This window comes from Panthera tigris, chromosome E2 (assembly GCF_018350195.1).
Source record: "Panthera tigris isolate Pti1 chromosome E2, P.tigris_Pti1_mat1.1, whole genome shotgun sequence".
Lineage (NCBI taxonomy): Eukaryota > Metazoa > Chordata > Mammalia > Carnivora > Felidae > Panthera > Panthera tigris.
This window is the reverse complement of record NC_056674.1, coordinates 9060710-9122390: the sequence shown is the minus strand read 5'-3', so window position 1 is coordinate 9122390 and position 61681 is coordinate 9060710. Positions and strand designations below refer to the sequence as shown.

At 58.0% G+C, this 61681-nt stretch overlaps 10 protein-coding genes and 3 long non-coding RNA genes across 27 annotated transcripts; 4 read left to right on the top strand and 9 right to left on the bottom strand.

The window, feature by feature from the left end:
* Positions 1 to 328: 328 nt before the first annotated feature.
* Positions 329 to 4258, bottom strand: MAMSTR (MEF2 activating motif and SAP domain containing transcriptional regulator). Its single transcript, XM_042970069.1, has 9 exons — positions 4245 to 4258; positions 3887 to 4017; positions 3131 to 3297; positions 2761 to 2945; positions 2315 to 2417; positions 1914 to 2108; positions 1474 to 1641; positions 1341 to 1395; positions 329 to 915 (listed from the first exon to the last, which is right to left on the bottom strand). The coding sequence occupies exons 1-9, from the start codon at positions 4256 to 4258 to the stop codon at positions 632 to 634; spliced, it is 1302 nt and encodes a 433-aa protein (XP_042826003.1). The 3' UTR covers positions 329 to 631.
* Positions 4259 to 6862: 2604 nt separating this feature from the next.
* On the bottom strand, positions 6863 to 20354 carry RASIP1 (Ras interacting protein 1). 2 transcript variants are annotated; one of them, XM_042968008.1, is made up of 12 exons: positions 20050 to 20354; positions 19704 to 19844; positions 18364 to 19049; positions 16520 to 16875; positions 13316 to 13969; positions 12050 to 12087; positions 11666 to 11817; positions 11444 to 11559; positions 9402 to 9645; positions 9023 to 9195; positions 7846 to 7993; positions 6863 to 7285 (listed from the first exon to the last, which is right to left on the bottom strand). In XM_042968008.1, the coding sequence occupies exons 2-12, from the start codon at positions 19838 to 19840 to the stop codon at positions 7086 to 7088; spliced, it is 2904 nt and encodes a 967-aa protein (XP_042823942.1). In that variant the 5' UTR covers positions 19841 to 19844; positions 20050 to 20354; the 3' UTR covers positions 6863 to 7085. The 2 variants fall into 2 exon arrangements, with proteins under 2 accessions (XP_042823942.1, XP_042823943.1); XM_042968009.1 differs by having other exon boundaries at positions 11444 to 11547.
* A 71-nt stretch (positions 20355 to 20425) lies between these two features.
* Positions 20426 to 24336, bottom strand: LOC107180103 (izumo sperm-egg fusion protein 1-like). Of its 3 annotated transcripts, XM_042968018.1 has the most exons (10): positions 24141 to 24336; positions 23710 to 23861; positions 23212 to 23286; positions 22746 to 22832; positions 22454 to 22474; positions 22021 to 22101; positions 21734 to 21834; positions 21328 to 21481; positions 20864 to 21038; positions 20426 to 20639 (listed from the first exon to the last, which is right to left on the bottom strand). In XM_042968018.1, the coding sequence occupies exons 2-10, from the start codon at positions 23783 to 23785 to the stop codon at positions 20447 to 20449; spliced, it is 963 nt and encodes a 320-aa protein (XP_042823952.1). In that variant the 5' UTR covers positions 23786 to 23861; positions 24141 to 24336; the 3' UTR covers positions 20426 to 20446. The 3 variants fall into 3 exon arrangements, with proteins under 3 accessions (XP_042823952.1, XP_015395233.2, XP_042823953.1); XM_015539747.2 differs by lacking the exon at positions 24141 to 24336 and having other exon boundaries at positions 23710 to 23944; XM_042968019.1 differs by lacking the exon at positions 24141 to 24336 and having other exon boundaries at positions 20556 to 20639; positions 20843 to 21038; positions 23710 to 23944.
* LOC102949573 (izumo sperm-egg fusion protein 1-like) lies at positions 23946 to 29130 on the bottom strand. 2 transcript variants are annotated; one of them, XM_042968010.1, is made up of 10 exons: positions 28405 to 29130; positions 27955 to 28029; positions 27533 to 27616; positions 27251 to 27277; positions 26814 to 26894; positions 26529 to 26629; positions 26125 to 26278; positions 25530 to 25839; positions 25099 to 25305; positions 23946 to 24229 (listed from the first exon to the last, which is right to left on the bottom strand). In XM_042968010.1, the coding sequence occupies exons 1-9, from the start codon at positions 28637 to 28639 to the stop codon at positions 25113 to 25115; spliced, it is 1260 nt and encodes a 419-aa protein (XP_042823944.1). In that variant the 5' UTR covers positions 28640 to 29130; the 3' UTR covers positions 23946 to 24229; positions 25099 to 25112. The 2 variants fall into 2 exon arrangements, with proteins under 2 accessions (XP_042823944.1, XP_042823946.1); XM_042968012.1 differs by lacking the exon at positions 27251 to 27277.
* A 683-nt stretch (positions 29131 to 29813) lies between these two features.
* On the bottom strand, positions 29814 to 33758 carry LOC102949281 (izumo sperm-egg fusion protein 1-like). Of its 2 annotated transcripts, XM_042968021.1 has the most exons (10): positions 33589 to 33754; positions 33158 to 33309; positions 32660 to 32734; positions 32202 to 32288; positions 31926 to 31946; positions 31496 to 31576; positions 31220 to 31320; positions 30806 to 30959; positions 30241 to 30499; positions 29814 to 30012 (listed from the first exon to the last, which is right to left on the bottom strand). In XM_042968021.1, the coding sequence occupies exons 2-10, from the start codon at positions 33231 to 33233 to the stop codon at positions 29919 to 29921; spliced, it is 948 nt and encodes a 315-aa protein (XP_042823955.1). In that variant the 5' UTR covers positions 33234 to 33309; positions 33589 to 33754; the 3' UTR covers positions 29814 to 29918. The 2 variants fall into 2 exon arrangements, with proteins under 2 accessions (XP_042823955.1, XP_007098444.2); XM_007098382.3 differs by having other exon boundaries at positions 33158 to 33758.
* A 94-nt stretch (positions 33759 to 33852) lies between these two features.
* LOC122233987 lies at positions 33853 to 34560 on the top strand. 2 transcript variants are annotated; one of them, XR_006211669.1, is made up of 2 exons: positions 33853 to 34287; positions 34448 to 34560. It is a non-coding gene; the product is annotated as an uncharacterized LOC122233987 (long non-coding RNA). The 2 variants fall into 2 exon arrangements; XR_006211670.1 differs by having other exon boundaries at positions 34395 to 34560.
* A 5303-nt stretch (positions 34561 to 39863) lies between these two features.
* Positions 39864 to 43784, bottom strand: LOC102969014 (izumo sperm-egg fusion protein 1-like). Of its 2 annotated transcripts, XM_007074128.3 has the most exons (9): positions 43088 to 43784; positions 42631 to 42705; positions 42210 to 42296; positions 41929 to 41949; positions 41497 to 41577; positions 41207 to 41307; positions 40802 to 40955; positions 40265 to 40499; positions 39864 to 40046 (listed from the first exon to the last, which is right to left on the bottom strand). In XM_007074128.3, exons 1-9 carry the CDS (start codon positions 43320 to 43322, stop codon positions 39962 to 39964), a joined length of 1074 nt encoding a protein of 357 aa, XP_007074190.2. In that variant the 5' UTR covers positions 43323 to 43784; the 3' UTR covers positions 39864 to 39961. The 2 variants fall into 2 exon arrangements, with proteins under 2 accessions (XP_007074190.2, XP_042823957.1); XM_042968023.1 differs by lacking the exons at positions 41929 to 41949; positions 42210 to 42296.
* Positions 40510 to 41915, top strand: LOC122233989. Its single transcript, XR_006211672.1, has 4 exons — positions 40510 to 40643; positions 40726 to 40862; positions 41387 to 41524; positions 41776 to 41915. It is a non-coding gene; the product is annotated as an uncharacterized LOC122233989 (long non-coding RNA).
* Positions 43785 to 44494: 710 nt separating the features above from the next.
* On the bottom strand, positions 44495 to 48383 carry LOC102969313 (izumo sperm-egg fusion protein 1-like). 5 transcript variants are annotated; one of them, XM_042968016.1, is made up of 10 exons: positions 48138 to 48369; positions 47713 to 47864; positions 47244 to 47318; positions 46778 to 46864; positions 46501 to 46521; positions 46098 to 46178; positions 45808 to 45908; positions 45402 to 45555; positions 44938 to 45112; positions 44495 to 44712 (listed from the first exon to the last, which is right to left on the bottom strand). In XM_042968016.1, the coding sequence occupies exons 2-10, from the start codon at positions 47786 to 47788 to the stop codon at positions 44520 to 44522; spliced, it is 963 nt and encodes a 320-aa protein (XP_042823950.1). In that variant the 5' UTR covers positions 47789 to 47864; positions 48138 to 48369; the 3' UTR covers positions 44495 to 44519. The 5 variants fall into 5 exon arrangements, with proteins under 5 accessions (XP_042823950.1, XP_042823948.1, XP_042823947.1 ...); XM_042968014.1 differs by having other exon boundaries at positions 44495 to 44697; positions 47713 to 48382; XM_042968013.1 differs by having other exon boundaries at positions 47713 to 48378.
* Positions 48384 to 48525: 142 nt separating this feature from the next.
* On the top strand, positions 48526 to 49101 carry LOC122233988. The gene is made up of 2 exons (XR_006211671.1): positions 48526 to 48765; positions 48998 to 49101. It is a non-coding gene; the product is annotated as an uncharacterized LOC122233988 (long non-coding RNA).
* On the bottom strand, positions 49073 to 52877 carry LOC102967924 (izumo sperm-egg fusion protein 1-like). 4 transcript variants are annotated; one of them, XM_007074125.3, is made up of 9 exons: positions 52170 to 52877; positions 51711 to 51785; positions 51288 to 51374; positions 51044 to 51064; positions 50610 to 50735; positions 50323 to 50423; positions 49909 to 50062; positions 49505 to 49626; positions 49073 to 49226 (listed from the first exon to the last, which is right to left on the bottom strand). In XM_007074125.3, the coding sequence occupies exons 1-9, from the start codon at positions 52402 to 52404 to the stop codon at positions 49074 to 49076; spliced, it is 1074 nt and encodes a 357-aa protein (XP_007074187.1). In that variant the 5' UTR covers positions 52405 to 52877; the 3' UTR covers position 49073. The 4 variants fall into 4 exon arrangements, with proteins under 4 accessions (XP_007074187.1, XP_042823956.1, XP_007074186.1 ...); XM_042968022.1 differs by having other exon boundaries at positions 49452 to 49626; positions 49909 to 50026; positions 52170 to 52875; XM_007074124.3 differs by having other exon boundaries at positions 49452 to 49626; positions 52170 to 52874.
* Positions 52878 to 55074: 2197 nt separating this feature from the next.
* On the bottom strand, positions 55075 to 57536 carry FUT1 (fucosyltransferase 1 (H blood group)). The gene is made up of 2 exons (XM_042969168.1): positions 57436 to 57536; positions 55075 to 56860 (listed from the first exon to the last, which is right to left on the bottom strand). Exon 2 carries the CDS (start codon positions 56856 to 56858, stop codon positions 55779 to 55781), a length of 1080 nt encoding a protein of 359 aa, XP_042825102.1. The 5' UTR covers positions 56859 to 56860; positions 57436 to 57536; the 3' UTR covers positions 55075 to 55778.
* Positions 57537 to 59514: 1978 nt separating this feature from the next.
* FGF21 (fibroblast growth factor 21) lies at positions 59515 to 60901 on the top strand. The gene is made up of 3 exons (XM_042970132.1): positions 59515 to 59752; positions 59911 to 60014; positions 60611 to 60901. The coding sequence occupies exons 1-3, from the start codon at positions 59515 to 59517 to the stop codon at positions 60899 to 60901; spliced, it is 633 nt and encodes a 210-aa protein (XP_042826066.1).
* Positions 60902 to 61681: the final 780 nt, after the last annotated feature.

Sequence of the window (61681 nt, the reverse complement as noted above, 5' to 3'; positions counted from 1 at the left end):
GGGACTTCACCTGACGTCACACTCTTGCGAATCTTCCCCTTCTCTGTCCAGTGTCCTCTGCTCCTTTTGGTTTCTCCTCAGAGCATTTATCTCATGAATCAGGGGGCACATGAGTCTTGTCTCGGGCTCTTCTTCCAAGGGAATCTGACCTCAGACACGACACGTTGATATTCTCACTTCCAACCGGAAGCCAAGGGTCTGGCTCCCCATTCTCCCTCCCGACTCTTCCTTGCCCCTCTCCTTACATCCCGTAAGCACAGACCACCTTCCAGACTCCCCAGCCCCAGGGAACCATCTAGTAGGTGGCACGGAGGGTGGGGGGGAAGAAGGTGGGAACAAAGACATCATGAGGTCTCTGAAGGAAGGAGCAAGCAGTTTGTTGGCCCTGGCCAGCAGCAAATGACACGGACCACACAGCCATGGAGGAGATCATACGGAGGTCAGGCAGACAAGAGTCTGGCGGACGGCATGTCAGCAGCCGTTCAGGGGCCACGTGGGGATGAGAGTGTTCTCTGATTCTGTGTCCATGGTGGGAGGGGCTCTGCACGTTGTCCCCCGCCTCCCTTGGGAGCGTGCCTCTGTGACTTTCCCATCCCCACCAGTGCCCCCTCTCTGGAAGCCCCAGAATCCATCACCACGGATCGTCCAGCAGGTCCCACAGCCGGGTGCCACTGGGGTCAGATAAGTCAGCAGAGAAGACGCTGGGGGCTGGGGGACCACAGCCTAGCAGAGGACCCCCACTCAGAGCCTCCAGCCAGTCCAAGGAATCCGTGGGGCCCCTGGGAGAGGGCGACGGGGAGTTTGTGGGGGACGGGAGCGAGGAGGAGAAGACAGATGAGAGGCCTTCAGAGTCTGGGGAGGGGGACAGCACGTCGAAGGAGCCGGGGAAGTCCAGGGGGATGGGGGGCAGCTGGTCTGCAGAAGGAATGGAGTGTGAACTTAGGCAGGCAGAGATCCGGACGCCACTCTGTTAATCCTCGTTTCCAGACGTCTAAGTCCCCAACCTCTAGGACCCAGGACTCCAGACCCCAACCCCTTCCTCCTTGGACTAGGAGTCCAGAACCTCAGTCTCCTCTTCCCCCACATCAACAAGTTTGACTCGGGGCGCCTGGGTGGCTCAGTCCGTTGAGCGTCCGACTTCAGCTCAGGTCATGATCTCACAGTCCGTGAGTGCGAGTCCTGCGTCGGGCTCTGTGCTGAGCGCTCGGAGCCTGGGGCCTGCTTCGGATTCTGTGTCTCCCTCTCTCTCTGCCCCTCCCCTGCTCGTGCTCTGTCTCTCTCTCTCTCAAAAATAAATAAACATCAAAAAAGATTAAAAAAAAAAAAAGTTCGACTCTTACCAGCGGGCTCCATCTGATCCTCCAGGATGTCATCAATGCCCCGGTTCGGAAGCAACTGCGGGACGGGCAGAAGCGGCGTGAGCCTGGGACCCGTCCCGATCCTGATCGAGACCCCTAACCAGCTCCCTCTCACCTGCGCCCTGCGGATGGCTTCCTGCAGCTCCTCCTCCAGACTCGGGGCCGCCGTGGATGGTGCCGAGGCAGGGGTCAGCGCCGGAGCCCGCGCGGGAGCCGGCGCAGTCGGCTGGGTTTCCGCGGCACGTGGAAGAGGCGGAGGGTGACAGCTCCGGCCTGACTTGAGCTAGAACCGCGGGGAAGAGTTCCCATAAGCCACGCCCACTGGGCGCAACCCCACCCCCCCTCGCAAGCTGTGGCTCCACCCCCCCAGCCGGTCGCATCCCGGCCCCGCGCTCACTCATCGACCACCCTATTGGTTTCTCTTCCCTTAAGATCCGCCCACTACGCTCTTAACCACGCCCCCACACTTCATTGGCTATTCTTCTTTCGACCTCCCGCCCCCGTCCCGCTCCGTCTTCTCCTCACTGGTCCGTACGCGCGTGGCCCCGCCCTCACCGAGCCCGGCCGCCGGACTGCTCCCAGAGCCTTGGGCCTGAGGCGCGGCCAGGGAGCGCTCGCCGGACTGTCCTCGCGTCGCGGCTTCGGCCGCTCGCGGGGCAGGGCGCCGCCGCGCATGCGCTCCAGGAGCATCGACTTAGTCCCCGACACCGGGAGGCCCCGCAGGCGCAGCTGCTGCCGGAGCTCTGAGACCTGGGGTGGGGGAGCGGGGAGAGGCCTTGCTGGGAGGGCTCCGGGGCGAGGCGGGAGCTGGGGCCGGATATTTGCAAAACCGCGAGAAGAGGGACGAGAAGAGGGACGGGGTCTCCAATGGGGCAGAGACTGGGGACTCAGACTTATGGGCACCCCCCCCACCCCCGAAGGAGAGGGCCAGCCTGGGAAGTGCTCCCCATACTCACCGTCAGCTCCTCCAGTTTAAGGGTCTGAAGTTCCAACTTGTGTGGAGAGGGCGAGGCGCTGGGGACTCCAGGCGGGGAGGGAGTGAGGGGGGTGGGCTTCATCCTGGTGGTAGTCGTGGGGGTGGGGGGAACAGAGGTTAGACGGGGCGGAGAGAGAAAGGGCATCCGGGGGTCCTCAAAGACCTGGGGGGGGGGTGTGAAGAGGAAGGAGAGGGCCCAAAGTTCTGGGTCTCCGACGGGGCTAGTCCCTGTGCATGGGGAGCAGGAACCGGAGGCTCAGTGTCTTGGGTCTGGAGCCAGGACTCCTGGAAACTGACGGGAGAGGGACCAGGAAACTGGGAGAGGAAGGGGCTGGGGGCTAGACTCCCCTGCTCTTGGACTCTGGGTTTGAGTCCAAGATGCTGGGGGCCTGACTTTCCGGCAGAGAACGAAAACGGGATGCATACCTAGGAGGTGGCCGCTGGGAGTTTGTCCCTTCCCACAGAGGTGGTCCAGGGGGACCCAGAGCCAACATTTTGGCCTGGGGGTCGACCCTGGACCCTTGTCTCGGCCCCGGGGGCATGTACTGGTGGTATGTCAAGTTCCCCTTTGGCTTGGGCTCTCTCCAATGTTGGGAGATCTTAGGAGACTCCTGTAAAAGCAGGTGTGATGTCACATGCTTCAGCTCTGTGCCCCCTCTCCTGCCCCAGAGCCTCATGCAAAGCAGGGCGAGCATCAGTCAGCTGAGCCCCGCCAGAAAGGAGCCAAAAAGGGCAGCAGCGAAGAGGACCAACGCTAGACTCTCAGGGGTACTTCCCTTCACTCGTGGAGACTCACCTTCAGGGACCTCCAAGGGCCATATTCTGATTCAGGGAGCAGGTCCCCAGGACTGAAGAGGAAAGGAGTGGGACCCGAGGGCGAGGCTGGGGCCAGAGCAGGGCCCGTGGCTGAGACCCATGGATCTGGATCCAAGACTGAAGAGGTGGTGAGGGACCCCGAGACGCCTGCAGATAGCAAGCCAGGCAGGGAGGAACAAGGCTGTGTGGGAAGGAGGGCCCTGCAGGCCACAGCCCCCCACCGCGGGCATGAGAGGGCGGGGCCAAGGAGTGAAACCCCAGGAGCCCGCAAGGCAGAGGTTCTAGGGACCCAGACTTTTATATTCTCAAGGAAGGCAGGAATCGCGTCCTTAGTCACCAAGGGGTGTGATGGCTGCGAATCGCAGCTTTCTGGGGTTCTGCTGGGACAGCCAGCACTCCTGGTTTCTTGAGGAGAGAGAGAAAAGCTGAAAGCCACATCCTGAGATGCATTAATGTGTGCCAAATGTGGGGTCTGGGATGCCTGTCTTCTCCAAAGAAACGGGATCTGGATTCACGCGTTTTATTGGGGCGGGAAAAGCCAGAAAGCAGGAAGCGGAGCTTTTGGGGGTAGGGTGGCCAAGGACCTGTGTTCTTGGGTCCTCGGGAAAGGACGGGATCGGATTTCAGTGTATCCCTGGCAGAGGGACTGAGGCTCGGGAACCAGTGCAGGAGATCTGGCCGCTGGGCCCCAGGGGAGTCTGGCCACCATCCCCTCCCTTGCAGGGCCCACACTTACTTGGGTCCTGATACCGCCTGTGGATCCGAAGCTGGAGGACTGCGGAGGAAAGAGGGAGGTGGGAGGGGAAAGGCGGGAAGGGAGTGTCCAGGAGCCTGGCCTGGCGGGGCGCCGCGCCCAGCCCCCTTACACTCCCCGGGGCAGGCGGGTGGGTGGGCTGTCAGCCCGGTCCCTTTCCCGGGCCTCCCGCCTGCTCCTCGCTCCCAGCCGCAGCCCTTCTGCGACCAGGAGCCAGCCAGCGTGCAGGCAGGAGGCGGCCCTGCCCCCCAGCTCCACCGGCCCCCCTTCAGGAGCACGTACCCACCCAACTCAAGGCACCATCGCCAACTTGGCCAGCCGGACCCGTTTGCACCCTCACCTCCTCCGGTCCATGTGCTCGAATCTGCGCAAGCCCACTCCCTCCTGTGTGCCCCTGGGCCTCCCCCCACAGTCGCCCCCTCTGTACACGCCTCTCCCCGGGCCCTGGTTTGGCACGCACGCCACTTCTGTGCACTCGTACCCTGTGGCGCTCTCCATCTTGGCTCGCCCTGTCCTGGCACCCACCCAGCCACACTGACACACTTCCCCGCACACTCAGGATCTGGCTTCCAGCTTGGGAGCAAGGATCCCGCTCCGTCACGTTCCACGTGCACTCCCCGGCACCCCCTTGGCTCTTCGGTCACCGGCGTCTTCGCACCCACCCAGCCACGGAAGCACACTCGTTCACACGCGCGTTTCACCCTCCGCGCGCCGCGCGCGCAGGAACTGACATCCAGCGCCACTCACTTGCCCGCTTTCTGTCTGCACTGGGACCTAAGACACGACCCGTGACGCTTTCGCCGCGTGACAGCTCGCTTGTCCCCTCACCCACGCTGCTCACGCCAAAGTCCCCAGTCTGTGTACCCCGTCCACTTTGCACACCTGTCAATTTCAGCTCCTGTTCCTTCGCAGTACCCGACTCTCCACACCCACCCCTACCCGCCCACCTGCTCCTCAGTGTTTACGTGAACATTGTATTGGCCGTTTGCACGCTCGTTGAGCCACCAAAAACTCAAGCCCTTTGCTGGGGCCTCCTTTCTGCACAAGTGACCTTTTGTACAGAGGACACGTGCCTTGTGGGCCCCATGGCCTCCTTCCCACCCGACCCCCCCCTCCCATACACACTCCCAGAGTTAAGAGTTCTCAATCCCAGGGGGCGCCTGGGTGGCTCCCTCGGTTAAGTTCAGGTCATGATCTCACGGGTTCGTGAGTTTGAGGCCTGTGTCTGGCTCCGCGCTGACAGCACGCCTGGGATTCTCTCTCTCTCTCCCCCCTCCCTTCCCCCACTTGTTCTCTCTCTCAAGAATAAATAAATGAACGTTAAAAAAAAAAAAAAAAAAAAGAGTACTCAATCCCAGGGCCCAGAAGACTCCTTCCCTACATGCACAGAGAGAATCCTCTCACCAGATCTGAACTTGGAGCGAATGATTTGGGAGCGCTGGGAGGAAGCCGCGAGGGTCATTGCCAAGGCTGTGATGGTGACCTGGACTGAGGCGAGGGCAGGGCCCCCACAGGAGGCAGGGTCAGAGTGGAGGTCAGGAGGCTGTCCCCGCAGGCGAACGCAGCAGGGAAACAGCTTAGGGATAGGAGAGGACTTGAACCATAAGTTCTGGATCCTGGGGGGGTGGGAGGGATCCAGGGGCTGGGAGGCCAGACTCCTGGGTCCGAGGGAGAAGGGGGTTGAGGGCCCCAACTCCTGGAGCCTGGAGGAGGAACAAACGGGATCTCTGAAAGGAGACCCCCCCCCGCCCCCTCCGGGTCTGTGAACGGAGAGCGAAGAAAAGGGGGTGAAGAGACAGAGCTCAATACTCTGAAGGGACTGGAATCCAACACCCTTGATCTAGAGGGGAAAGAGACCTGCTAGGCTCCTGGGGAATGGAAGGGTCTCTGCCACCTGCATTTAAGCAGGGGGTGGGTGGGTGTCAGCCACTATGGTCTGTGAGGAAGGGACTGGGACCAGAGAGGTGGCAGAAGGGTTAAGGCGGGTTCCCCCCAGCCCCACCCCAGGGGCTTCTCACCAGGTGGGCTCCGGCCAGTAGTGCTCCGGGGCGGGTTGAGTCCCCAGGTCAAGGCTGGAGGCCGCAGGCTCCGCCCCACCAGCCCGGGACCGCCCAGGACACCCCTTTGTAGGGCGAGCAGGAGCCTGTGAAATGGGGCGGGGGCAGACAGGAGCTCCGCCCGGGACCCTGAGAAGGGGCGGGAGCACGGTCTGGGTGGCACTGGGGGAGGGGCGAACGTCGGGGTTCCCCGAGTCTCTCCCTCCTCCGCGGCCTGGGGCTGTGGGGCTCAGGCCGGGCAGCGGCAGGCGGACTGACAGAAGCAGGTGCCTGGAGAGGGGCGTCGGGTGAGCAGCGGGAGCAGGTGGTCGCGACCCGGCCCTGCGGGCAGGTGCCACCTGTCGCTTATTTTTTTCCCTGACGCAGCAGCGGGAGTCGGATTTAGGGGAGTGGAAAGTTCAAACCGGAGCTCCGGACTCCTGGATCTGAGGGAGGAGGGGGCTGGGGATCTGGACTCCTGGGTCCGAGGGAGGAGGGGGTTGGGGCCTGGACTTCTGGATGGGAGGAAGGAGGGAGGCCAGAACCAGGACGAGGGGTGTCGGGATTCGGCAGTGTGACCGGCGGGCAGAAATGTCCAGATGATGGCCGGGGGACCCAGACTCCCGGGTCTGAGGGAGAAGAGGGCTGGAGTATGGCCTTTGGGGTCCGAGGGAGAGATGGCTGGTTCCCGCTGGCAGGACCGAGGGCCTGATACCTGGCCGACCCAGCTTAGGGTTCTGTCCTGAAATGCGTTGCGAGGCCCCAGGGCTCCCGGTTTGGATTACAAGCCCCAGGGCAAGCTGAGGCCGAGGCTATAAATACCCCCGGGGCCTCGGCAAGAGCTCAAGGCTCCAGTCGAGGAACGTGGTGCTCTAATCCGCAGAAAATCATCATCGCCAGCGTTCCCAAATCTTAACAAGCGAGGCGGTGCCAACACCACAGATACCTTTATTCCTTGCTCCTCGCCCTCACCTCCCAAGCCCGTCTTCCCACTGTCCCATCCTCTGCGACCCGAAAACTCAAACTCCCGGCATGCCACGCGGGGGATAGAACTACAACTCCCAGAGATCGCTGAGCTCGGGCGGGCTCCAGGGAGCAGAAGCCGAAGAATTTTCAAGGGTCGCGCGCTCGTTGGTTATTGGCCCTCAAGGAGGCGTGGCCACGGGAGGTCCGTGGCGGTGATTGGCCGGCAGTTCCTGCTGCTCCAGATCCCAGAGGAGGCGGCGGAGCCTGCGCAGTTCGCGGTGCAGGGCGTCGTCCGTCACGGGACCCGTGAGGCGCAGGCGCGAGCTGCCCAAGGGCAGGATGAGGGGCGGATGGGAGGAGAAGCTCTCGAAGATGTCCCCTAGGAGACAGAAGAAGACGGCGTCAAATTCTGAAAATGGGCGTGAGGCAGCGGTGTTAGGGAGAGGCTGCGTCACGCCCGAGGGAAGGACAGACTTCAACCAGCAATTCCCGGAGCGGGACCCACTCAAACACGAGTCTTGGGAGTCCCCGAGCATCATGGGAGTTGTAGTTCAGACAAAGAAAGGCCACCGCTGCCTGGGAGACGGGCGAGGTAGTTGGGTTCTTGGGTCTGAGGAAGGAAGGTCTGGGAACTTAGTTTTACGGATTCCTTCGTGGAGGGGCCTGGAACCCGAGCCCCTGGGTGAGAAGGGTAGGTTGTCGGGGGAAGGGGCTGGGGGCCTGAACCCTGGGCGGGGGGGGAGAGGAGGAGCTGGGGCTTGAAATCCCGTATCCTGGCGGAGGAGGGAGTTGGGGCCCATCACTTATTGGGTCTCGAGGGAGGAAAGGGTTAAGGGTCCAGAATCCTGGGTCAGAAGGAGGAAGGGGCTATGGATTCCTAGGTCCTGAGGCCAGAAAACAGCTGACAGCCCCCGTGCCTCTGTCCCCACCGTGCCTCACCTGTGTCCACAGCGTCTCGCTCTGCAGGGGGAGGGTCCCAGGCAGGTGGTGGCCCACGGCCAGGACCCAGCTGGTAGTGGCTGAGCAGATGGTGAAGCTGAGCAGGGGTCAGCGTGGGGTGGTCAGTTCGTAGGCTGCTCCAAGAAGCCTGGTGGGAAGATGAGGTGAGAAGTCGGTGGTCGTTATGGGACAGCTGAGAAAGCCTGAATGGAAGGCCCCCCCTAGAGGGTACCGATGTAGGGGGTCGGCCGTGGTGTCTGTGCAGCCAGATTGTGACTGCGAAGCCAGGCTGTCACCAAAGTGATGGTGAGAAAGGGGGTGCTCTCGGCTTTAAAAAAAAAAATGATTTGTGGGGCGTCTGGATGGCTCAGTCGGTTAAGCTTCCGACTTCGGCTCAGGTCATGATCTCACAGTTTGTGAGTTCGAGCCCCGCATCGGGCTCTGTGCAGACATAAATGTAAAAATTTTTAAATAATAAAATTTAAAATAAAGTTTGGACCTACTGAACTGAGATGACAACCAAGTCATCATTGCGGTGGACCCGGATTGCCTGGGTTCAAAAATCCCGGCTTGACTACTCATTACCTTCTGGCAAGTCCCTGTGCCTCAGGTTCTTCATCTGTAAATTGGGGGTGGAGGGATTAGGCACCACCTAATAGGGTTGTTCTGAGGTTTCAATATGGCAAGATCGTAAAATACTTAGAACACGGCCTGGTGCTTATTAAGTGCTCTGTAAAAGTCTGAGAAATATCAACAAAAGAAATCAAGGAACTTATCCTGCCCGAATCTCAGTTTCCTTGTCTGTAACAAACGGTCAATTAATAACCTATTTCATGAGGCTTAATCAGCACTCAATGAGCAGTGCTTGACAGTGTTTGGTATCTAGTTTACGTTCAATGAATGTTTTGACTGTCGCATTCCTTGGTCTCATACCAGACTTTCGGAACCAGCATGACTGAGGGAGGGAGCCTTGGAAACTATTATTCGGAAGTCCCACTGGGATTCAGGTGCACTTTGGACGCTTGGGGCTGGCTTCTAACTGCCAGTGCATCACCCACGGTGTCTGCGCTGGGACTGGGGATAACGTGAGGGCCAAGGGGATGTCAAGGGTGGGCCGAATACAGAGGATGGATGGGGGGGGGGGTTGGGGAGTCAGAGGTCAGGGATCGGGAATCACCTTGAGCAGGGAGGTGCGGGGCACACAGAGCAGGTTCACAGCTATGGAGAGTTTCCGGAAGAATTCAGTGGCAATGTCGCCCAGCCCGGCCCCCTGCAGCCAGTCCAAGACGAGGTCTAAGTTGGTCCGGATTTGGACAGCTCGGGACCATTGATAGAAAGGTCGGCCTTGACCTGTGGGGAAGGTTAGGAAGGGGAATGGGTGCGGGGACTCTGCCCTCCTGCCTCCCGGACCCTTCTTATTTTTCAGCTTGGGATCTGGAGCTTGCTCTCCAGACTCTCTAAAGATGAGGCCGGATCCTGTGGTATGTTCTGAACTGACTTGGGTCCCGATGGCTCCCGCCCCTTCGTCCCTGCCCCTTCCCCGATCTGACCCGCACCTCGTTCCATCAGCGAGTTGAGGAGGGACGCATTGGAGAAGAAGAACAAGTAACCGAAAGTCTGAGACACGAGGTCCGGATGCAGCTCACACTGGCTGGTCAGTTCCAGGGCTGCTTGGAACACGCCCAGGGTGGGTCTCAGCCCCGGAGGCATGGCCGCCAGCTCGGCGCCGGGCCCGGGAAGCTCTGCCCCGGCGGTAAAAGGGTTACTATCCAGGAGAGCAGGCAGCGTTGAATACAGAGTCTAAGAAGATACAGAGATGGAAACAAATGATTGGACTACACCTTCCTGGAAGCTTCCGGGCGGTAGAGCTTCTGGGAATTAGAGCCCATTCTACCTTCAACACCCTAAAGGCCTCTGTGAGCAAATCCCTACTTTCCAGGTGGCTTTCCGGCATTCATCAGGCCTGGGACACCTCAAGCCTTGAAATTTTTTCAGTGTTCATTTCTTTTTGAGAGAGAGAAAGAGACGGAGCTCAAGTGGGGGAAGGACAGAGAGAGAGGGGCCGACACGGAATCCGAAGCAGGCTCCAGGCTCCGAGCTGTCGGCACAGAGCCCGACGCGGGCCTCGAACTCAAGAACCATGAGATCGGGACCTGAGCTGAAGTCCGACGCTCAGCTGACTGAGCCACCCAGGCGCCCCGGGACTTGTGTTTCTCAACACGGACAGCTCGCGGAGGACAAAGGACGCTGAACAAAGAGGCCCCCTTCAGTCAAAGAGTGATTTATCCAGAATTCCCCAAGGAAAGAAAAAGAATAGAGAGTCAGGAAGTGGGAGCAAAGTGGCAGTGAGCCAGTGGAAAGTGAGATCGGGCCAAGGACAGGAAATGAGGTCAGAGCCGAAGAAGAAATAAAGCCACACGTGGCAGGAATGTACAGGAAGCGAAGCCTTGGAGGAAAGGGCTTCACAAATCCAGGCTGCTTAAGGAACATCTTTACGTTGATCAGTCCCCAAAGATCCCCGTTCCGTTTACAGACAGGGACTCAGACCCACGGTAAGCCTGAAACCCTGAGAATTCCAAGGAGCAATATCAAGGTCAAGGGTGGTTGGGGGCCTGGGGGAGAAAGCGGGTCCTCAGGACTAGCACTCCAGGGAGAAGGTCTGTGGCTTGGAAAAGGGAGTGAATTCGGAGCTATAGGAAATGAAGTCAGCAAACAGGAAGTGAAGCCTGATTACAGAGGACTTTAAGTGACAGTGCCTGACACTATTTGATATCTATCTATCTATCATCTATCTATTTTACCAGTCACTGAAGAGTGGACTTAGAAAACAGGAGCTTGGGGCGCCTGGGTGGCTCAGTCGGTTAAGCGTCCGACTTCGGCTCAGGTCACGATCTCACGGTCCGTGAGTTCGAGCCCCGCGTCGGGCTCTGTGCTGACAGTTCAGAGCCTGGAGCCCGTTTCAGATTCTGTGTCTCCCTCTCTCTCTGCCCCTCCCCTGTTCATGCTCTGTCTCTCTCCGTCTCAAAAATAAATAAACGTTAAAAAAAAATTAAAAAAAAAAAAAGAAAACAGGAGCTTGAGGGGCACCTGGGGGGCTCAGTCAGTTGAGCGTCCAACGTCGGCTCAGGTCATGATTTCACAGTTTGTGGGTTCGAGCCCCGTACTGGGCTTTGTGCTGACAGCCTGCTTCGGAATCTGTGTCTCCCTCTCTCTCTCTGGCCATCCCCCACTGGCGCTCTGTCTCTCTCTCTCTCTCTCTCTCTCTCTCTCTCTCTCTCTCAAAAATAAAAACATTTAAAAAAAGAAAAAGAAAACAGGAGCTTGAGAAAATGATAAGGGTGATATGACCAGGTCGTAAAGTTCACTTGTCACGAGGGGACAGATGCAGACCCAGGAGAAGAAGCCAGAAAGGCGGGAAGTGATGTAGGCTCCAACAGGAAGGGGTATCAGAACAGCAAAGCCCTGGGGTGAACGGGAAGTGATGTCAGAGAAGCGGGAAATCTCACAAGGTCGACTAGGAAGTGACGTCAGAGCAACACGATGTAATGCAAACAGGAAGCGAGGTTATGTCAAACCGGCAGCAGGGGACAAGACCAACCTTGGTGAGGTAGTAGACAGACTGCTGGAAGGTACACATGATGACCTCGTCCAGGAGGGCCATGGCCTCATCACATAATTCCAAGTCATTGCAGAGCTGTGGGTCTGAGGACAGGCCTGGGGGTAAGAGAGAGAACCAGAGGCTGACAGGCAGGAGCCCAAGTCCCCAAGTAGAGGGAATGACAGGGATCCCGGACAGGCCTGCGCTTGGGTCAGAGCTCACCCTCCTGGTCGGCCTCCTTCTCCATTTCCAGCACCTTCTCCTGTACAAAACTCAGCAGCTCCGTGGTGTTGGCCATCCACAGCATGAGTGGCCGCAGCTCTACGGACACAGCCTCGGGAGTCAAGGGCACCTCGGGGACTCCCTCAGGGTGGCTGGAGAAGGAGGAAAGGACCCATTAGCGGGACAGTCCATTATCGTGATGGGGGTGGGGTGATCTCTGCCCAACCCCCACCATAGTGTCCAAACCCCGAGCTCTGGATCTAATTGAGGGCAGAGGCCAATCCCCATTTCACAGCTGGAAAAGTTGGGGGCCAAGGAAGAGCCTGCCTGCAGACCCCCACCCCTGCATCCCTCTATAACCCTTCTTCCCAGAATTTCTCTTACTTCTCTGGCTGGCGGTCTCCGATTTCCTTGATCTTTTCCTGGAGAACAGTAAGCTCAGAATCAAGGCGCGTGGAATTGAGGGAGAGAGACGTATGAGTTGATACCCTGGTCATTTCTGGAAGCACCTTTTTGACACAGCCTCTCCACGCTCAAATGGACCCTAACCCCCAGGTTTAGAATGGTTTCACCTCTCTGTACCTTTTTTTTTTTTCTTTTTTAATGTTTATTTTTGAGAGAGAGAGTGTGTGTGTACGTGTGAGTGGGGGAGAGGAAGGGAGAGAGGAAGACACAGAATCTGAAGCAGGCTCCGGGCTCCCAGCTGTCAGCACAGAGCTGGATGTGGGGCTTGAACTCAGGAACCGTGAGTCAGTTCCTTAACGGGACTCAGTCACTTGACCAACTGAGCCACCCCAGCGTCCGTCCCTCACCTCTCCATACCTTTTAAAACACAAAGCCCTAGGGGTGCCTGGGTGATTCAGTCGGTTGAGCGTCCGACTTCAGCTCAGGTCACGATCTCACAGTTCCCGAGTTCAAGCCCCACACCCGGCTCTGCGTGGGCAGTGCAGAGCCTGCTTGGGATTCTCTCTCTCTCCCCCTCCCCCACTTTTGCGCCCGTGCGCGCGCTCTCTCTCAAAAGAAATAGAATAAACTTACAAAAAGAAAACAAAGTACAAAGCCCTATAACTGCAGGCGGTCTACCTCCCTCAGGCCCACTTCTGCTCAAATAGAAGTTTCTTCTTACCGCCCAGGCCCTTCTTTAACCCTCGCTCTGAGAAGCCCTAGCTCAATTGGATGGCGACTTTAACCTCCCCCCCCCCCCCAAAATCCCGAAATCTGGATGATTTCTCCCAGGTACTTCCATCTGTAGGTCCGATGGATTTGTCCTCCCTCGCCTCCAAGCACGGTCTTGCCCACTACCGTTCAAAGCTTCGGGCCCAACGGGCTGCCCGCCTCACCTCCCACAACGGTCTCTCCTGACTTCTCATCCCAGGAGCTCTCTTCCCCCGGCCCCCGGAATCGTTTCTCCCATTATCCCAGAGCCGCAAAGGTGGTTCTTCGCTACCTTCTCTTCCGGCACCGCGGATGAATCCACCACTCCCAGCACCCCGCGAGATCCCTTACTGGAGAGCCCAGGCCCCTCCTAAGCATCAGGGGAGAGGTGGCTTCATCCTGCTCGACTTCCAAACGGGCGGCAGGGGGCGACGAGAGGCTGGGGGAAGCCCACGGGGAGCAGACGGGGTTGGGACGGCGGTTGGAGGCACTCACCCAGACAGCCTCCTTGATGAGCCGGGCCAGACGGCCCAGCAGGCGCGGCAGGTGGCCCAGCTCCAGTTCCCGGGCTGAATGCTGGACGCACAGCGCCAGCAGCGTGGCCGGCCCCAGCGGTGGTAGGTCCCCGGCGCCGGCCGCTGCTGCGCGCACGATCTCACCCAGCAGCGCCTCTTCCTCGCGGGGCCGGAAGCGCAGCACCGGCTCGCGGCCATCCAGGTAGGCCGCCAGCGCCTCGCCGCGCTCCTGCAGGCCCCGGCCGCACAGGCGGCAGGAGAAGGCCCAGCCGGGGCCTGGCGGGGAGGCCCCCGGACGGGTGGGCAGCCACGGCGGCCGCGCTGGCCCCGAGCCCCCAGCGCGGGGGTCCTTGTACATGAAGAGGAAGTGCTCGCCCAGCCCCAGCAGGTCGCCAGGGTGCAGCTCGGCCTCGCGCAGCAGGAGGCACCCGTTGTGCGTGACCGGGGCACCCCGGGCCGGGCGCACCATGGCCGGGGGCTCAGGGCCGGCACGCACCGTACAGTGCCGCGGCAGGATGTCGGGGGCATTGAGGAAGGTGTCCACATACGGGGCCGGGGACCCACCGCGGGCCGAGGAGTTCCCGCCGCGGCCGAAGACATGCTGCTCCCGCGTCATCACATACACCACGAAGTCCTGGAGGGAAGGTGGAGGTACAGGAGAGACACAGCTCCGTGAGGAACGGATGTTTCCAAAGGGGACCCTGGGCCACAAAGGACTCTCCCATCCACCACCTCGCTTAGAATGAACGCTTTCAAGGAGATCTCCTGGGGTCCCCCAAAGCCTCAGCAATTGCTTCCCCTAACCATGAGTGGACTCTTCAAAGGCACCTCCTGCGATGGACTGGTCCACAACGCCCATCTGGAAGACTGGCTACGTATAAGGAAACCCCTTTCTTGACATGAGTTCTGTAATTGCCCTCCCTGAAATTATTGATGTTTTCCAGGAGACATTTCTCCAAGGAGACGCCCCCCCTCTTCTCACCTCTTCTGAATGGACCCTTTCAAGGAAATCCATTCCCACAATGCACTCTCCCATGATATAGAGCCCAAAGAAGGGGTGCTTCCAAGAGCACCACACCCCCATGACTACAGTGGACTGCCCATTCACTTGCCCCTCAAAGAATGGAACTTTCCAAGGACATCTTTCTCCTGTGAGCCCTCCCATGTCTCTACCCCTGGCCCCATTTGCCACTCCTTCCACCACCAGAATGCGGACTTCCAAAGACATTTCCCCTTTTAATAAGAGCTTCTCTGAATATTTCCAAGACACAGGACGGATATCTTTAAGGCGACTGCCCCCTTTGAACAAAGGTTGCTTCCATTATGTCCACCCCATGAACATACACTTCCAGGGAGACCCCCTTTCTACAAAGGACGCTTATTTTCCCCCACCCCATGCTGAACTCGCTTCCAAGGAGAAATAATACTGCAATGGACTCACCTACTACCCCCACTCCCACGATAGAGGATTCCAAAGATCCTCTCCTTTGCATCAATGGATGCTTTCAGTATTCTCATCCCAACAAAGAACATTCTCCATGGAGCTCTCCATATAGTGGGTCTTCTAGTAACCACACCTTATGAATAGATGTTTTCCAGGAGACCCTCTTCTTATAATGGAGTGTCCCATTTCATCCACCAAATGAAGAGGTGCATTCCAGAAGGCCCCCTTCCTAAATGACTCTCTGTTCTCTATTCACGTTGGGACAATAGTCATCCTGATATCCATAAATCCTACCCTGAACTCATTACCTTTACCTCATGGATGGACATTTCCAAAGAGACCCCTTCCTACAACGGACTTGTTCATCTGCCTCTAGAAAATGGATCTTTCCAGTATGATCACCTTCCGAAGGTAAGATCTCCTGTTATCCCTCCCTGTTTGAAGCAATGGAATGGTCCAAAATACATGAAACCCTTGGCTAAAATTACTCAACCCCAGAAGGGATTCCACAGTGCCCACAATGAACTCCCGGGTTATAGCCACTCATGAATAGATGAGTGCAAATAAATTCCTCCCCAAGAGAGGCACCTCTGATTCCTCTTCCCCAGGAAGGAATACTTCCATAGAAGCCTCTTTCTTAGAAAGGAATTTCTCATGAACCCCATTCAAAAGAATGGATGCTCCCAACGTTCCCCCTCTTCCCAAAACAGGCTCGCCTATTCTCCAACCTTGTCTGCAAACCCCTCCCTGTAAGGAACTTGCCCCAGTAAGGAGGAATGAATTCTTCCACGCAAGCCCTTCTCTCAATAGTCTTAACCTCTCACTCATACACACCCACGCACAGGCCACCGAACCCAGCTGGATCACTCTCTGACAGCACAAATGGGACTATTTGCTGAGCTCCACTACCTTCTAGAGTGGGCTTTCCCACTGATTCCCAGCAGTACCTGTGGAACTTGGCTGTACTGCTGTTACTCAAAGTTGGGCAACACCACAAACATGGCTCCCCCAATCATGGCGCGCGCGCGCGCGCACACACACACACACAAGAGTCTTTCCAAGAGTACATTGTTTCTATTGATGAACCAATTTCCCACTAACCCACGAATCATTTTCTACTATCTGCTAATCCTTTCTCCCTCTCTGCTGCCTAACACTCAAGCAAGTTCTATTGTCACCCAAATATAGAAAACAGAAGCATCCGTACCACCTACGTCCCCTAACAAGAGTCAAATCATTCCAGTGTAAACCCGCTTAGAAAGTGGGTTAGTCCGCTCCTTCCAAGAAAATATACGCTTACCCAGAACAAGATCCCATACATCAATGAAATTATCTTCCTCCCAAACAAGATAGACAGTTCAATTACTCCTCATCAAGAAATAGACGCTTACAAGGAGATCCCTTTTCTACGATAGGCTCCCGCATTCCCCCTTGACAGACAAAGACAGTGTTTTCCCCCAACATTGCATGAAATGAACCATTCCCCACTTGTTCTTCCAGCAAAATCTTTTCCAGCCATCAACCTCCACGACTTTCACCTCTTCCCCCCCATCCCCTGTCTTCCACAATGACCTCTCCTACCCTGGAACCCTACCTTGCTGGGCCCACACCTTCCCACAAACCTGAGACTACCGCGACCCAGGGGATTCTGGGAGTTGTAATTTTGTCGCCCTGCAGACGAAGTAAGGTCGCAGGAAGGTTGGAGCATAGTTCTCTCCGGGGTAGGAGGGGCTGCCTTACCTGAGCGTCCTGGTAGCCCTGGAGCAGCAGGAAGTAGGGACGGTTGCTGGGAGCCTGAATGAGGCACTGGGTCAACTGATCGAAGTCGCCAGGGTCAGCAGGTCCGATTTGGGTGTCGGCTGCCCCTGGGGCCATGCTAAGCGCCTGCTGCCTGCGCTCCTGCTGCCGCCGCCGGCGACCCTGCAGGCTGAGCTCCGACACGCTGCGCCGCAGGGACAGGTTTTCCGAGCGCTCTTTGCCCCCGGACCCAGCGGGGGGCCCTGACCCGGACCCCGGGCCCGGACTGGCCAGGGCCGCCCCTCCGGACGCCGCCCGGGAGCGATTCTTCTGTGGCCGCCACGAGGGGGCACCCGTGCCTGCGGAGAGACGGAGAGGGATGAGGCAAGAGACTCCAAAGAGACCGAGACACGGTCGGAGAACCGAGATGATAAAGAGACAAAAAATTGACCACAGAGAGGTGAGGCTGCTTCCCACGTTTAGTTTTCTGTATATGCTGTTCCCTGTGCCTGGCACAGAGTGGGTGATGGTGAACGGAAGGAACGAACTAGTGATTTGTTTCTCACTAGGCCGCGAAATCTAGGAGGGTGGGAACCTCATCTGTCACGTGCTCACTGTATTCCCCCAGGGCCCTAAATAATGTGTGGCCCACAGTAGGCGCTCAAGCAATGCTTTTTGGGGAAAAAAAAAAAAAAAGACAGTGATGGTTGTAATTGCCATTCTTTATTAGGCGACCACTATGTGCCAGGCCCTGTGCTAAAACCCTTTTATACATTTTCCGATTTCATCTTCCCCTAGGGTTTTGCAGAGCGGAACCGACAAAGAACGGATCGGAATCCAAGCCAGAGTTCAGAGCTCAGGAGGTTGACCGCTACACCACTCTGTGTCCCCGATGGGAGGCTCAGAAACAGAAAAGCGTTAGAAGGTTCTGTGAGCAGCCCCTCCCTTAGAGCCAGGCTCCATCCCTGTCGGGCCCTGCTCTGCACTTACTGTCTCACCAAGGGGACCACCTCCTGTTCCAGGAACGTTTCCTCAAAGGCCAGGCCAGCATGTAAGCCCTTGATGGTGTTACGTCTTCATTTCCCATGCGCCACCCTCAAATCTCCCACCCACAGTCTGCAGCCAACCCAGCCGAGATCCACCTGCTCTAAGGTCAGATCCTCTGAAGCTTCGATCTGCTTTTTTAATTATTCTTAAGAGAGGGAGAGCATGAGCCTGAGCACGAGCAGGGCAAGGGCAGAGAGAAGGAGACACAGAATCTATAGCAGGCTCCAGGCTCCCAGCTGTTAGGACAGAGCCCGACGCCGGGCTCGAGCTCATGGACCGAGCGATCATGGATCATGATCCGATCCGAAGTCGGAGGCTTAACCCACTGAGCCACTCAGGCGCTCCTAAAGCTTGGATCATTTTCGACCCCAAACAAGCCCACCATTTCTTCACTCTCCAGGCTCCTCCCCCTTAGAGGCTTAATCGACGTCGGCCCTGCCTCTCGCGAGAGGCCTTCTAGCCACGCGGACGACCACCGCCACTCAACACCTCTGGCTCTGGGTTACTGTCTTCAGCAGGCGCCCCCCACCCCATCACAAGCCCCGCCCATCCACTCTGGCAATAACTCCGGTCGAGCCCCAGCCCCGCCCCCGACCTGACCCGGGGCTTTAGGCTCCTCCCATTCCTCCCCCCCTCCCACTTTCTCCCGGGGGCCCCGCCTCCAGCCTACCCCTGGTCTCTCAGGCCCCACAGATCCCGGCCCCCAAGCCCCGCCCCGCCTCCCCGCTGGCCCCGCCTCCAGGACAGGCTCCGCCCCGCCCCCAGGCCCCGCCCCCGGAGTCGGGCCCCCGCCGGCTCACCGTCGCTGTCCGCCGCGCCGAAGGCCTCCTGCTCCAGGCGGCGCGCCTCCTCGCGGCCGCGCAGCTCGAAACGGCGCGCCCAGCCGGGCCGCGCTCGCCACAGCTCCTGCACCAGCAGCGGACGCTCCGAGTCGCCCAGCACGCGCAGGTGCTCCGCCCGCCACTCGCAGCTGCCCACGCCGCCCGCCGCGGGCCGGCCCAGCGCGTCGCACAGCGCGAAGGCGTCCACGCAGCTGCTCTCGCCTGGGCTGCCGCCGGGGCTCCCCGCCAGCCCGTAGCGCTCCAGCGCCTCGGCCACCAGCTCGCGTGCCGTGGAGCGCGCAGTGGCGAGCACGCTCTTGTAGTTGGCGCCCGACGCCAGCCCGGCGCCGAAGATCTTGAGGACCCCCGGGGGTGCCGTGGCGCGGGCGGCCAGCGGGGGCTCGGGGGCCACGCCCGCGGCCAGCTCAGGCAGCTTCTTCTCGCTGGCCCAGCGCTGAGCGCCCCCCGGAGTCCCGGCGCCTCCCGCGCCGCCGGACCCCGTGGCCCCGGTCCCCGAGCCCCGAAAGAGCTGGGAGATGCGCTTGGCGCGACTCCCGGAGGCTCCCCCGGCCGCCTTGACCGCGCCCACTCGCCGCAGCTCCACGTGCGGCGGCGGCGGGGGCAGCGGCTCGCTGCTGCGGCTCCCCGTGTCCGAGGAAGAAGACCTGGGAACCCGCCAGGGGCGCGGAGAGGCGGCAAAGAGACCGAGAGAGACAGGCCAGGATGGAGGCCGACGGTGGAAGACGAAGGAAGGAGGTGGGCGAAGACCCAGACGGAGGGATCAGAGACCCGGAGAGTGACAGAGAGACCCATTGAGAGGGGACACAGATCCGGACCGAAAGAGCAAAAGAAACCCAGGGAAAGAGAGGGACAGAGACACAGATAAAGAGGGAGACAGAGACCCACAGAAGGGGGAGAGACGCGAGTGTACAGATACGGAGTTGGGCAGAGGCCAGAGTCAGAGAGAGAGAGAGAGAGAGAGATAAATGAAGGTGAGTGGCACCTAAGGAAGTTGCAAGAGGTAAGCAGGGAGGGGAGGAAGGAAGGGGAATCAAACCCTTGCCCCTGTATCCCCATCGCCTTGTCCATCCAGCGAGGGCCCCTATCCAGGCCCGACTCTTCCCCGACCGGACTCTGAGAGCACTGTGGCCCACTGTCTGTCTCCTCCAGCCCGCTACCTCGCTTGCCCATTCCGGAAAGGAACTGCAGTCAACGCTCGGGGCCGCTGGCCTTACCCGGTACAGGGACGGGATCAGAAACGAGGACAGTTGGGAGGTAGGTAGAGGAGGGACAGGGGCCTGGAGGAGGTGGGCACTCACTTAACAGAGGCGGCGCTAGGCCAGCGGCGTCCCAGCTTGGCCAGCTGCTTCCTGGGAGAATTGATCCACAAGCCCACGGGGAGGTGGAGCTTCCCGAAGCGGGGGCTTCCGCCCTCCTTCCGTTCACCAGATAGCATGGCCCTAAGGAAGGATGGGTAAGACCCCAACTCCTGAGGCCCCGAGTAGTGGGGTTTGGGATGGAGGGGCCTGGGGCTCAAACTCCTGAGTCTGGGTGGAGGAGAAGGATGGGAGCTAAGCTCCTGGGTGCTGGGATGGGAGATGGGTGGGGACTGGCCACTGGGTCTGAGGGAGGAGGGGTCTGGACTCCTGGCTCCCCGGTTCTTACCCTGCTTCAGGTCCCAACAGCACCCCGGGGCCCTGGCTCCGTTGGCCCTGGTTGGTTCCTGACCCCGCTGTTCCCGTTCAGCCTTTGCCTCTGCCCCGGCTCCCAGCACTGGGTGGGGGACAGGAAAAGGCGAGAGGAAACCCGGCAGGAAGAGCTGGGAGGGGGCGTCCTGTGAGGGGACCGGGCCTGGGGGAGGAGATCTGCGTAGGGCAGGCCCTTCTCTACTCCTTGATTGTGGAATTACATCTCAGCTAGTTGGGCTCTGCCTTGACACAGGGAACTGACTTCCCAGTCTCTCCGAGGACAGGAGACCCGCCCCAGACCTCTCCTTGGGAAACCAAAAGTGAGGATCAGACCGGAGGAAATGAATCCGATATTTAGACAACCAGATAAATCTTTATTTGCGCCTTGGTACGGTGTGCTTTTCGTTCGGTACCTTCGGAACCTGGCTCTGTGAAGGCTGACTGTGTGGCACCGGGCTCTGTGACTGCCGACTCTGGGGACCCTGGTCCTCTGGGGCTGCTGCCTTGTCGGTACGGACCCAGGACTTGACGGAATCGATCAGGGTCCCAGACCTAAAGCAAAGTACGCTGGGGAAGGGTGCGGTGCAATCGTGTAAGCAGATTAGGTCCTGAGTGAAGGACACCCCTCCCAGCCTCCCTAGATCTGATCCTTTTCTATGACCCAAACTTCGCCGCCCTAGGTAAGCACGCCCCTCTTTTCTAAGCCCCTCCCCCAACACCTCCTCCTACGTTAGGACGTTGGAGACCCCGCCCCTCGCCCCAAGCCCTGCCTTCTCCCGGAGGCGGCTCACGAGGTGGCAAAGCCGATGATCAGAAACACAAAGCCCCAGATCAGCATCTCGAACAGAAAGCCTCTCAGCGCGTCCTTGGGATTCAGACACTCTGACGGCTTGAGGGATCGAAACCGCTGATACTGGGTGCCGGGGTTTGATTTCGGGATCTCCTCGATGACTCTTTTGGGCAACACTGACAGAGGAGAGAGAAGGAACAGTCCTGGGAGGGCCGGTGGTGGCCCAGGCAAGCTCTGTCCACGCCAACCTTCCCCAGGACCCGGGCCTCCCAGGAGATAAGCACGCCCCTCACTGCCTGAAGCCAGGCCACTGTGCGAGGTGGCCGCACCCTGGGCAGGAAGCCACACCCCCTTGGCCTGAAACCACACCCCGACAGACAGGCCCCCCAGGTCGCTCGCTGAAGCTGACTGCCCCCCAGACCGAGGACCCTGAGTCCCATACGTCTGTCGACTCCCAGCTCTGACCTGTGACTTCAAAATGGATGACCGTGGCTGGGCCGGATCGCTCAGTGCCCAACTCGCAGCGGTAGTTACCCGCATCCTCTGGCCTCACCAGTCGTTTGATCAGGGTGGGCCGTTTCCCCTCGGACACCAAGGTCTCAGGATTGCTCCCCCAAACCTAGACCCAAGCTCAAGGGGTCACAGAGGCCTGGGGGAATTCAGGATTTGGGGCAGTACAAGTGTGAGGGCATCACGGGCTCTCAGTGGGGAAGATGGGAGTCCAGGGTTACTGGTAAGGGCATGGGGTCCCCGGGGATCCCTAGAAGTCAAACCTGGTAGGTCATGGGTCATGGGGATTGTGGCAACAAGCTTGTGGATGAGGGGGTCGGCGCTCACACAAGCCTTATGGACTTGGGGTTAAAGGGCCCACCCTGTAAAAGCTGTAATAGGTCAGGCCTTGGGATAATTTATGCCAGTCGAGCTCACAGTCGAGGATCAGGTCTTCCGTTTCATGGACACTGATTTGGAGCACTGGAGAGACAGGTTGTGCTCCTTTGCCTCTTCAAGGTTCCTGGTCCTCCCTCAACTCCCTCCACTCGGTGGCGGTCACACCTTCTCTGGTGGGCGGGCTACAGTCTCCGCCCCCCCCGGGCGGCGTCACAAGTCTGGCTCCGCCCCCCTGGCGCCCACCCCTGCGGCTGGCCCCAGCTCTCTCACCCCCACAATCTCTGGATTTTCGACAAGCGTGAAGCTGCTTTTTACAGTTACTGCACCAGATCAGAAGCTGCAGCATTGTACCTGAAGGGACAGGATCCAGGCTGTATTCGCCCTGAGAGGCGAGGCTAAAAGGAGAGGGCAGGGCCAAGGTCTGGGGCGGAGTCAGGCGCCTAATCCCTAGAGGTCAGCCCAAGGGGCGGGGCTAGAAGGCAGTCCTCCCTGAAGAGGGGTGTAACCAGTCTCAGGAAAGAGCGCCCAGAGAATGGGACCCGCGGTCCAGGAAGTCCGCTGTGCAGAAGGACTACTGGGGACCAGGAACCTCTCAGACGTGGGGAATGAAGAACCAGGGAGACCCAAAGCCGGAGGAAAAAGGCTGGGTATTCACGGGGCAAGGATGAAGGATAGAAAGCCAGTTCCCGTAATCCGGACTCACCACATTTGTTGGGACAGAAATCTGCCTCAGAAGGAAGAAAAAACAAAACAACAACAAAAAAGGATTATCAGATTCCTGTTAAAGGAGATGAGAGGGGGGAGAAGGAATAGGTTGCGTTTGGGCTCTTGGGATGGAGGGAAGAAGGACACGGATGTCTGGATCTCTGGGTCCCAGGGAGGACGGGGTGGGAAGACGTGAGAGGCTGGGCATAGAAAGCAGGGGCTGGGGACTTAGACCCTGGACCTGTTGGGGGAAGGGGCTGTGGTCCCTGATGGAACCCATCGTCCCTCACCCTTTCTTTGGAACCGAGCGACATAGCCCTGAAAGGCTGCCTTTTCCAGAGTCAACATCCAGGAGAACTCGTTCACGAAAGTGTCATCTGGGAAAGAGCAGGGTGACAGAGTGCGACCCCTCCTCCCACCCACCCCAGGAGGACATGCAGGAAGTTTGCCTCCATCTGAAGAGGCTGGCGTTCCACCTTGGGGCCATCTCAGGGAGGGACAGTGAAATTGAATGACCACTTAACAATGCTGGCCACTGAGCTAAGCGGCGCCTGGCGTGCAGACACTGTTAGGACCCACTTTAGAGGTGACAAACCAGGGAAATTCCTCTCTCAAGGCCACACAGCTAAGGGGTGGCCAGGCCTGTAGCTGAACCAAGGCAGGTGGGCTCCAGAGCCACTACCAGACCCGTCCTCACCAAAAATCATTTCCCTAAAAGTTTCTGGAGCCCCTCCCGTGGCCCCTGTGTGGATTTACCTGCTACACCACTGTTTCTGATAAGTCTCACACTCCTCAGAAAACTTAAGACTGACGTTTCCATTGTGGCCTCATCTGGAGGGACACAGAGGATGCGGGGAGAGGAGTTAGACCTCAGATTCCAAGCCTTAAGGTCTCATTGGCTCAGCTAGTGTCAAAAACTACAATACCCATGAGGGTACTGGGCAAGGCCAGGGCTGTAAATGGATTGCACGCCCGTTGACTTCTGGGAGATGTAGTTTTGTTGTTTTTGGTTTTTTTTCTGTGGGTTTGTGTGTTTGTTTTTTTTACAAAATTGCAGGGTAAGGACTAGGGAAACAGCGTATTCCTTTGCCCAGGGGAAGGCCTGGAATCGGCATCTCAGTCTTCTCCATTCACGAACCCAGCAGACTCTGCCTCCAGCCCTTGCGTCCCGTCCCTCCCCCGCCTCCAGCAATCCTAGCACCAGATCCCTGCTTTCCCTCCACCCTGGATTCCCACTCTCTACCCTGCCCTCACCGATAACCCCCATAAAGGTGTCCTCTAAATATGGCAGGTCCCGGAAATCCCTCACGGTTTCTCTTATCCTTTCCATCACTTGTCTGTGACGCCCGGGGGCGAGGTGGGTAGGCAGGTATTCCTTTTCCAAGGCGTCCAGCGCGGCCACGACCCTTGGATCACAAATGACACAGCTCCGGGCCCGAAGCAGGCAGCCGGCTAGCGCCGCCACCAGGAGGGCTACTTGGGGACCCATTGAGGCCAGAGGGCTCAGCCCGCACAGAACCCCGGGGAGGGTCCTCCCACCCCACTCGGAGGAGGTGATCGCTAAGGGGAAAGAAGCCTATCCCTGAGACGAAGAGTCCCAGTTTGCAGGGCTCCCACTTCTCCGTTAGGAAACCGAGGTGTCCGGAGTCCCGAGGCACCCTAGACAGCCGCTGCCCGACCTTGACCTTGAATGTTGTAGCGGAACAGCCGAAACCGGGCTGAGGGCTTTTGGAAGGGACGAGCAGGCCACCGTCTTCCACTCGATTTCCCAAGACTGAAAATAAGAATGTTGTTGGGGAGAGGGTGACGTTGGTCACGTGATGTGGAGGGCTTTATGACTGGAGCCAGGGTCACCTTTCATCCCGATCTACAAGGAATTCCCACACCCTCCCCCTTCTACGTTACTACCTGGCCCGCCCCCCCCCCGCCCCCCGCCGGACTTCCCTAGAGAAGATGCTCCCCGGGAATTTTCTTGGCCCCGCCCACAAACCCAACTCTGAGTCTGATTGGACGGCAACAAAGGGAGGCTCCGCCTATGGTTCCAGGACAAAGCAGACAGCCCCCTCTCAGACTAGAAAGTTCATCTGGTCCCCCCAGACTAGGCCCTCAGTGGTGGGGTTGCCATGCTGGGGGCTGGGGTGAACTCGTAAGTCTGGGTGGAGGAGAAGGATGGGAGCCTAGCTCATGGGTGCTGGAATGAAGATTGCTGGAGACGGGCTCTTGGGTGTGGACCCCCGGATGCCTGGGTCTTCCCCTGCCTCAGGTCCCAACAGCACCCCGGCCCTGGTGGCTTCCTGGCCCCACTGTTCCTGTCAGGCTTTGCCCCAGCTCCCAGCACTGGCTGCAGGACAGGAAAAGGCAAGAGGAAACCCATGGTAAATGTGGGGACAGGGTCCCTTGGAGAGGACCGGACCTGGGTGGGGGTGGGGAGAATTAGGTAGGACTGGCCCTTCCCCACTTCTTAATTCTGGAGCTACATCTCAGCCAGTGTGGCCCTGCCACGATGAAGGGACACGGTTTCCGGTCTCTCTTTCTAGGACACGAGACCAGCCCAGACCTCTCCTCTGGGGAAACCAAAACCGAGGGTCAGACCTGAGGAAATGAACCTGATGTAGAGACAACCAGATAAATCTTTATTTGCACCTTGGTACTGTCGCCTATTCCTCCGGAAGTTTCTCAGCTTTCGGAACCTGGGTTTCTGAAAGCGGACTCTGTGACAGCTGGTCATGTGACAGCTGGCTCTGTGACAGCCAACCCTGTGGAAGCTGGTCCTGTGGAGCAGCTGCCTTGTCGGTGTGGAATCTGGACTTTATGGAATCGATCACCATCCCAGACCGAAAGCAAAGTACGCTGGGGGACGGTAGGGTGCAAAATGCGGTAACAGATTAGGTCCTGACTGGGGGACACCCCTCCCACCCTCCCTGTATTTGATCCTTTTCTAGCAATGACCCAAACTTCGCCCATGTAGGTGAGCCCCTCCCAGTTTTCTAAACCCCACAAGACCCCTCCCACATCAGGAAGGTGGAGACCCCGCCCCTCACGCCAAGCCCTGCCTTCTTCAGTGGTTGGCTCACCCAGTGAAAAATCCTATGATCAGCAGGAAAAAGCACCAGAGAAGCAGCCCTATCAGACGGCCGGTCTGCACATTTTCGGGCTTTGAACACTCTGAGGGCTCGAGGGTTGGGGAAAGGTCATCCCAGATTTCCTCCTCGGCCTCGGTTCTGATGGCTGGTGACTGCATTCCAATGGTTGGTGACTGGGTTCCAGTGGTTGGTGACTGGGTTCCAGTGGTTGGTGACTGGGTTCCAATGGTTGGAGACTGGGCTCCAATGGTTGCAGACTTGGACGATGTCACCATCGCCGAGATGATTTTCCGAGGCAACACTGACAGAGAAGAGGAAAAGAACGGACCTGAGAGCGTCCCAAGGGCCCGTCCTGACCCAGGCAAGCTCTCGCCACGTCAACCGTCCCCAACACCCAGGCCTCCCAGGAGATACTCCCAACCCTAACTGCAGAAAGCAGGTCAAGGTGGCCGGGGGGCCACATCCAGGCCAGGAAGCCACACCCCCGTGGCCTGAAACCACACTCCGACAGGAAGTTTTAATCCAACTGAATCCCACACTTCGTTTTCACGAAGCCGAACCCCACACTTCTGTCAACAGCACTGACCTGTGACTTCAAAACGGATGGCCGAGAATAGGCTCACTCCCGGAGTGCCCAACGCGCAGCGGTAGGTACCTGCATCCGCGGGCCTCACCAGTTGCTTGGTCAGGGTGGGCCATTTCCCCATGTACAACAAGCTGTCAGCTTTGCTCCCCCAAACCTAGACCCAAAGCTCAAGGGGTCACAGAGGCCTGGGGAATTCAGGGTTTGGGGAAGTACAGGGGTGAGAGCATCACGAGACCTTAGGGGAGACATGGGAGTCCAGGGTATACCCGTAAGGGCGTGGGGTCGCCGGGGATCCGTAGAAGGCAAACCTGTAGGTCATGGGTCACAGGGATTGTGGGAACAAGCCTGTGGCTACAGGAGTCGGGGGCTCACAACCCTCATGGACTTGGGGTCGAAGGGCCCACCCTGTAAAAGCTGTAACCGGTCGCGCCTGTAGCAATTTTGTGCCAGTCGAGCTCACAGTCCAGGACCAAGTCTTCCTTTTCATGGACGTTGATTTGGCGCACTGGGGACGAGGGTAATGGTGGGGTGCTTCCTCGTGCTTCCAGGCTCTCCATCAACTCCCTCCAACCAGGTCTAAGCCCTTCTTTGCTAACAGGCCAGGTTCAGTCTCCGCCCTGTCAAGACTCCCTCTCTCCTGGCTCCGCCCCTCCTGCGCCAACCCCTCCCGCTGGCGCCAGCCCTCTCACCTCCGCAATCTGTGGACTTTCGACAAGGGTAAGTGTGCAGCAGGCAAGAATCGCACCACCTCAGAAGCCGCAACAATACACCTGAAGGGGCATGAACGAGTCTGTAATTCGGCACCCCGAGAGAAGGGGTTACACGGAGAGGGCAGGGCCAAGGTCTGGGGCAAGGTCAGGCGCCTAATCCCTAGAGGTCAGCTCAAGGGGCGGGGCTAGAAGGCAGACCTCCCTGAAGAGGGGTGTAACCAGTCTCAGGAAAGAGCGCCCAGAGAATGGGACCCGCGGTCCAGGAAGTCCGCTGTGCAGAAGGACTACTGGGGACCAGGAACCTCTCAGACGGGGGGAAGGAAGAACCAAGGAGACCCAAAGCCGGAGGAAAAAGGCTGAGTATTCACCGGGCAAGGATGAAGGATTGAAAACCAGTTCCCATAATCTGGACTCACCACATTTGTTGGGACAAGAATCCTCACCTGGAGAAAACGATGAAATGATAATCAGATTTCAAAGGTAAAGGACACCAGAGAGGGGGGCCAAGGAATAGGTGGGGGTTGGGCTCTTGGGTTGGAGGGAGGAAGGACCCGGGTGCCTGGAGCTCTGGGTCCAAGGGAGGGCGCGGTCGGGAGAGGTGAGGGGCTGGACGTAGAGAAGCAGGGGGCTGGGGACAGAGACCCTGGGACTGGTGGAGGAAGGGGCTGTGGTCCCTGACGGAGCCCATCTTCCCTCACCTCCGTGAAACCGAGCGACATCGCGCCGAAACGTTTCCTTTTCCCGAGTCAACATCGCGGAGAACTCCTTCACGAAAGTGTCATCTGGGAAGAAGCAGGGTGACAGGGAGTGCGACCCCTCCGCTCCCCACCCCAGGAGTGAGGTGCAGAAAGTTTGCCTCTGTCTGAAGGGCATGCCAATTCCTGTTGGGGACTTCTCAGGGAGCGACAATGAAATTGAATGACCACTTAACCATGCGGGCCACTGAGCTAAGCGAGGGCTGGTGTCCAGGCACCGTTATGATCCATTTTAGAGGCGGAAAACCTCCTCCAAGGCCACGCAGCTAGGGGATGACCGGGGGTGGGGGGATTTGAACCTAGGCAGGTTGACTCCAGAGCCAAAAGATTCTGGAGATTCTCCCCTGGCCCGTGTGTGCATTTACCTCTTAAACCACGGTTTGTGATAAGTTTCATACTCTTCAGAAAACTCGACGCTGCCATTTTCATTGTGGCCTCATCTGGAGGGGAACAGGGGATGCGGGGAGGGGAGCTCTAACCTCAGATTCCAAGCCTCAAGCTCTCTTGGCTCAGCTAGTGTTACAAACTACAATACCCATGTGGCTCCTGGGCAAGGATGGGGCTGTAAAGCGATTGCCCGCCCGTTGCCTGCTGGGAGTTGTAGTTTTTATCCAAGATGGCAAGGTAAGGCCTATAGGGGAAGTGTATTCCTAGCCCTGGCAAGGCCTGGATTCTGCATCCCAGCCTTCTCCACGCCCGAACCCAGTAGACTGCCTTCAGCATTTCCCTCCCGTCGCCCCCTGCCCCTAGCAATTCTAACACTAGACCCCTCCTTTCCCAGGACCCAGGGTTCCCACGCTCCCCTGCGCCCTCACCGACAGCCCCATTGAAGGTAGACTGTATATCTGGCAGGTCCTTAAAACTGTCGACGGTATCTCTTATCTTTTCCATCACTTCTCTCTGCCACCCGGGGGCAAGGTGGGTTCGCAGGTATTCTTTTTCCAAGGCGTCCAACTGCTTCACAACCCTCTCATCACAGGTGATACAGCTCCGGGCAAGAAGCAGGCAGCCTGCTAGCGCCGCCACCAGGAGGGCAACTTGGGGACCCATTTCCCCAGAGCGCTCAGCCCCAGCAGAACCCACCAGGACTATCTGGACTTTATGGGGAGGGTCCGCCCACCCCACACGGAGGAGGAAGTGATCGCTAAGGGGAAAGAACCCTTTCCCCGAGACAAGACCCCCAATTTGTTGGGCTCCCACTTCTCGGTTAGGAAACCGAGGAGTCCGGAGTCCCGATGCACCCTAAACAGCCGCTCTCCGACCTTGAGCTTGAAGGTTGTACCGTCGAATACACGTAGGGTTCACTGAATAGCGGAATCCAGGCTGAGGTCATTTAGAGGGACGAGCCGGCCACCTCCCTCCAGTCTATTTTGCCATGAATAATATTAAGGATGTTGTTGGAGCCAGGGTGAGGTTGGTCACGTGATGTGGAGAACTTTATGACTGGAGTCAGGCTCGAGGATCGCCTCAATGTACAATGGAATCCCACAGCCGCCGCCTTCTACCTGCCTACACTGGGCCCCTGACTTCCCTAGAGACACTCCCAGGAAGCTTCATTGGCCCCGCCCAGAAATCCAACTCTGAGTCTGATTGGACGGCAACAAAGGGAGGCTCCGCCTATGGTTCCAGGATGATGCAGACCGCCCCCTCTCACGCTAGAACTTTTCATCTATCCATTCCTTCCAGATGAGGCCCTTGAGCGGTCGGGTTGGGGCAGAGGGGTGGCTCAGACTAATGAGTGTGGGTGGAGGAGAAGGATGGGAGCCTAACTCCTGGGTGCTCTTATGGGAGATGCCTGGGGACTGGCTCTTGGGTCTGAAGTAGGAGGCGTGAGGATTCCCGGTCCCCGATTCTTACCCTGCTTCAAGTCCCAACAGCACCCCGGCGTCCTGTTTCCGTTCTCCCTGGTTAGTTCCTAAACCCGCTGTTCATGTTCAGCCTTTGCCTCTGCCCCGGCTCACAGCAGTGGCTGGGGGGCAGGAAAACGCCAGAGGAAAGCCGGCTGGAAGAGTGAGGAGGGGGCGTCCTGTCAAGAGATGGGCCTGGGGGAGGAGGTCTGGGTAGGCCTGGCTCTGCCCCACTCCTCGATGCTGGAATTACATCTCAGCCAGGTGGCCCTGCCACGACGAAGGGACCCCGCTTCCGGGTCTCTCCTTCTAGGACAGGAGACCACCAGCCCCAGAGCTCTCCTCTCAGGAAACCAAAACTGAGGATCAGACCCGAGGAAATGAATCTGATATTTCAGCAACCAGATAAATCTTTATTTGTGACTTGGTCCTGTGTCCTCGTCCTTCGGTACTTTGAGAACGTGGCTCTGTGACAGCTGACTCTATGGAGCCTGGTCCCGCGGAGCAGCTGCCATTTCGGTGTGGTATCTGGACTTTATGGAATCGACCACCATCCCAGACCGAAAGCAGAGTATGCTGGGGGAGGGTGGGGCACAGAAAGTGGTAAAGGATCAGGTCCCCAGTGAGGGACACCTTCCCCAGCCTCCTAATATCTGATCATTTTCTAGCATGGCCTAAGCTTTGCCCACCTGGGTAAGCCCCACCCAGTTTTCTAAGCCCCATCCCCCGCAGGACCTCTCCTTCAGTAGGAAGGTGGAGACCCCGCCCCCTCTCCGTGTCCTGCCTCTTCAGTGGTTGGCTCACCCGGTGACAAAGCCCAGGATCAGCAGCAAAAAGGACCAGAGCAGCAGCCCTATCAGAAGGCCTGTCTGCACGTTCTTCGGGTTTGAACACTCGGAGGGCCGGAGGGTTGGGGAAAGATCACCCCAGATTTCCTCAGCCTCGGTTCCAATGGCTGGGGACTGTGTTCTAATGGTTGGTGACTGGGTTTCAGTGGTTGATGGCTGGGTTACAAAGGTTGAAGACTTGGACGTTATCTCCCCAAAGATTCTTTGAGGCAACACTGACAGAGGAGAGGGAAAGAGCCGACCTGAGCAGGCCCCAAGGGTCCCCCCTGGCCCAGGCATGCTCTCTCCACACCAACCTCCCCCAAGACCCAGGGCTTCAAGGAGATAATTATGACCTTCACTGCTGGAAGGCCGGTCAATGAGAGCGGTGGCCACACCCAGAACAGGGAGCCCCACCCCCGTGGCCTGAATCCACACCCCGAAGGGAAGTTTTAACCTGAAGACCACGCCCCCACGCTCCCTGCCATCCCCCAAACCCAGGACCCTGATTCCCACACCTCCGTGGACTCCCCAGCTCTGACCTGTGACTTCAAAATGGATGACCGTGGCTGGGCCGGATCGCTCAATGCCCAACTCGCAGCGGTAGTCACCCGCATCCTCTGGCCTCACGAGGGGCTTGGTCAGGGTGGGCCATTTCCCCTTGTACAACAAGGTCTCAGAATTGCTCCCCCAAACCTAGGCCCAAAGCTCAAAGGGTCACAGAGGCCTGGGGGAATTCAGGGGTTGGGGAATTACAGGGGTGAGAGCATCACGAGATCTCAATGGGGGAGATGGGAGTCCAGGGTATACTGCTAAGGGTGTGGGGTCCCCGGGGATCAGAAGTCAAACCTGGTAGGTCATGGGTCATGGGGATTGTGGGAACAAGCTTGTGGATACCGGGGTGGGCGCTCAACCAAGCCTAATGGACTTGGGGTTGGTGGGGTTGAAGGGCCCACCCTGTAAAAGCTGTAATAGGTCAGGCCTTGAGATAACTTATGCCAGTTGAGCTCACAGTCCAGGACCAGGTCTTCCTTTTCGTGGACGTTGATGTGGCGCACTGGGGACAGGGGATTAAGGTCGGGTGTTTCTTCAAGGTTGCTGGCCCTCTCTCAACTCCCTCCACTTGGGCTCCGCCCTGCTTTTTCTCCAGTCTCCGCCCTCTCTAGACTCACGCTGTCCTCTGGCTCCGCCCCTCTCTTGCCAACCCCCGCAGCTGGCCCCAGCTCTCTCACCCCCGCAATCTCTGGACTTTCGACAAACGTAATTGTCCTGGACGCAATTACTGCACCACATCAGACGCTGCAACATCGTACCTGAAGGGGCATGAACGAAGCGGTATTGGCCCCCAGAGGCCAGGCTACACGGAGAGGGCAGGGCCAAGGTCTGGGGAGGACTCAGGCGCCTAATCCCTGGGGGTCAGCCCAGGGGGCGGGGCTACAAGGCAGTACTTGGGAAGACTGATGGAACCAGGCTCAGTAAAGAGCACACGTAGAACATGACCCGCTGCCCAGTGAGACCGCTGTGCAGAAGGACTTGGAGAACAGGAACTTCTCTGACGTGGAGAATGAAGAACCATCGAGACCCAACGCGGGAGGAGACAGGCTGGGTATTAACCCAGCGAGGATAAGGAATAGAGGACCAGCTCCCATAATCCGGACTCACCACATTTGTTGGGACATAAATCTGCCTCGATAGAAAAAAAAAAATCAGATCAAAGATGAAGTACTTGAGAGAAAGGACGAAGAAGAACTACGTTTTGGGTTGGGCTCTTGGGTTTGAGGGCGGAAAGACCCGGATGTCTGGATCTCTGGGTCCCAGGGAGGACCGGATCGGCAGACGTGAGGAAGTGAACATAGAGAAGCAGGGGGCTGGGGGCAGAGACCCTGGGATTGTTGGAGGAAGGGGCTGTGGTCGCGTACAGAACCCATCATCCCTCACCCTCTCGTTGGAACCGAAGAATGTAGCTCTGAAAGGTTGCCTTTTCCCGAGTCAATATCTTGGAGACCTCCTTCTCGAAAGAGTCATCTGGGAAGGAGCACGGTGACAGAGTGCTTTCCCCTCCCCACCCACCCCAGGAGGAAGTTCCTTCTGTGTGAAGAGATTGGCATTCCACATTGGGATGGGACGGTGAGGGGAGGGACAGTGAAAATTGAATGACCACTTAACAATGCCGCCGCTGAGCAAAGTGACGCCTGCATGCAGACACTGTTAGGACCCATTTTGGAGGGGACAAATCTGGGAAATTCCTCCCTCAAGGCCACACAGCAAGGGGTGACTGGGCGGGAAGCTGAACCGAGGCAGGTGGGCTCCCGAGCCACTACCAGACCCGTCCTCACCAAAAAACATTTCTCTAAAAGTTTCTGGAGCCCCATCCCCTGGCCCCTGTGTGGATTTACCTGCTGCACCACTGTTTCTGATAAGTCTCACACTCCTCAGAAAACTTAAGACTGACGTTTCCATTGTGGCCTCATCTGGAGGGACACAGAGGATGCGGGGAGAGGAGTTAGACCTCAGATTCCAAGCCTTAAGGTCTTATTGGCTCAGCTAGTGTCAAAAACTACAATACCCATGAGGGTACTGGGCAAGGCCAGGGCTGTAAATGGATTGCACGCCCGTTGACTTCTGGGAGATGTAGTTTTGTTGTTTTTGGTTTTTTTTCTGTGGGTTTGTGTGTTTGTTTTTTTTACAAAATTGCAGGGTAAGGACTAGGGAAACAGCGTATTCCTTTGCCCAGGGGAAGGCCTGGAATCGGCATCTCAGTCTTCTCCATTCACGAACCCAGCAGACTCTGCCTCCAGCCCTTGCGTCCCGTCCCTCCCCCGCCTCCAGCAATCCTAGCACCAGATCCCTGCTTTCCCTCCACCCTGGATTCCCACTCTCTACCCTGCCCTCACCGATAACCCCCATAAAGGTGTCCTCTAAATATGGCAGGTCCCGGAAATCCCTCACGGTTTCTCTTATCCTTTCCATCACTTGTCTGTGACGCCCGGGGGCGAGGTGGGTAGGCAGGTATTCCTTTTCCAAGGCGTCCAGCGCGGCCACGACCCTTGGATCACAAATGACACAGCTCCGGGCCCGAAGCAGGCAGCCGGCTAGCGCCGCCACCAGGAGGGCTACTTGGGCACCCATTGAGGCCAGAGGGCTCAGCCCGCACAGAACCCCGGGGAGGGTCCTCCCACCCCACTCGGAGGAGGTGATCGCTAAGGGGAAAGAAGCCTATCCCTGAGACGAAGAGTCCCAGTTTGCAGGGCTCCCACTTCTCCGTTAGGAAACCGAGGTGTCCGGAGTCCCGAGGCACCCTAGACAGCCGCTGCCCGACCTTGACCTTGAATGTTGTAGCGGAACAGCCGAAACCGGGCTGAGGGCTTTTGGAAGGGACGAGCAGGCCACCGTCTTCCACTCGATTTCCCAAGACTGAAAATAAAGATGTTGTTGGGGAGAGGGTGACGTTGGTCACGTGATGTGGAGGGCTTTATGACTGGAGCCAGGGTCACCTTTCACCCCGATCTACAAGGAATTCCCACACCCTCCCCCTTCTACGTTACTACCTGGCCCGCCCCCCCCCCGCCCCCCCGCCCCCCCGCCGGACTTCCCTAGAGACGATGCTCCCCGGGAATTTTCTTGGCCCCGCCCACAAACCCAACTCTGAGTCTGATTGGACGGCAACAAAGGGAGGCTCCGCCTATGGTTCCAGGACAAAGCAGACAGCCCCCTCTCAGACTAGAAAGTTCATCTGGTCCCCCCAGACTAGGCCCTCAGTGGTGGGGTTGCCATGCTGGGGGCTGGGGTGAACTCGTAAGTCTGGGTGGAGGAGAAGGATGGGAGCCTAGCTCGTGGGTGCTGGGATGAAGATTGCTGGAGACGGGCTCTTGGGTGTGGACCCCCGGATGCCTGGGTCTTCCCCTGCCTCAGGTCCCAACAGCACCCCGGCCCTGGTGGCTTCCTGGCCCCACTGTTCCTGTCAGGCTTTGCCCCAGCTCCCAGCACTGGCTGCAGGACAGGAAAAGGCAAGAGGAAACCCATGGTAAATGTGGGGACAGGGTTCCTTGGAGAGGACCGGACCTGGGTGGGGGTGGGGAGAATTAGGTAGGACTGGTCCTTCCCACTTCTAATTCTGGAACTACATCTCAGCCAGTGAGGCCCTGCCACGACGAAGGGACACGGTTCCTGGTCTCTCTTTCTAGGACAGGAGACCAGCCCAGACCTCTCCTCTGGGGAAACCAAAACCGAGGGTCAGACCTGAGGAAATGAACCTGATGTAGAGACAACCAGATAAATCTTTATTTGCGCCTTGGCACTGTGGCCTTTTCCTTTGGAACTTTCCAAACCTTCGGAACCTGGGTTTCTGAAAGCCAACTGTGTGAGCGCTGGTCATGTGACAGCTGGCTCTGTGACAGCCAACTCTGTGGAAGCTGGTCCTGTGGAGCAGCTGCCTTGTCGGTGTGGAATCTGGACTTTATGGAATCGATCACCATCCCAGACCGAAAGCAAAGTACGCTGGGGGACGGTAGGGTGCAAAATGCGGTAACAGATTAGGTCCTGACTGGGGGACACCCCTCCCACCCTCCCTATATTTGATCCTTTTCTAACAATGACCCAAGCTTCGCCCATGTAGGTGAGCCCCTCCCAGTTTTCTAAACCCCACAAGACCCCTCCCACATCAGGAAGGTGGAGACCCCGCCCCTCACGCCAAGCCCTGCCTTCTTCAGTGGTTGGCTCACCCAGTGAAAAATCCTATGATCAGCAGGAAAAAGCACCAGAGAAGCAGCCCCTATCAGAAGGCATGTCTGCACATCCTCTGGGTTTGAACGCTCTGAGGGCACGAGGGTTGGGGAAAGGTCATCCCAGATTTCCTCCTCGGCCTCAGTCCCAATGGCTGGTGACTGGGTTCCAATGGTTGATGGCTGGGTTACAAAGGTTGATGACTTGGAAGTTGTCTCCGCAATGATTCTTTGAGTCAACACCAGTAGAGGAGAGGGAAAGAGCATACCTGGTTGGGTCCCAAAGGCCAGTCATGGCCCAGGCAAGCTATCTCCGCGCCAACCTTCCCCAGCACCCAGGACTTCCAGGGGATAATCAAGACCCTAACTGCAGAAAGCCTGGTCAAGCTGGCTGGGGGCCACACCCAGGGCAGGAAGCCACATCCCAGTGGCTTGAAGCCATGCCCTGAAGCTGACTGTCCCCCCAACACACAACCCTGAATCCCACACTTCAGTCAACTCCCCAGCACTGACCTGTGACTTGAAAACGGATGACCTAGAGTGTGCTCACTCCCGCGGTGCCCAACTCAACAGCCGTAGTTACCTTCGTCCTCTGGCCTCACGAGGGGCTTGGTCAGGGTGAGCCAGTTCCCCTTGTACACCAAGGTCTCAGAATTTCTCCCCGAAATCTAGACCCAAGATCAAGGGGTCACAGAGGTGTCGGGAATTCAGGCCTGGTGTAGTAGCTCCCGGGGATCAATAGAAGTCAAACTTGGTAGGTCATGGGTCACAGGGATTGTGGGAACAAGCCTGTGGATACAGGGGTCGGGGGCTCAGACAAACCTAATGGACTTGGGGTTGAAGGGCCCACCCTGTAAAAGCTGTAATGGAACCCGCCTGTAGCAATTATATGCCAGTGGAGCTCACAGTTCAGGACCAAGTCCTCCTTTTCATGGACGTTGATTTGGCGCCCTGGGAACAGGGGGTGACGGTGGGGTGCTTCCTCATGGTTTCCGGTCCTACCTCAACTCCCTCCCACTGGGTCTGGGCCCCCCATGTTTGCTAGGGTGCCAGCTTGAGTCTCCGCCCTGTCACGACTCCCTCTCTCCTCTGGCTCCACCCCTCTCGCGTCAACCCCTCCCGCTGGCCCCAGCCCTCTCACCTCCGCAATCTGTGGACTTTCGACAAGGGTAAGTGTGCAGCAGGCAAGAATCGCACCACCTCAGAAGCCGCAACAATACACCTGAAGGGGCATGAACAAGGTTGTAATTCGCCCCAAGAAAAGGGGCTACACGGAGAGGGCAGAGCCAAGGTCGGAGGCGGAGTCAGGCCCCTAATCCCTAGAGGTCAGCCCAAGGGGCGGGGCTAGAAGGCAGTCCTCCCTGAAGAGGGGTGTAACCAGTCTCAGGAAAGAGCGCCCAGAGAAGGGGACCGGCGGGTCAGGAAGTCCGCTGTGCAGAAGGACTACTGGGGACCAGGAACCTCTCAGACGTGGGGAAGGAAGAACCACCGAGACCCAAAGCCGGAGGAGAAAGGCTGGGTATTCACGGGGCAAGGATGAAGGATAGAAAACCAGTTCCCATAATCCGGAGTCACCACATTTGTTGGGACAAGAATCTTCATCTGAAGAAAGGGAAGAAATTATTATCAGGTTTCAAAGGTAAAGGACACCAGAGAGGGGGGCCAAGGAATAGGTGGGGGTTGGGCTCTTGGGTTGGAGGGAGGAAGGACCCGGGTGCCTGGAGCTCTGGGTCCAAGGGAGGGCGCGGTCGGGAGAGGTGAGGGGCTGGACGTAGAGAAGCAGGGGGCTGGGGACAGAGACCCTGGGACTGGTGGAGGAAGGGGCTGTGGTCCCTGACGGAGCCGATCTTCCCTCACCTCCGTGAAACCGAGCGACATCGCGCCGAAACGTTTCCTTTTCCCGAGTCAACATCGCGGAGAACTCCTTCACGAAAGTGTCATCTGGGAAGAAGCAGGGTGACAGGGAGTGCGACCCCTCCGCTCCCCACCCCAGGAGTGAGGTGCAGAAAGTTTGCCTCTGTCTGAAGGGCATGCCAATTCCCGTTGGGGACTTCTCAGGGAGCGACAATGAAATTGAATGACCACTTAACCATGCGGGCCACTGAGCTAAGCGAGGGCTGGTGTCCAGGCACCGTTATGATCCATTTTAGAGGCAGAGAACCTCCTCCAAGGCCACACAGCTAGGGGACGACTGGGCAGGTATTTGAAGCTAGGCAGTTTGACTCCAGAGCCAAAGATTCTGGAGCTTCTCCCCCCACCCCCTCCCCATCTGTGTGCATTTACCTCTTAAACCACGGTTTCACACTCCTCAGAAAACTCGACGCTGCCATTTTCATTGTGGCCTCATCTGGAGGGGAACAGGGGATACGGGGAGGGGAGCTCTAACCTCAGATTCCAAGCCTCAAGCTCTCTTGGCTCAGCTAGTGTTACAAACTACAATACCCATGTGGCTCCTGGGCAAGGATGGGGCTGTAAAGCGATTGCCCGCCCGTTGCCTGCTGGGAGTTGTAGTTTTTATCCAAGATGGCAAGGTAAGGCCTATAGGGGAAGTGTATTCCTAGCCCTGGCAAGGCCTGGATTCTGCATCCCAGCCTTCTCCATTTCTGAACCCGGTAGACTTTGCCCTCAGCGCTTCCCGTTTCTCCACGCCTGCCCCCTCCTGCAGCAATCCTAGCCCCAGACCCTTCCTTTTGCAGGACCCAGGGTTCCCAGGCTCTAAGCTCCCCTCACCGACAGCCCCATATAATGGAGGCTTTAAATGTGGCAGGTCCTTGAAATTCCTCACGGTTTCTCTTATTGTTTTCATCACTTGTCTGTGACGTTTGGGGTCACAGAGAGAAGGGGGTCTCCTGGTACTAAAGCCTGTCAACTTGAACAGATGAGCAGATGGCATGTTTTTTCCACCAAAGAAGAATTAGGCGGTCCGTGTCAGGCTGGAGAAGATAGGGAATTTCCCTAAAATGAATGGAGTTTCGGCAACTGCTGGGGAATATTCCGTAAAGTCCCAGACCCGAGAGAGACTAATCACAATTACCTCCAATTGTAGCCGTTAACCCAGGAAATGAATGAGGGAGAAGCCCTCACACCGGTTAGGAGGAGGAACAGAGAGAAAGAGTCAGCGTCCCCTTGGTTGGAAATGGCCTGTGTTTCCTCCAACAGCCTGGATTCACTTAGAGGAGGCCTATTTAGACATCCAATATGTCAGGAGGGAGTTTACCAGCCAAATACACTTTGGCAAACACATTCTGCAAGAGGCCTTTGGGTCTGGGTCGTGATTTAGATCTGTGAAGGCCTGGACCTAGGGTACCTCTGTCCATTTGCCCTGTTTACTGCAGAAGAGATCTAACTGCTAGATCCTACGGATGCCATGCAGCATTACAGGAGATCAATCCTTTCCTAAATTTTTCAATCCAAATTGTTTCCAGTGGGTTAAAAGACATCCCAGGGGAGACTCCTTGGAGACAGAGGAGGAGCTCCCATGCTTCTCCTAGAGAGAAAGCATCTATTATCCTGACAACCGCCCCACCCCCCGGCTCCCTGGTGGTGTCCCAGGCACAGGAAACGTCAGAGGTTCCCGGTGCCAAAGCGACCCGACACAACCCTCAAACGAAATCGCTGTGACCACCGACTAGCCGATTAAGGGCTCCTAAAAGAGGGATGTTAGCATCCCTTCGCTTCCCCCAGACTACAGATGGGTGTCTGACCTATGGACCAAATTTGCCTTGCTGAGAAGGACAGTCAACTGTCATTTAGAGCCCGTGGAAAACACTGGAAAAGTTTTGCAAGGGGGAATGACCCAATTTGGTAATTTAAGTAGCAGTTAGTAGAGGACACTGATTGAAAACAGTAAAGACAGAAATCCACCGTGATCTAAGTGACATTCCAACACGTAAGGTCTTCACAGCCAACTTCCCTAAGAAACGGTCCCCGGTTCAATGTTCTTTCAATCGAGTAGTGGTTTCGCCAGCTCTCCGTGAGAGGTTCCGAGGCTAGAAGCAGCTAGACCAGAAATGTGGAGGGGATCACCTTGGACCAATGAGGAAGATACCTCACACGGGAATCATAAGATTGGCAGCCGTGTTAGTCCACTTGGCTACTTGGACAGGTGGCTGTCCCATGCACAAGACAGACAACTTTGCCTGAAGACAGGAGTAAAGAGAGGGCACCAAGTTTCTGGGTCTCATTACCACCCCACCCAGGTAGTAATATCCAGCCAAAAGACAGGCTTTCTCCTCCCCATAGAGTAGACACGGGCTAGAGGATCGCAGCCTGAGCAATCCACATGAAAAGGGTTCTAGTAAGACCATACTTCGCGAAAAGCCCCTAAAATGAGAGTAAAGGAAGAAAAGACAAAGTACCTCAGGAGTGCCTGAGGAATGTCACCTATATCCCACCAGGGGGTGGGGAGTGCTAACCTCTATGTTGCTCTCAGCCTGCCTTATGCTCCCTCAACACTAAGTCTGAGGGAGGAGGGGTCTGGACTTCAGGGTCCTTGGTTCTTACCCTGCTTCAGGTCCCAACAGCACCCCAGGGCCCTGGCTCTGTTGGTCCTGGTTGCTTCCTGACCCCGCTGTTCCCCTTCAGCCTTTGCCTCTGCCCAGGCTCCCAGTACGGGCTGGGGATCCAGAAAAGACAAGAGCAAACCTGGCAGGAAGAGCTGGGAGGGGGCATCCTGTGAGAGGACGGGCCTGAGGGAGGAGATCTGGGTAGGGCTGGTCCTTCCCCACTCCTTGATTCCAGAATTACATCTCAGCCAGGTGGCCCTGTCATGATGAAGGGACGCATGTTCCCAGGCTCTCCTTCTAGGACAGGAGACCAGCCCCAGAGTTCTCTCGGAAACCGAGAGTGAGGATCAGAGCAAAGGAAATGAGTCCGGTAGTTAGACAACCAGATAAATCTTTATTTGTGCCACGGTACTGTGGCCTTTTCCTTCGGTACCTTCGGAACCTGCTCCTGTGAAGGCTGACTCTTTGGGACCTAGCCCGATGGAAGACCCGCCCTGTCAGCGGAGAACCAGGTATTCATGGAATCGATCACCTTCCCAGGCCGAAAGCAAAGGACGCTGGGGGAGGGTGGGGTGCAAATAGCAGAACCAGATTAGGTCCTGAGTGAGGGACACTCCTCCCAGCCTCCCTATATTGGATCTTATTCTCGCAATGACCCCAACTTAGTCGGCAGAGGTAAGCCCCACCCCATCCCCAAGAGAACAACCTCCTCCCTTTGGAGGGTGGACATCCCGCCCCTTGCTCCAAGCCCTGACTTCTTCCGTGGGCGACTCACGCGGTGAGAATGCCGATGATCACCACCACAAACCCCCAGATCAGCAGCCCTATGAGACGGCCTCTCAGCTTATTCTCCGACTTCGGGTACTCTACCCTCCCGAGAGTTAGGGACAGGTCATGCCGGATCTCAGCCAGGGTTCCACTGGTTGATGACTGGGTTACAGACATTGAAGGCTGGGTTACAAAGGTTGAAGACTTGGACGTTGTCTCCACAATGATTCTTTGAGGCAACACTGACAGAAGAAAGGGAAAGAGCAGACCTGAGAGGGTCCCAAGGGCCCTTCGTGGCCCAGGCAAGCTATCTCCACGCCAACCTTCCCCAAACCCAGGCCTTCCAGGAGATAATCAGGACCCTAACTGCAGGAAGCATGGTCCAGGTGAGCAGTGGCCACGCCCAGGACAGGAAGCCACACCCCCATGGCCGGAATCCACATCCCACAGGGAAGTTTTAACCCGCAGGCCACGCCCTGAAGATGGCTGTACCCCAAACCCACGAAACGGAACCCCACACTTCTGTCGACTCCCCAGCACTGACCTGTGACTTCAAAATGGATGATCGTAGATGGGCCATGTCGCTCAGTGCCCAACTCGCAGCGGTAGGTACCTGCATCCTCTGGCCCCACGAGGGGCTTGGTCAGGGTGGGTCGTTTCCCCTTGTACACCAAGGTCTCAGAATTGCTCCCCCAAACCTAGACCCAAGTTCAAGAGATCACAGAGGCCTGGGGAATTCAGGCCTTAGGGAGAACAGAGGTGAGATCATCACGGGATCTCAGTGGGGAAGATGGGAATCCAGGGTGTACTGGTAAGGGCATGGGGTCCCCGGGGATCCGTAGAAGGCAAACTTGGTAGGTCGTGGGTCATGGGGATTGTGGGAACAAGCTTGTGGATACAGGGGTCGGCGCTCACACAAGCCTAATGGACTTGGGGTTGAAAGTCCCACCCTGTAAAAGCTGTAGTTGGTCAGGCCTTCAGATAATTTATGCCAGTTGAGCTCACAGTCCAGGACCAAGTCTTCCTTTTCGTGGACGTTGATTTGGCGCACTGGGGACAAAGGTTATGGTGGGGTGGGTGCTTCCTCATGGTTCCAGGCCCTCCATCAACTCCCTCCCACTGGGTCCAGGCCCTTCTTTGCTAACAGGCAGGCTTCAGTCTCCGCCCTGTCAAGACTCCCTCTCTCCTCCGGCTCCGCCTCTCCTGCGCCAACCCCTCCCGTTGGCCCCAGCCTCTCACCTCCGCAATCTGTGGACTTTCGACAAAGGTAAAGGTGCTTTCTGCATATGTGGCACCAGAGCAGAAGCTGCAACATCGTACCTGAGGGGAGAGATCAAGGCTCTATTTATCCTAACAGAGGAGACTAACAGTAGAGGGCAGGGTCAAGGGCTGGGGAGGGATCAGGCGCCTAATCCCTAGAGGTCAGCCCAAGGGGCGGGGCTAGAAGGCAGACCTGTCTGAAGAGGGATCTAACCGGGCTCAGTGAGGAGCCCACAAGGAATAGGACCCGTTGCCCAGGAGTCTGCTGTGCAGAAGGACTACTGGGGACCAGGAACCTCTCAGACGTGGGGAAGGAAGAACCATCGAGACCCAAATCAGGAGGAGAAAGGCTGGGTATTCACGGGGCAAGGATGAAGGATAAAAAAACCATCTTCCATAATCTGGACTCACCACATTTGTTGGGACAGAAATCTGCCTCAGAAGGAAGAAAAAAATAACGGTATCAGATTTCTAAGCTAAAGGACATGAGAGAGGGGGAGAAGGAATAGGTGGGGGTTTGGGCTCTTGGGTTGGAGGGAGGAAGGACCCGGGTGCCTGGAGCTCTGGGTCCAAGGGAGGGCGCCGTCGGGAGAGGTAAGGGGATGGACATAGAAAGCAGGGGCTGGGGACATAGACCCTGGGACTGGTGGAGGAAGGGGCTGTGGTCCCGTACAGAACCCATATTCCCTCACCCTCTCTTTGGAACCGAGCGACGTAGCTCTGAAAGCTTTCTTTTTCCCGAGTCAACATCTCAGAGAACTCCTTCTCTAAAGTGTCATCTGGGAAGAAGCAGGGTGACAGGGAGTGCGACCCCTCCGCTCCCCACCCCAGGAGTGAGGTACAGGAAGTTTCCTCTGTCTGAAGGGCATGCCAATTCCCGTTGGGGACTTCTCAGGGAGCGACAATGAAATTGAATGACCACTTAACCATGCCGGCCACTGAGCTAAGCGAAAGCCGGTGTCCAGGCACCGTTATGATCCATTTTAGAGGTGGAAAACTTCCCGCAAAGCCACACAGCTAGGGGATGGCTGGGCAGGTATTTGAAGCTAGGCAGTTTGACTCCAGAGCCAAAGATTCTGGAGCTTCTCCCCCCGCCCATCTGTGTGCATTTACCTCTTAAACCACGGTTTGTGATATATTTCACACTCCTCAGAAAACTCAAGACTGACGTTTCCATTGTGGCTTCATCTGGAGGGACACAGGGGATGCGGGGAGGGGAGACAGAACCTCAGATTCCAAACCTTAAGCTCTCTTGGCTCAGCTAGCGTTACAAACTACAATACCCATGTGGCCACTGGGCAAGGATGGGGCTGTAAAGCGATTGCCCGCCCGTTGCCTGCTGGGAGTTGTAGTTTTTATCCAAAATGGCAAGGCAAGGCGTAGGGAAAGTGTATTCCTAGCCTTGGCAAGGCCTGGATTCTGCATCCCAGCCTTCCCCATGCCTGAACCCAGTAGACTCTGCCTTCAGCTCTTCCCTCCCGTCCCCCCCCCCACCCCGCCCCTAGCAATCCTAGGACTAGACCTCTCGTTTCCCATGACCCAGGGTTCCCACGCTCTACCCTGCCCTCACCGATAACCCCGATAAAGGAACGCTGTAAATTTGGCAGTTTGGTGAAATTCCCCACGGTTGATTTTATCGTTCTCATCACTTCTCTGTGACGCTCGGGCGCCAGGTGGGTAGGCAGGTATTCCTTATCGAAGGAGTCCAGCGCGGCCACGACCCTTCGATCACACGTGACACAGCTCCGGGCAGGAAGCAGGCAGCCGGCTAGCGCCGCCACCAGGAGGGCAACTTGGGGACCCATTTCCCCAGGGCGCTCAGCCCCAGCAGAACCCACCAGGACTATCTGGACTTTATGGGGAGGGTCCGCCCACCCCACACGGAGGAGGAAGTGATCGCTAAGGGGAAAGAACCCCTTCCCGGAGACTAAGACCCCCAATTTGTAGGTCTCCCACTTCTCGGTTAGGAAACCGAGGAGTCCGGAGTCCCGATGCACACTGAGCAGCCGCTGCCCGACCTTGAACTTGTCCGTTGACCCTCGAATACAACTAGGGTTTGCTGAAGAGCGGAATCTAGGCTGAGGACATTCAGAGGGACGAGCCGGCCACGTCCTTCCACTCTGTTACGCCACGACTGAAATTAAGGATGTCGTTGGGGCGAAGGTGAGGTGGCTCACGTGATGCAGAGAGCTTTATGACTGGAGTCAGACCTGAAGATCGCCTCCATGTGCAAGGAAATCCCACAGCGTTTCCCTTCTAGCTTTCCACACAGGCCCCCGACTTACCTAGAGACAATCCAGGAGTGTCCTTGGCCCCGCCCACAAACCCAACTCTGAGTCTGATTGGACGGCAACAAAGGGAGACTCCGCCTATAGTTCCAGGATAACGCCCTCCGCCCCCTCGCTACTAGAACTTTTTTCTGGTTCCTCCCAGATGAGGCCCCCGTGTGGTCGCGTTGGGGTGGAGGGGGTGGGGTCAGACTAAAGAGTCTCAGTGGAGGAGAAAGATGGGAGCTTAGCTCCTGGGAACTGGCGTGGAAGATGGCTGCGGACACGGTCTTGGGTCTGATGGAGGAGGCGTGTGGACCCCTGGGTCCCTGCCTCAGGCCCCAACAGCACCCGGCGCCCTGGCTCCGTCGGCCTGGTTAGTTCAGACCCCACTGTTCCCATTCAGCCATTGCCTCTGCCCCGGCTCCCAACACTGGCTGGGGGACAGGAAAAGGCAGTGGAAACCCACTGGAAGAGTGTGGACGGGTTGTCATGTGAGGGGTCGGGCCTGGGAGAGGAGATCTGGGTAGGGCTGGCCCTTGATTCGGGAATCACTCCTTGATTCTGGAAGTGCATCTCAGCCAGGTGGCCCTGCCACGCCGAAGGGACCCGGGTTCCCAGTCTATCCTTCTAGGACAGGAGACCCGCCCCAGAGCTCTCCTCTCGGGAAGCCAAAACTGAGAATCTGAACGGAGAAAATGAATCCGATATTTAGGCAATCAGATAAATCTTTATTTAAGCCTTGGTGCTGTGGCCTTTTTCTTCGTTCGGTACCTTGGGAAGCTGGGTCTGTGACACCTGGCTCTGTGATAGCTGGGTCTGTGACAGCGGACTTTGTGGACCCTGGTCCTCTGGGGCTGCTGCCTTGTCAGTACGGACCCAGGACTTGACGGAATCGATCAGGGTCCCAGACCTAAAGCAAAGTACGCTGGGGAAGGGTGCGGTGCAATCGTGTAAGCAGATTAGGTCCTGAGTGAAGGACACCCCTCCCAGCCTCCCTAGATCTGATCCTTTTCTATGACCCAAACTTCGCCGCCCTAGGTAAGCACGCCCCTCTTTTCTAAGCCCCTCCCCCTAACACCTCCTCCTACGTTAGGACGTTGGAGACCCCGCCCCTCGCCCCAAGCCCTGCCTTCTCCCGGAGGCGGCTCACGAGGTGGCAAAGCCGATGATCAGAAACACAAAGCCCCAGATCAGCATCTCGAACAGAAAGCCTCTCAGCGCGTCCTTGGGATTCAGACACTCTGACGGCTTGAGGGATCGAAACCGCTGATACTGGGTGCCGGGGTTTGATTTCGGGATCTCCTCGATGACTCTTTTGGGCAACACTGACAGAGGAGAGAGAAGGAACAGTCCTGGGAGGGCCGGTCGTGGCCCAGGCAAGCTCTGTCCACGCCACCCTTCCCCAGGACCCGGGCCTCCCAGGAGATAAGCACGCCCCTCACTGCCTGAAGCCAGGCCACTGTGCGAGGTGGCCGCACCCTGGGCAGGAAGCCACACCCCCTTGGCCTGAAACCACACCCCGACAGACAGGCCCCCCAGGTCGCTCGCTGAAGCTGACTGCCCCCCAGACCGAGGACCCTGAGTCCCATACGTCTGTCGACTCCCAGCTCTGACCTGTGACTTCAAAATGGATGACCGTGGCTGGGCCGGATCGCTCAGTGCCCAACTCGCAGCGGTAGTTACCCGCATCCTCTGGCCTCACCAGTCGCTTGATCAGGGTGGGCCGTTTCCCCTCGGACACCAAGGTCTCAGGATTGCTCCCCCAAACCTAGACCCAAGCTCAAGGGGTCACAGAGGCCTGGGGGAATTCAGGATTTGGGGCAGTACAAGTGTGAGGGCATCACGGGCTCTCAGTGGGGAAGATGGGAGTCCAGGGTTACTGGTAAGGGCATGGGGTCCCCGGGGATCCCTAGAAGTCAAACCTGGTAGGTCATGGGTCATGGGGATTGTGGCAACAAGCTTGTGGATGAGGGGGTCGGCGCTCACACAAGCCTTATGGACTTGGGGTTAAAGGGCCCACCCTGTAAAAGCTGTAATAGGTCAGGCCTTGGGATAATTTATGCCAGTCGAGCTCACAGTCCAGGATCAGGTCTTCCGTTTCATGGACGTTGATTTGGCGCACTGGGGACAGGATTTACGGTGGGACACTTCTCCAAGGTTTCCTGCCCTCCCGCCAGTGCCACCCACTTGGTCTAAGCCCCCCTTTCTGTCTCCACCCTCCGCTCCAGTCCCCGCCCTCTCTAGGCCACGTCTCTCCTCTGGCTCCGCCCCTCTTGCGCCAACCCCTGCGGCTGGCCCCAGCTCTCTCACCCCCACAATCTCTGGATTTTCGGCAAACGTGAAGCTGCTTTTTACAGTTACTGCACCAGATCAGAAGCTGCAGCATTGTACCTGAAGGGACAGGATCCAGGCTGTATTCGCCCTGAGAGGCGAGGCCAAAGGCAGGGCCAAGGTCTGGGGCGGAGTCAGGCGCCTAATCCCTAGAGCTCAGCCCAAGGGGCGGGGAGGGGTGTAACCAGTCTCAGGAAAGAGCGCCCAGAGAATGGGACCCGTTGCCCAGGAAGTCCGCTGTGCAGAAGGACTACTGGGGACCAGGAACCTCTCAGACGTGGGGAAGGAAGAACCATCGAGACCCAAAGCCGGAGGAGAAAGGCTGGGTATTCAGGGGGCAAGGATGAAGGATAGAAAACCAGTTCCCATAATCCGGACTCACCACATTTGTTGGGACAGAAATCTGCCTCAGAAGGAAGAAAAGAGAATTATCAGATTCCTGTTAAAGGGGATGAGAGGGGGCAAAAAGGAATAGGTTGGGGTTTGGGCTGTTGGGTTGGAGGGAAGAAGGACCCGGGTGTCTGAATCTCTGGGTCCAAGGGAGGACAGGGTCGGGAGAGGTGAGTAGTTGGACATAGAAAGCAGGGGGCTGGGGACAGAGTCCCTGGGCCTGTTGAGGGAAGGGGCTGTGGTCCCTGACGGAAGCCGTCTTCCCTCACCCTCTCTTTGGAATCGAGTGACGTAGCCACGAAAGGCTGCCTTTTCCAGAGTCAACATCCAGTTGAATTCCTTCACGAAAGTGTCATCTGGGAAGGAGCAGGGTGACATAGAGTGGCACCCCTCCCCCGCCCACCGCAGGAGGAGATACAGGAAGTTTCTTCTGTGTGAAGAGATTGGCATTCCGCGTTGGGGCCACCTCAGGGAGGGACAATGAAATTGAATGACCACTTAACAATGCTGGCCACTGAGCTACGCGGCCCCTGGCCTGCAGGCACTGTTAGGACCCATTTTAGAGGTGACAAAGTTGCAAAGTCCCTCCCTAAAGGCCACACAGCTAGGGGATGACCGGCCCGGAATTTGAACCGAGGCAGGTGGGCTCCAGAGCCACTACCAGACCCGTCCTCACCAACAATCATTTCTCGAAAAGATTCTGGAGCCCCTCCCTTGGCCCCTGTGTGGATTTACCTGCTACATCACTGTTTCTGATAAGCCTCACACTCCTCAGAAAACTCAAGACTGACGTTTCCATTGTGGCCTCATCTGGAGGGACACAGAGGATGCGGGGAGGGGAGCTAGAACCTCAGATCCCAAGCCTTGCGGTCTCTTGGCTCAGCAGGTGTTAAAAACTACAATACCCATGAGGCTACTGGACCAGCCCAGGGCTGTAAATGGCTGGCACGCCCGTTGCCTTCTGGGAGTTGTATTTTTTTTTTTTCCATATAAAATTGCCACGTAAGGACTAGGGGAACAGTGTATTGGTCTGCCCTGGGAAAGGCCTGGAATCTGCATCCCAGCCTTCTCCATTCACGAACCCAGTACAGTCTCCCTCCAGCCTTTCGTTTCCTTCCCTCCTGCCCGCTCCCGCAACAATCCTAGAACGCAGGCCCCTCTTTTCCCTCGACCCCTGGATTCGCACTCTCTACCCTGCCCTCACCGATAACCCCCATAAAGGTATCCTCTAAATCTGGCAGGTCCCGGAAATTCCTCACGGTTTGTCTTATCTTTTCCATCACTTCTCTGTGACGCTCGGGGGCGAGGTGGGTAGGCAGGTATTCCTTTTCCAAGGCGTCCAGCGCGGCCACGACCCTTCGATCACAAGTGACACAGCTCCGGGCAGGAAGCAGGCAGCCGGCTAGCGCCGCCACCAGGAGGGCCACTTGGGGACCCATTTCCCCAGAGCGCTCAGCCCCAGCAGAACCCCGGGGAGGGGCCGCCCACCCCACACGCAAGGGGTGATCGCGAACCGGAAAGAACCCCTTCCCCGAGAGTAAGACCCCCCAATTTGCAGGGCTCCCACTTCTCGGTTAGGAAACCGAGGAGTCCGGAGTCCCGATGCACCCTAGACAGCCGCTGCCCGACCTTGACCTTGAATGTTGCACCCTGGAATACTAGGGTTCGCTGAAGGGCCGAATCCAGGCTGGGGGCCTTTAGAGGGGACGAGCGGGTCACGTCCTTCCACTCTATTTGCCACGGCTAAAATTGAGGACGTTTCTGGAGCGAAGGTGAGGTTGGTCACGTGACGTGGAGAGCTTTATGACTGGGGTCAGACTCGACGGTCGCCTCAATCCCACAGAGTCCCTCTTCTTCCTTTCTACTTGGGGCGCCGACTTCTCTAGAGACACTCTCGGCGAGTTTCCTTGGCCCCGCCCACAAACCCAACTCTGAGTCTGATTGGACGGCAACAAAGGGAGGCCCCGCCTATTGTTCCAGGATCTCGCAGACCGACCCCTCTCTGACTAGAACTTTCATCTCGGCCTCCCAGATGAGGCCCTTGTGTGGTCGCGTTGGGGTGGAGGGGGTTGGGGTCAGACTAATGAATCTGGGCGGAGGAGAAGGATGGGAGCTTAACTCCTGGGAACTGGCGTGGAAGATGGCTGGGGACCGGCTCTTGGGTCTGATGCAGGAGGGGTGTGGACCCCTGGTCCCGCGGTTCTTACTCCGCTTCGGGTCCCAACAGCACCTCGGCGCCCTGTCTTCGTTGACCCGGGTTGCTTCTTGACCCCTCTGCCCCGGCTCCCAGCCCTGGCTGGGGGACAGGAAAAGGCCAGGGGAAACTCTCGGCTGGAAGAGCCGGGAGGGGGCGTCCTGTGAGGGGGCGAGGCTGGGGGAGGAGATCTGGGTAGGGCTGGCCCTTCCCCACTCCTCGATTCGGGAATTACATCTCAGCCAGGGGGCCCTGCCATGACCAAGGGACCCGGGTTCCCGGGCTCTCCTTCTAGGACAGGAGGCGAGCCCCAGACCTCTCCTCTCGGAAGGCCAAAAAGAGCATCAGACCCGAGGAAATGAATCCGCTATTTAGGCAACCAGATAAATCTTTATTTGTGACTTGGTGCTGCGTCGTTTTCTTTCGGTACCTTCGGAACCTGGCTCTGCAGTGCGGCTACTTTGTTCGTGAGGAGCCAGGACTTTATGGAATCCATCACGTTCCCAGGCAGAAAGCAAAGTACGCTGGGGGAGGGCGGGGGGGGGGGGGGGGGCAGACAGTGGAACCAGGTTAGGTCTTGAGGGATAGCCCTCCTCGCCTCCCTATATTTGGTCTTATTCCAGCAGTGACCCAGGCTGGATCATCACTACCATTTTCTAAGGCCTCTCCCTTAAAGGACCCCCTCCTGCATTGGGATTTGGAGACCCCGCCCCTCCGTTCGTGTCCCGCCTTCATCAGGGTTGGCTCACGCGGTGACAAAGCCGATCATCAGCACCACAAAGCCCCAGATCAGCAGCCCTACCAGAAGGCTTCTCAGCACCTTCTCGGGCTTAGGGTACTCTGAAGGCTGGAGGGTTGGGGACAGCTGCTCTTCGGTTTCAAAGTTTGATGTCGGTGTCTCCTCAATGATTCTTTGAGGCAACACTGACAGAGGGGAGAGAAAGAGCAGCCTTGGGAGGCCACCAAGGTCCCCCGTGGCCCAGGCAAGCTCCCTCCCCTCCAACCTTCCCCCAAGACCCGGGCCTTGGAGGAGACAATCGCGACCCTCTCTGCCTGGACCCCGGCCACCGTGGCGGGTGGCCACACCCCCGCGGCCTGAAAGGACACCCCGACAGGAAGTTTTGCCCCATAGGCCACGCCCCAAGCTGCTGTCCCCTAACCCCAGGACCCTGATTCCCACACTTCCGTCGACTCCCCAGCTCTGACCTGTGACTTCAAAATGGATGACCGTGGCTGGGAGGGATCTCACAGTGCCCAACTCGCAGCGGTAGTCACCCGCATCCTCTGGCCCCACCAAGGGCTTGGTCAGGGTGGGCTGTTTCCCCTTGGACACCAAGGTCTCAGAATTGCTCCCCCAAACCTAGACCCAAGCTCAAGGGGTCACAGAGGCCTGGGGAGTTCAGGGTTTGGGGAAGTACAGGTGTGAGAGCATCACGGGATCTCAGTGGGGGAGATGGGAGTCTAGGGTTCCTGGTAAGGGCATGGCGTCCCCGGGGATCCGTAGAAGTCAAACCTGATAGGTCATGGGTCATGGGGATTGTGGGAACAAGCTTGTGGATACCGGGGTGGGCGCTCAACCAAGCCTAATGGACTTGGGGATGATGGGGTTGAAGGGCCCACCCTGTAAAAGCTGTAATAGGTCAGGCCTTGAGATAACTTATGCCAGTTGAGCTCACAGTCCAGGACCAGGTCTTCCTTTTCGTGGATGTTGATTTGGCGCACTGGGGACAGGCGGTTACGGTGGGATGCATCTTGGTTCTCCCTCAACTCCCTCGCACTTGGTCTTGGCCCCCACTTTTCTGGTGGGCCGGCTCCTTTCTTTGGCCTCTCTAGACCCCGGCTCTCCTCTGGCCCTGCCCCTCTTGCGCCAACCCCCCACCCCCTCCAGCTGGCCCCAGCTCTCTCACCACCGCAATCTGTGGACTTTCGACAAACGTGAAGCTGCTTTTTACAATTACTGCACCAGATCAGAGGCTGCAACATCATACCTGAAGGGGCAGGATCAAGGTTGCATACATCCTGAATAGAAGAGACTAAAAGGAGAGGGCAGGGTCAAGGGCTGGGGCGGGGCCCAGCGCCTAATCCCGAGAGGTCAGCCCAAGGGGCGGGGCTAGAAGGCTGACCTGCCTGAAGAGGGATCTAACCGGGCTCAGTGAGGAGCCCACAAGGAATAGGACCCGTTGCCCAGGAGTCTGCTGTGCAGAAGGACTACTGGGGACCAGGAACCTCTCAGACGTGGGGAAGGAAGAACCATCGAGACCCAAAGCAGGAGGAGAAAGGCTGGGTATTAACCGGGGCCAGAATGGGGGATAGAAAACCAGCTTCCCTAATCTGGACTCACCACATTTGTTGGGACAGAAATCTGCCTCAGAAGGAAGAAAAAAAAAAGTTATCAGATTTCTAAGTTAAAGGACACGAGAGAGGGGGAGAAGGAATAGGTTGGGGTTTGGGCTCTTGGGTCAGAGGGTGGACGCTGTTGGGAGAGGTGAGGGGCTGGACATAGAGAAGCAGAGGACTGGGGACAGGGACCCCGGGACTGGTGGAGGAAGGGGCTGTGGTCCCTGAGGGAACCCATCTTCCCTCACCCTCTCTTTGGAACCGAGCAACATTGCGCTGAAAGGCTGCCTTTTCCAGAGTCAACATCCAGGAGAACTCCTTCACGAAAGTGTCATCTGGGAAAGAGCAGGGTGACAGAGTGCGACCCCTCCTCCCACCCACCCTAGGAGGAGGTACAGGTACCCGTCTGAAGAGGCTGGCGTTCCAGGTTGGGGCCATCTCCGGGAGGCGCAGTGAAATTGAATGACCACTTAACCATGCTGGCCACTGGGCTAAGTCACTGGCCTGGGTGCAGGCACCGTTATGACCCAGTTTGGAGGTGACAAAGCTGTGATATCCCTCCCTAAAGGCCACACAGCTAGGGGATGACAGGGCCGGTGTTTGAACCTAGGCAGTTTGGCTCCAGAGCCAAAGGATTCCGAAGCCCCTCCCCTGGCCACTCTGCCATTTACCTGCTATGTCACTGTTTGTGATAAGTGTCATACTCCTCAGAAAACCCAACACTGACGTTTCCATTGTGGCCTCATCTGGAGGGACACGGGGGATGCGGGGAGGGGAGATAGAACCTCAGATTCCAAGCCTTGTGGTCCCATTGGCTCAGCTAGTGTTAAAAACTACAATGCCCATGTGGCTATTGGGCAAGGCTAGGGCTGTAAAGGATTGCCTGTCGCCTTCTGGGAGTTGTAGTTTTTTACATAAAATTGCAGGGTAAGGGGTAGGAGAACACAGTATTTCCTAGCGCTTGGAAAGCCCTGGAATCTGCATCTCAGCCCTCTCCATCACGAACCCAGTAGACTCTGGCTCCAGCCCTTCCCTCCCTCCCCCCCACCCCGTCCCTGCTCCCAGGAATCCTAGCACCAGACTCCTCTTTTTCCACGACCCGGGGTTCCCACGCTCTACCCTGCCCTCACCTATAACCCCCATAAAGGCATCCTCTAAATATGGCAGGTCCCAGAAATTTCTCACGGTTTGTCTTATCGTTTCCATCACTTGTCCCTGACGCTCGCGCGCCATGTGGGTAGGCAGGTATTCCTTTTCCAAGGCGTCCAGCGCGGCCACGACCCTCTGATCACATATGACACAGCCCCCGGCAGGAAGCAGGCAGCCGGCTAGCGCCGCCACCAGGAGGGCCACTTGGGGACCCATTGCGGCCACAGCGCTCAGCCCGCACAGAACCCGGGGAGGGTCCTCCCACCCCACACGGAAGGGGTGATCAGTAACGGGAAAGAACCCCTTCCCCGAGAGTAAGACCCCCCAATCTGCAGGGCTCCCCCTTCTCGGTTAGGAAACCGAGGAGTCCGGAGTCCCGATGCACCCTAGACAGCCGCTGCCCGACCTTGACCTTGAATGTTGCACCCTGGAATACTAGGGTTCGCTGAAGGGCCGAATCCAGGCTGAGGGCCTTTAGAGGGGACGAGCGGGTCACGTCCTTCCACTCTATTTGCCACGGCTAAAATTGAGGACGTTTCTGGAGCGAAGGTGAGGTTGGTCACGTGATGTGGAGAGCTTTGTGACTGGAGCCCGAGTCACCGTTTCCCCCGATCTACAAGGAATTCCCACAGCCTCCCCCTTCTAGCTTCGGACGTGGGGGCCCGACTTCCCTGGAGACACGCCCAGGAGTTTCCTTGGCCCCGCCCACAAACCCAACTCTGAGTCCGATTGGACGGCAACAAAGGAAGGCTCCGCCTATGGTTCCAGGAAATCGCAGAGGCCTCCTTCTCGGACTAGAAGTTTCATCTCGTCAGCTCAGGCGAGGGCATCTGGCCTTCAGCTTCCTCTCGTCCCTGAGTTTCTGAGCCCAGGCTTCGGCTAGATGCCTGGGATCTTTTGGAATATTTGGCGTCAAGCCACGGAATTGGGAAGTGGCTCTTTCTAGCGGCAGGACTACGACTCCCAGGAGGCCCTGGGGTGTCTCCTTGGCCAGAGTTCCACACTTTACTCCCTCCCTCCTCCTCCTTCTCTCCGTAGCTGAGGGGCTCGATGCCAGGGTTCCAGAAGAAAGAGGCCTAGAGCCAATACTAAGAACCTGGGGCTCAGACCTATGGGTCCTGGAAGGTCTCTCTCTCTCCTTTTCTACATCATTGAATCAAACCACCATAAAAACTGGAACCGCGGGGCGCCTGGGTGGCTCAGTGGGTTGAGCGTCCGGCTTCGGCTCAGGACATGATCTCACCGTTCATGAGTTCAAGCCCCGCGTTGGGCTCTGTGCTGACAGCTCCGAGCCTGGAGCCTCCTTCGGATTCTGCGTCCCCCTCTCTCTCCGCCCCACCCCTGCTTATGCTCTGCCTCCCTCTGTCTTTCAAAAATGAATAAACATCAAAACAAAACAGGAACCGCGACTCACACAAGCCTGAGAACAGGAGGCTGCCAGATCTCAGCAGGGACAATACCCCTAGACGTGAGCAGTTCTGGATTTCCCCTCTTACACACACACACACACACACACAGTGGACTCCAAAACACCTGCAGAGACAGGGTTTGGTGGTGTGGACTTTTAAATCATACCTCCCTCTCTCCCACCGGGGGCAGCTGAATAGTGAATGATCCCTCAAAACTCCCTGAGAAGACTAAAAAAAGGGGGGCTTGGATTCTTCTGGGTAGGTAGGGGATGCGATCAGAGTTGTCTGTAATAAAGCTAGGTACCTTCATCCCCTACAAAAAAGCACCAAGGGGGTCCTGGAATCTGAGTCAAGAATCCCATCCTCCTTGGCCAGACCTTGTGCTCTGGCCTGGGTTTCAGGCCAGCCCGGGTCCCGTATACTTTCAGACCTTCAGATCCTTTCATTCTTTTTTTAATGTTTATTTTTGAGAGAGAGAAAGAGAGGTCGAGCGGGGGTGGAGGGGTGGGGACAGCGAGAGAGGGAGACACAGAATCCGAAGCAGGCTCCAGGCCCTGAGCCGTGAGCACAGAACCCCACTGGGGCCCAAACTCACGAACCGCGAGATCATGACCTGAGCTAAAGTCGAAGGCTGAACTGACTAAGCCACCCAGGCGCCTACAGAGCCTTTGAAGCCCGAAACCGGGTTTAGTGGTTCTGTGAAATCAGAGGAAGCCCAGGTTGGCAAGGGTCCCCATACCTGTAGCTTTCTGCAAGTCCAAAAGAAACATTTATGACGTTTATTTATGCTGGCTGAATTCCAGAAAATCGATCCCGTTACATCCAACAGCCCAGCTGCAGAGAAGGAAACTTTCTTAACTGAGAAGAAAGGTAACCTTAACTCAGAGCCAACTTGTAAAGTGCCTGTCTTTGGCAGATTTTGACAAAAAAAAAAAAAAAAAAGTCTCTAGGTTTCTGGAAGGCTTTGCTCTACGAGCTGCTGTATTTCAGCATCCATACCTCTCCCCCTCCTGTGGAGGAACAGTCCCACGTTTTAGTCTATCTACTCAAAATAAGAGTCTCTGGGGCGCCTGGGTGGCTCAGTCGGTTAAGTGTCTGACTTCGGCTCAGGTCATGATCTCGCAGTTCGTGAGTTCGAGCCCCACCTCAGGCTCTGGAGCCTGCTTTGGATTCTGTGTCTCCCTCTCCCTCTCTCTGCCCCTCCCCTGCTTGCTCTCTGCCTCTGTCTCAAAAATAAACATATAAAAAAAAAATTCAAGGGGCACCTGGGTGGCTCAGTCAGTTAAGCCCCCGACTTCAGCTCAGGTCATGATCTCTAGATCTGTGAGTTCGAGCCCGAGTCGGGCTCTGTGCTGACAGCTCGGAGCCTGGATGGAGCCTGCTTCAGGTTCTGTGTCTCCCTCTCTCTCTGCCCCTCCCCAGCTTGTGCTTTGTCTTTCTCTCTCCCAAAAATAAACATTAAAAAACATATTTTTTTTCTTTTTAAATTTCAAAAACGAGTCTTTGTCTTTCTTTTTCTCAGAGGCTGAGAGGTTGGACAGATTTCCCACCTCACAGGACAGATACTTTGTGTTCTGCCAGTCTTTCTGGCAGTGGCTGAGGTGTTGAACTTCTGAGTGTCCCTTCCTGAGATCCTCCTAGAATTCCAGAACCTCATCCCCTCTGGGGGAGCCCTGCAGGATTCTCCACAGGCCTGAGACCTGGCCTTCTCTAGAACCACTCCAGAAACACAGCAGGGGAGTGGATGAGTGCTTGCTGTGGACTACCCCTAAGTTCTTTCAGTCCTGAGGATTGTCCTTCTCTTCTAGAAAAGACCAGAGGCAACATTAGAAGGGGGGGGGGGAGTTCTCCGTTTTTGGGGTGCAGCCATCCAGAAGTACCCTGGATCCGTGCTGGGAACAGTGGGTAAGGCATTGCCTTCCAGAACTGACGTGAGCCTCTCTGGACATTGCCAGGCATCAGGAAAAGATCCCCTGCTGGTTCTAGAATGTCCAGGCAGTTACAGAAAGCCCCTAGGTTTCTTTTTCTCCAAGTCCTTTTTCTCCAAGTCTAGCCAACTAGGATTACTCTAGAAACGGGTGCCCGCCTGCTACAGGGCTACCACAAGCTTCTCCAGAAGCCTCTAGGCCTCCGGAGACCCAGAACGCTGGCCCGAGCTATTCCAGAAAGTCTCCCCGCTGCTCAAGGCCCAGCCAATGACCGGAGGGGAGACAAGTCTGCATTAATGCCCACCCACTCGGGCAAGAAGGCAGCCTCGGGCTTAAAGATCTTCAGGAAGTTGGAGTCGGGCAGGGTGAAGTTGGCCAGGTAGACAGTGTCCCCACCCGTCAGGTAGGCGGCCCAGAAGCCAAAAGTGCCGATGGTCATGATGGTGTGGTTGCACTGCGTGAGCAGCGCAAAGTCCCTCCCCGGCGAGCCCTCCTGCCCGTCGCCGGCAAAGATCACATCCCCACGGGACGTGTCCACGTTTTCCCGGCACCACTCCATGCCGTTGCTGGTGACCACAAAGACGGGGTCTTCGTGCCGTGCCCGGAACCAGTCCATAGCCTGCTGGAGGTAAGCGCGGTCGCCTACCACGCCCTTCCAGCGGTGGGGCATGACCCGCAGATAGTCCCCGCGGCGCACGTGGACACCCACGAAGGTGCGAGGGCGGTCCCCGGTGGGGCCCAGGCGGAGCCGGCTCAGCAGACCCTGGGCCTCTCGCCGAAGGTGGTCGTGCAGCGTGAATTCCCTGCGGATCTGCTCCCGGAGGTGGTGGAAGAAGGTCCAGGAGCAGGGAAAGCCGGTGAGCTTCAGCAAGGGGTCGCTCAAGCGGGCGTACTCCCGGGACATCCAGTCGTGGAGCTCCAGCTCCCGCCAGGGCGTGCGGCTGTCCACCTCGGGCGCCAGCACCGGCAGGGTGATGCGGAACACGGAGGCCAGGGCGGCATGCATGGAGGGCAGGATGAAGGCCCGGCGACCGTTGAGCTGGGCCAGGGCCAGGAGCGTGGCATACTGCCCCATCTGGTTGCCGAACCGGCCGTCTGGGTGGATGGTCCAGGTTCCCGAGAGGGAGGCAGGGGGCTTGAGGCAGGCGGAGGTGTTGGGGGACAGGCAGAGGATGGCCACAGGGGATGGCACCGGGCGGCGGCCTGGACACAGGGCCGTCAGGGCCAGGCCGTTGGGAAAGAGGTCTTGGTGGACGTAGAGGAACAAGGTGGCTGAAAGGACACACACTAGCAGGAAAGCCACGCAGAGCTGCCGTTGGCTGGGGGCCCACATGGCTGCACGGGAGGAAAGGTGAATTAGCGGGGCCCCGGAGCCCCAGGAGGAAGTGTCCGTGGGCAGGGGCCTGGGGGACCGAGGAAACCAAGGCTTGAGACTCCTGGGTCCCAGGGAAAGGGGATCAGGGGCCTGGATCTGAGGGAGGGGAGGGAGGTGGGCCCTTGGAACTGCAGGGACGGGGACGGCAAATGTTGAAAACGGGTGTTTCCAAGATAGCAACGGGTCTCGGAGCCAGCCTGCCACATCCGCATCTCGGAATCTGGCTCTCCAGGCCGGGAAGTCCCACTTTAGTTGGGCGATGTGCCACCAACTCCTTTCTCGGGTGGGCCTGGTGGAGGGAGGGTGAGGACTCCACCATGGGGGTGACGGGAAGAGACAGGCCGGGTGGAACATGAGAGGCTGGAGGTCGGGGACCGGATGAGGGATCTCGGCCTCTGGAGGAGCAGGCGTTGGTGGGGGGGGGGGGAGAGGGGTGGAGACTCCTGGGGTCTTACGGGGCTAGCGGCTGGGGCTGCGCCTCCTGGGACCGAAGGCCCCGATTCCTGGGTCCCAGGCATCCTCCGGTCCCACTCACCTGAGCTCCTGGCGGGTGACAGAGCCACAGCGGGCTTAGAGAGGCCGGAGCGCGCCGACCGCAGGTGCAGCCCACATCCGGCCGCCCCCGGAACCCCGGACTCCGGGATCCTAGGCTCGGCAGCCCTCCCCTCCATGCCGCCTCCCCCGACTGGCTCCTAGGGCTCGGGGGAGGGAGGAAGGAGACGGGCGCGGTTCCGAGACTCCCAGCCTCCGCCCCTCCCGACCTGGGCAGGTAGGTCGGAGGCGGAGCCCCGCCCCCTCCCCGCCCTCCCCAGACCCGGGGACCCGCGCCCGGCCCCCTCGTCCTCGGCCCCGGCCCGCGGGCGGGCTCTCCGGGGCCAGCCTCCACAGCATGGAGACCCAGCGCCCAGCCGGCAATGCCGGACCCAGGTATTCGGGTCCATCGACTTCTCCCCCTTCTCCCGAGCCTAGGCCCAGAGTACCTGGATGCTCCGAGCCCGGCCACGCCCCAGCCGCTGGGGAGGGCGCAGACACCAGGCCCGGGCGGGGGCGAAGATCATCCGCCCTCTGCCGGGTCCTCCCGGTGGGGAGGCAGAACCTGTTTGCCAGGCCTGCTCCAGGAGCCGACGGAAACCTCCTCCAGCTCTCAGGGTCCCGAACGTGGGCGCCTCCGGCCCGAAGGGTGTCCCCGCGCACCCCGGGGGCCGCTGATTCCCCATCTCCGCGCGGTGCACCTGCGAACTGCGGGGCCTCTCCTTTTGAGGAATCGGACGATCCGGGGTCCGACGGCTCCTCTCCAGACGGGCGCGTCCCGGGGGCAGCGTCTCCCCGAGGGCGAGGAGGAGAAAGCAGGAGGGGAAGCGGGCCTGTCATGCCCAGCCTCACCGGGAGGCTGGGGCCTCAGGTTGGGGATCCAGGGCCTCGGCTCCGCGGTGTATACCTGAAGCCGCTTCCATTGTCCAGGCGGTTCCGCCACCCCCCCCCCCCAAACTTCCCTGGGCTGGAGCCGTGTGATCATCGTCATTCAATAAATCAAAGCTAAAGACCCTGGAATTTGACTCCCCTCTCCAGAGGGTGGACCGTGATGTCTCCAGACCCAAGCCCCTCCTTCCACAGACCCAGGATTTCCAGCCCCAGCCCCCTCCTCTGCTGGAGACGTTCAGATCTCCGCACTGGAGGGTGTCCGGTCTCTGTACCTACAGTTTCCAGGAAACCACCCCCCCCCCCATACATTCCCTTTGGGCTCTGGTCTCTCACTTCCCCCCCTCCAGAGCCTGGCTCTGCCCCCCCCCACCCCCACCCCAGAGGCGCTGAGTCAGACTTTCACCCTCCACCCGCCCTCCCCACCCCAGGCTATTTTGAGAACACCTTTCTGGGCCTGGGGTAGCTACTCTGGTGAAAGAGGTCCCGGGATTGCATCAGGGAGGAGAGGGAGGCTCTCCTCTGGCTCATTAGATGCCAGAGGAACCTCTGGGCTGGGGTTGGTGAGGTTGAGGTGAGAGGCTTTTGGTCACGTGGCTTTTGCTGCTCTCCTGATGATCGAGGAACGTCCGTGTGTGTGACACCCGCTCTGCCCCCCACCCCCCAGAAATCCACAGAAATTCAGGCAGGATGCCGCAATCCCGGTTATGGGGCACAGTGTCCGTCGATCAGCCAGGGAGGCAGTTTTCCAGGCCCCCAGCCCTCTCCTCCCCCAGCCCTTTTCAGCCAAGTCCCAGTCAGCAGGTCCCGGTCCCCCTGATTCCTCAGACCCGGGAGTCCAGGGCCCCAGCGGGAAGGACCCCCCCCCCCCCATTGCATCATCCGGCTCAGGCTGATCTGGCCACGGTGGAATCCTAGCTCTTGCCAAGTGGGTCAAATATCATGGGTCAGGTGTGGGGAAGGTGATTGGGCGGGTCTGTCTGGATATAAATTTTGGAGTGCCTGCATCCATTCTAAGAGACCGGGGTATTCTGTCAGCTGGGAATCCACGGACACGAAGACCCAGGCGTTGAGGCTCACTAAGGTGCAATCCGTGAATCTCTTGTCCCAGACAACCGGGATCCGAGACAGAATCTAGACCCTTCGGCTCCTCGAGCCCCAGACCCCGGATCTCACCTGAGGACGTGAGCCAGTGATGGGCTGGGACGAGGCGGGGTCCCAGCACCTGGGACTGTGGGTCCTGATGATGCTGGGGGTCCTTCTGCCGGAAGCCTGCCAGGCACACCCTATCCCTGACTCCAGCCCCCTCCTCCAATTCGGGGGCCAAGTTCGACAGCGGTTCCTCTACACGGACGACGCCCAGGAGACAGAGGTCCACCTCGAGATCAAGGCTGATGGCACAGTGGTGGGGACCGCTCGCCGCAGCCCTGAGAGTGAGTGCATAGACAGAGCCTGGTCTGAGGGAGCAGGGGCTGGGGGGCCCAGACCCCTGGGTCTGAGGGAGGAGGGGCTGGGAGCCTAGACCCCTGGATCTAAGAGAGACGGGCCTGGGCAGAGGTCCTCTGAGCCCCTGACCACTCTCTCCTCTCAGGTCTCTTGGAGCTAAAAGCCCTGAAGCCGGGAGTAATTCAAATCTTGGGGGTTAAAACGTCCAGGTTCCTGTGCCAGGGCCCAGATGGGACACTGTATGGATCGGTGAGTTTCTGGGGTCGCCCCCCTCCTCGTGCTCCCTCCTCCGTATCGCCTTCACCACCCAGGGTTCCACTTCTCGCACCTTGGGCCTGAGCCGGGCTTGGTTCTGTGCTCCCTGCGTGGCCCCCCGCCTCGCCACCTCCCCTGCACGCGGGAGCTGACCTCATCATTTGTGCACAAGGGGAAACTGAGGCTCAGGCAGGGACACACCAGCTCCGAGTCACGAGGCCCCTGAATGACGGAGCGCCTGGGTCCTGTGACCTGTGACCCCTGCTGGGCCGCATGGGCTCCTAGCTGCCTGCTGGGCACAGGGCTGCTCAGGGGACCCATGGCCTGTAAATTGACCATGACCCCTTGGGTGGAAGCCAGACGCCTCTGTCTGGACTCAGAGAGCCCTAACTGGTCCCTGGGCTGGAATATTGGTCTCTGTGAAGTGAAGCCAGGGAGGTAGGCCTTGCAGGACTGCCCAGGGGTAAAGGGGAGGCCTGCTTCTGTTGCCTGTGTCCCAGAGGAGGGGCTGGGGGCCGGGACTCCTGGGTCCTGCAGCAGGAAGGTGCAGAGGAATCCCGTATCTCCGATGTCCGCTCTTGTCCCCTCAGCTCCGCTTTGACCCCGCAGCCTGCAGCTTCCGGGAACTGCTTCTGGAGGACGGGTACAACATCTACCACTCGGAGACCCTCGGGCTCCCACTCCGCCTGCCCCCCCACAACTCCCCATACCGGGACTCGGCCCCCCGGGCACCTGCCCGCTTCCTGCCACTGCCAGGCCTGCTTCCGGCACCCCCGGAGCCTCCAGGGATCCTGGCCCCCGAGCCCCCGGACGTGGGCTCCTCGGACCCTCTGAGCATGGTGGGGCCTTCCCAGGGCCGAAGTCCCAGCTACGCTTCCTGAAGCCACGGGCTGTTTGCTGTGGGGCCTCCTCTTTATTTATTGGGTTATTTGTTATTTATCTTATTTATTTTTTTATTTTGCCTACTTGGGATAATAAAGAACCTGAGAGGAGGGTCAGGGTGCGCATGTGTGCGTGTTTGAGGGAGGAACTGGGACCGGCTTCCCTGTCTCCCACTGCCGCCCAGGCCCCCCTGCCCCTGTTGACGGGAGACCCTGGGAAGGTCCCAGCCTCCCCCCTGGGCCTCAGTTTTCTGCTCTGTGTAGGTGTCCCCAGGGACTGGACTATCCCTGCCCTTGGACGGCAGAAGGCTTGTTAATTTCCCACCACCCACCCCCCGCTTGTGTTGTGGAACCGTTTTTCTGAACGGCCTCAATCACAGGGGGACGTTGAAACGATGACACTGCAGACCTATAGCCTCATGGGAGATGTCGTTTTCTGGGTCCACTTAACACTGGGAAGGGGATGACGTCTTGGTCCCCTCAGGGCTGGGGCAAGGGCTCTTCGATCCTGGGGGTGTCATTGGTGCTAGATGGGACTCGGGTCCTGAGGGATCAGAAAGCTGGACGTCTGGACACCTGGGTCCCAGGAAAACGGTGAGAGGAGCCTGGAACCCTGTGCTGAGGGAGGGACTGGAGGGACTGAAGGCTGGGAGTCCTGGTTCTCTAGAAGAGGGCTTGAGGATCTAAATTCATCCGTCCAGGTGCTCATGGACTTGGAGTGCAATGACTGTCACAGAATGCAGTCCCAGTGAGCGGGTTGCCTGTCCTCTCTCCCCGCCC

Coding starts and splice junctions, on each gene's coding strand:
- MAMSTR (XM_042970069.1), bottom strand. Junction 3,298..3,886: donor CAGGCGGTATCAGGACCCAA/GTAAGTGTGGGC, acceptor TGCTATCTGCAG/GCGTCTCGGGGTCCCTCACC. Junction 916..1,340: donor GGATCAGATGGAGCCCGCTG/GTAAGAGTCGAA, acceptor TTCCTTCTGCAG/ACCAGCTGCCCCCCATCCCC.
- RASIP1 (XM_042968008.1), bottom strand. CDS start 19,840: ATGCTATCTGGTGAACGGAAGGAGGGCGGAAGCCCCCGCTTCGGGAAG. Junction 16,876..18,363: donor CGGCGCGGCGGACAGCGACG/GTGAGCCGGCGG, acceptor GTCTCTCCGCAG/GCACGGGTGCCCCCTCGTGG. Junction 12,088..13,315: donor TCATCAAGGAGGCTGTCTGG/GTGAGTGCCTCC, acceptor ACTGTTCTCCAG/GAAAAGATCAAGGAAATCGG.
- LOC107180103 (XM_015539747.2), bottom strand. CDS start 23,944: ATGGGTCCCCAAGTAGCCCTCCTGGTGGCGGCGCTAGCCGGCTGCCTG. Junction 21,835..22,020: donor AAAATCCAGAGATTGTGGGG/GTGAGAGAGCTG, acceptor CTGTCTCTCCAG/TGCTCCAAATCAGTGTCCAT. Junction 21,482..21,733: donor CCTATTACAGCTTTTACAGG/GTGGGCCCTTTA, acceptor GCTTGGGTCTAG/GTTTGGGGGAGCAATCCTGA.
- LOC102949573 (XM_042968010.1), bottom strand. CDS start 28,639: ATGGGTCCCCAAGTTGCCCTCCTGGTGGCGGCGCTAGCAGGCTGCCTG. Junction 28,030..28,404: donor TACCTTCAATGGGGCTGTCG/GTGAGGGCGCAG, acceptor GTTCCCCTCCAG/ATGAGGCCACAATGAAAATG. Junction 27,278..27,532: donor TGTCGCTCGGTTTCACGGAG/GTGAGGGAAGAT, acceptor CGTTTTCTCCAG/GTGAGGATTCTTGTCCCAAC.
- LOC102949281 (XM_007098382.3), bottom strand. CDS start 33,392: ATGGGTGCCCAAGTAGCCCTCCTGGTGGCGGCGCTAGCCGGCTGCCTG. Junction 30,960..31,219: donor CCTATTACAGCTTTTACAGG/GTGGGCCCTTCA, acceptor CTTTGGGCCTAG/GTTTGGGGGAGCAATTCTGA. Junction 30,500..30,805: donor CATCCATTTTGAAGTCACAG/GTCAGAGCTGGG, acceptor CTCCTCTGTCAG/TGTTGCCTCAAAGAATCTTT.
- LOC102969014 (XM_007074128.3), bottom strand. CDS start 43,322: ATGGGTCCCCAAGTTGCCCTCCTGGTGGCGGCGCTAGCCGGCTGCCTG. Junction 42,297..42,630: donor CACAAACCGTGGTTTAAGAG/GTAAATGCACAC, acceptor GCTTCTTCCCAG/ATGACACTTTAGAGAAGGAG. Junction 41,578..41,928: donor TTTCTGTCCCAACAAATGTG/GTGAGTCCAGAT, acceptor CTCTCCCCTCAG/GTACGATGTTGCAGCTTCTG.
- LOC102969313 (XM_042968013.1), bottom strand. CDS start 47,947: ATGGGTCCCCAAGTGGCCCTCCTGGTGGCGGCGCTAGCCGGCTGCCTG. Junction 47,319..47,712: donor TACCTTTATGGGGGTTATCG/GTGAGGGCAGGG, acceptor GTGTCCCTCCAG/ATGAGGCCACAATGGAAACG. Junction 45,556..45,807: donor CCTATTACAGCTTTTACAGG/GTGGGCCCTTTA, acceptor GCTTGGGTCTAG/GTTTGGGGGAGCAATCCTGA.
- LOC102967924 (XM_007074124.3), bottom strand. CDS start 52,404: ATGGGTCCCCAAGTGGCCCTCCTGGTGGCGGCGCTAGCCGGCTGCCTG. Junction 51,786..52,169: donor TGCCTTTATGGGGGTTATAG/GTGAGGGCAGGG, acceptor GTGTCCCTCCAG/ATGAGGCCACAATGGAAACG. Junction 49,227..49,451: donor ATGATCGGCTTTGTCACCGC/GTGAGCCAACCC, acceptor GCCCTCCCCCAG/CGTACTTTGCTTTCTGCCTG.
- FUT1 (XM_042969168.1), bottom strand. CDS start 56,858: ATGTGGGCCCCCAGCCAACGGCAGCTCTGCGTGGCTTTCCTGCTAGTG.
- FGF21 (XM_042970132.1), top strand. CDS start 59,515: ATGGGCTGGGACGAGGCGGGGTCCCAGCACCTGGGACTGTGGGTCCTG. Junction 59,753..59,910: donor CGCTCGCCGCAGCCCTGAGA/GTGAGTGCATAG, acceptor CTCTCCTCTCAG/GTCTCTTGGAGCTAAAAGCC. Junction 60,015..60,610: donor ATGGGACACTGTATGGATCG/GTGAGTTTCTGG, acceptor TTGTCCCCTCAG/CTCCGCTTTGACCCCGCAGC.